This window comes from Pyrus communis, chromosome 3 (assembly GCF_041283825.1).
Source record: "Pyrus communis isolate YQ-2024b chromosome 3, ASM4128382v1, whole genome shotgun sequence".
Classification (NCBI taxonomy): Eukaryota; Viridiplantae; Streptophyta; class Magnoliopsida; order Rosales; family Rosaceae; genus Pyrus; species Pyrus communis.
In genome coordinates, this window is record NC_142567.1 from 17,269,900 (window position 1) to 17,341,988 (window position 72,089).

At 38.9% G+C, this 72,089-nt stretch overlaps 1 protein-coding gene and 1 long non-coding RNA gene across 2 annotated transcripts; one reads left to right on the forward strand and one right to left on the reverse strand.

Moving 5' to 3' along the window:
- Positions 1–38,752: 38,752 nt before the first annotated feature.
- LOC148698058 (uncharacterized) lies at positions 38,753–39,337 on the forward strand. Its single transcript, XR_015960324.1, has 3 exons — positions 38,753–38,841; positions 38,936–39,079; positions 39,180–39,337. It is a non-coding gene; the product is annotated as an uncharacterized LOC148698058 (long non-coding RNA).
- An 11,000-nt stretch (positions 39,338–50,337) lies between these two features.
- LOC148698059 (uncharacterized) lies at positions 50,338–56,866 on the reverse strand. The gene is made up of 6 exons (XM_088690365.1): positions 54,922–56,866; positions 52,660–52,756; positions 52,136–52,238; positions 51,992–52,061; positions 51,668–51,841; positions 50,338–50,405 (listed from the first exon to the last, which is right to left on the reverse strand). The coding sequence occupies exons 1-6, from the start codon at positions 56,864–56,866 to the stop codon at positions 50,338–50,340; spliced, it is 2,457 nt and encodes an 818-aa protein (XP_088546491.1).
- Positions 56,867–72,089: the final 15,223 nt, after the last annotated feature.

Consider the following 72,089-nt stretch of genomic DNA (forward strand, 5'->3'; position numbering starts at 1 on the left):
CACGCCTTAATGTGATTAAACGCGTAACTAAAATCAATCACCATCCCTAGACCGAGATTCAACACTAGGCTCGTATTGAATCGAATCAAAGGTTCATAGTCATCCTAAGGCCCTAAGGCAACTATATAGTCCATCAATGAATGCAAATCTTATGTTAGTAGTACCATATAGTCTTGCTTTAAAAACCGTTTTAAAAGCATAGTGGGAGTATTATATACTACTAAATCAATCATATGGACCAATAGTTGTAATAGGACCAAAATGTTTTAATTGGATTAAAATGTATGTTTATATGTGATGAGACCTAAAACCCTCAACAAACCATTATTAAGTTGATAAGCGAGAGATGCTTTGAATATCTCTTCGTGGCCTTCCACCGTGGTAGGCTCCAATCGTTTGTGACTTGTACACCGGCTTCACCCTATTATGGGGGAGTACAAAGTGCATGCTTACACTCAGGAGGAGTCTATACGCATATGATGAGGTGAGTGTAGGCAACGAGGATGGCCAATATCATATCATTGTGAGGCTATTCTTGAACCCCTTCATGAACTAAGCATGGTGGGAATAACTTAACTAAGTGCAATGGCGCCAATATCATATCATTGTGAGGCAACATTCTCTAGAGGCCAAATAAGATGGGTACTTGCAAGAGATGCAAATGAGTAAGCGTACTCTCTCATTATTATTTTTGCTAACCGATATCGTATCATCGTGAGGTGGGCTTGGTAATGGGGAGTCTCCCATACCCCGCTAAGAGTTCAACAAAACTCTCGAATTCCGGTGAGGGATATGGAATTTGCCAAAAATAGTGGGTGGTGCTATTTTGATTTAAAGACCCGAATCAAATAGCTTAAAATCAATCAATTTATATTCGTTATGTATTTGTTTACCAATATATTTGCAAACGTTATCCAAAACTTGACAAAGAAAAACCGAACGCTTAAGTTTCCGTACTTGGTACCACAATCCCATAGATTGTCTTGAATGGATTGTAAAAGTGCCTAAGTAGTCTCATCCTCACAATCTTCCCATTGATAATGTATCAATGGAAGAACATGTTAGATAAGTCTACCATGAAGAGGACAATGCAAACTCTAGTGCTTGTCTCTTTGTTACACGAACAAGGAACTTGAGAAGTAAGCACAAGGGCATGGACACTTTATGTGCCATGATTCTTCACTTACAAATTGTTGTATGAAGAAATGAGAGTTGCCTTAAACAACTCTTGAAAGTTTGTAATTATGTTGAGAACATAATGGTTGGTTGACAAAAATAGTCCATCAACATGGACTAATGATGATTTTGAATCATTGAATGTTGAAGTGTCAAAACACTTAACGAGACGGAAACTAGGCAAGGACTTCACCTTTGTGTCCCTATCCTAATGGTTCACTAAGTTTATTGTAAACTATATAGTGAACAATAACCGCACGCTCTCCAAATCGTTTGATGTGTATAACACATTTGAAATAAGTTTCAAGAGAGATAGTGGGAGTTTAGGGACCATGACTATTGTAGTCAAAAGGGAAGTCAAATGAAGAAGGCAAAATAACTCCAAGGGAACAAACTTTCTTTATGAAAGGATGGACATTGGAAGGGGTATTTGCAAGAAATGTCTTGCAAGTGTCAAGAACACACCTTTCGAAGGTGTTGTAAAATGTTCTTGAATAATTCAAAACAGTTGGTTCTTCTACTTGAATACATGATTCTATATTAGCAACTATGTTTTACAATTGTTGTAAAAGTGTGCTAATAAAAGGTAGAAGATTAATGAGAGAAGAGAAAGTACTTCACATTCGGAAAGTGAATAAAATATAGATCTCTGCGAAAGCGGATTGTACTTACTTCCTCATATGAACTACCAAAGAAATTGGAAAATACTAAAGATTGTCTTTACATTCCAATTTTAAGGAACTTAAATCCGTCACTATAGTAGAGATGGATAAATGTTTTGTTTGACAAAACATTGTTCTTTATTAATCAATAATTAGATTATTGTAATTTAATTGGTTGTCTCTATAGTAGAGATGATGTGGTAGTTTAACTGTTTAGAATACGATGATGCTTAAAACCCAAAAGGTTGCAAGGTAGTGACTAATCCCAACTGAGTTGTGATACCTCTAAAACATAAATTACGAGTTGGTAATAGATGGATGCATTGGATCGTTAGACCCGGATCCAATACCTTCTTGTTATATTGTATAGAGGCGAAATGTTCGAATCTTTATTCTTTTGGAAAGAAGAAAGAATCACAAAGTTGTTAAGGATAATTCACTTAGATGTTAGTGGCACTTGTCCACAACATAATACTATTTATGTTGTATGACATTCACCGAAGATCACTCTCGGTTGGACTATAGTTTATTTTGAATAAACACAAGTCCGAATACTTTGCAAAAGGTTTCAAAGAATTCAAGAAATGTAAGTTGATGAGTAAGACGTCTAAAGTATTTACCTCCTTGGATTTGATCCAAGGAAAAATAACACTTTAGATGAGTTTCCTTGAAAGATATCAAGGAAAATAGCATCATAAGATAATGAATTTCTCCATTAGGAGAAGAACGAACTTGAATAAAATTTAGTTCGTTGGATGTTATCTATTACCCATATATAGGATATATATACTTCTAAAACAATATGATTGTCAATTAGAAGATCTTCCAAAATTTTCATAACTCCATAAGATGTAGTTGGAAAGAAAGACAAATCTTAAACATGTTAAGATTTGGGGTTGTGTGCTAATAAGCAATATTTGTTTGATATGATCAACAAATATAACAACCTAGTTCCTACACCACAAGCTCCAAGGTAGTCGAGAAGGATTTATAAATCGTCTCAGTTGAATGGTTTGAACTTTATGACTATGTCATAGAGTTACACCTCTTAATTCGAAAGAAATAAGAATGAAAATCCTTATGACTACACTTAGTGGGAGCTATAAGCATCTTATGAGAAAAAGGATCAAATCGTTTGATTTCTCATAAAGATGTAAATGAATCTTTTGTTTACTAGGTTTACAAAAGATTAGTGGGAGTTAATCATATTCCTAAATTTGAATATATATATACATGATATATATTAATTTTGAAAATGAAAGGAATTCTTCATCGTTAAAGTTATGACTTTAAACATTCTATAATGATAGAATGTATATGGGAGACATAGTCTACATACATGGGATGGAAATCTATAATGATAGATTTCAAGATATAATTGGATTATATCAATCCCTAAAATAGACAAGAGATGCTAGGAAGTTTCTCGTATGATGATAAACTTCAATTAGAATAACAATTCTAGTAAGACTAGGAAGTTGTTCTTCTCAAAGGGAATGTATCCTTTGACTCCCAAAGAAATAAATAGAATCCTTTATGCATACGCAGAAAGGTGATTTATGTATTTCATATTGTATGAAAACATTGATATAAGTTGTACCTAGAACGGTACAAGATGATATCAGTGCAAGCCCAGGATCAGAACCATGGCAACTGTCAAGTGAATCCTTAGGTATTTAAGAAATACTAAGGATGGATTCCTCAAGAATGAGGAAGAATTAGAGTAACGTAATGGAAGCGTAAATGTATTAGATTATGAATCTAATCCATCATAGAATATCTCTTCATTATGAATGAAGTGATAATGAGATATCTCTTTATTATGACTAAAGAGATATTTGGGTGGAAACGTTAAAAGTAATGACTTTAATGTGTTCCATCATGTATGCAAAATATATTGCCATATAGAAGCTTACAACATTGTTGTTTGGATGGGAAAGTTCATTTATGAACTCTCCATTCGGTTCCAACCAGAAAGTGTATGACACTAATGGGGCGATAGCTCAAGCCAGGGAATCAAGGTCTCATCAAGGTCCGAACTAAAATGAGAGACTGAACCACATGATTGAGAATCATGTATAATGGTGACGTCGTTATTCTCAAGGTTGCTTCTATGGATAACATATAGATATCCATTGTTTAGGCCTACTACTCAGCCATTTATGAAATGAATTACAGAAGAGGTATCATCACTGATGACTAAGCTGATTGGCTCTAATGCAAGTGGGAGATTGTTGGAAATGTGCCCTAAAACCAATCATATGATGATACATTACGGACATTTCAAACTAATGTAGTTTAAATGTAAAGGGCAAAGATTATTGTTTGAGCCGTCTCATATAAATGTTATATGCTTAAACGATAAGTCCAAGGAATATGTGATTGGAAGAATGCGATCTAAAGAAGTTAGATTCATGAGACCATTCTTTCGTTGACACATCCTAAACGTTCCTGATCATAGGATTGTCAATTGGGCGTTGACAGTCCGTTAAGATCAGTACGTGCTATGTCTTCTCTCAGGGAGAGTGACTAGTCTCGAGTCATTGGTGTGTGTGACATCAAGACAAGTACGTAGGTGCTCAATAGAGAATGAGTTCACTGAACACGATCAACGAAGAGTTCTCATATTCATGTCACATGAGAACTCATGGTTGGGATAATGCAAATTAGTCTTTTGACCTGAGGCATCACAGTTGTCTTGTGGTTAGGTCCTTAATCTTTGATTATGTCAAAGTCACTCCATCAGGAGGGTGTCCACGGCATCGTTGGGGTTAAGCCACTTAGCCATGGAGGCAAGTGAATGCGCAACAAGGGATCTCTAACCTTCAAACTGTTTGAGGGAGAATACTCTATGATATGATTTAGAATCTCTGGCCAGAGTAAGAATGAGATGTTGGAATGTGTTCCAAATCACATTCAAGGTAATCATATAAGCACAAGACTCACATTGGATAGTAGACATGAATAAACTATCAAACCAAACAATGTGGTCAAGAGTATTGTATTAGAGAAAGACCGTATTGCATTTGTAATCCTAAAACTGAATAGGTTCTCCACCTCTTCTGATTAGCTTGGGTAACCATGACATGCTGCTAGGCGTCAACCATGGTTTGTGGAAGCCCTAAAAGTGTATTATCACTAACGGGAGAATTGAAAGTAAGTTTCAATTCACAATCGATTTGAAAGAGTTTGAATCGCCCACTGCCTCGCTAAAAGGAACCTAATGGATCGTACACCGTGTAAGGTAGAGATTGAAGATTCAACGGAGATGAGTAAGAATAATTAAATAGTTTAATTATTTATGGCAAGGATTAATTAATATGATTATTAATCAAACGAATAAGTTCGTTAAAAGACCTCGGGATAGTTTTGGATCTTAAGGCCCAATGGGCTTCGAACGTCAAGTCCATTGACTTAAGTTGTGTGACAACTTAATGATTCACAAAAGCCCAAATAGCCCAATAAATCCCATGTTAAAGAAGGAGTGGTTTTGGACTTATTTACAAGTTTGCCACTCAAATGAATTAAGGAATAAGTATGACTTTATAGCCAAAATTCATTTAGGGTAATTTTTGGGGGAAAGGATGAGAACATAAGCTCTCCTTTCTCTCTAAAATTTCAGCCACCTTGGAGGGATCATCTAGCAATCAAACTCCTCCAAGGTCACTCATTTCTTCTACAATATGCCTTGGTGTGGAGACTTAGAGGTTTTCAATTTTGGGAACTTGGAGAAACCTTTTCATCCATCCAAATCCATGGATCTAAGATGCAAGGAATGAAGGCCCTCTCTTTGGGTGATTAGCTTTTGCTTATGCAAAGAGGAATCTACAAAGGTATTGATTTCTCAACTCACTTTGTTTTGAGTTGAGTCTTGGTTCACCTATCTACTAGGCTTTGAAGTTCATGGGTTAAGTTTTGTTTTTGAGTGCATATAAACATGATTCCGCCTTTTAATTGTTAATTGCATGTTGTTGATGTTGCTCAAATGAACTTGTTTTTCACAAATTTTCCTTCACTAACATCAACATACTACACACATCTTCGTGATAGGAATGGGTATGGTGTGTCTTCAATTATTGGATCAAACCCAACTTGTTTGCCTATTGAACTTAGACCATGAGATCTCCAATCAACTAAGTTAGGTTTCCACCCGATTCGATTCATTGAATTGGCTTAAGACCCATACCCCTCGATGTAACTAATATTTGCTCTTTTGGTAGGCCTTTTGTCAAAGGATCAACTATATTTTCCTTTAACTTTACATAATCAATGGATATAATTCTATTAGAGAGCAACTTCTTAAGAGTATTATGCCTACGCCTGATAGGTCTAGACTTTCCATTGTATACATGACTTTTGGCTCTTGCTTCCGCTGCCATGCTGTCACAATGTATATAGATTGCGGAAACAGACTTAAGCCACATCGGAATATCCTCTAGGAAGTTTTTAAGCCATTCAGCTTCTTCAATAGCTAACTCCAAAGCAATAAATTCCAACTCCATGGTAGACTGTGCTATACACGATTATTTAGAGGATTTCCATGATATTGCTACACCCCCCCTGAGGTAAATACATATCCACTAGTAGATTTAGTTTCTGAAATATCAGAAATCCAATTGGAATCACTAAATCCTTCGATCACAAGTGGATGTTTAGTTTATTGCAATCCATAGTCAATTGTGTATTTCAAATATCTTAATACTCGCACTAATGCATTCCAATGCGCTTAACCAGGATTGCTTGTGTATCTACTTAGCCTATTTACTGAGTAAGCAATATCTGGCCTAGTAGAATTCATCAAATACATTAAGCTTCCAATTATTTGGGAACATTGCAGTTGAGATATGGCTTCACCATCATTCTTTTTTAATTTACAACTGGCTTCAAAAGGAGTGAGAGCAGGTTTAGTGTCAAAATGACCAAACCTCCTTAATATCTTTTCAACATAATTGGACTGAGTTAAAATATAGCCTTTACTATTTCTCTTTAATTGAATTCCAAGAATGACATCGGAAAGACCTAAGTCTTTCATATCAAAACTTGAATGTGACATTTTCTTTGTTTTGTTTATGACATATTTATTACTGCCCATTATCAGTATATCATCAACATACAAACATACAATAACACAAGAGTTATCATTACTTTTAATGTGTACACATTTATCGCATTCGTTAATTTTGAACCCCTATGTTAACATATTATGATCAAACTTCTCATGCCATTGTTTAGGTACTTGTTTGAGTCCATATAATGACATAACCAATATACACACCTTATTTTCTTGTCCTTTAACCGCAAAACCTTTAGGTTGCTCCACATATATTTCTTCATCTAATTCTCCATTTAAAATGCGGTTTTTACATCCATTTAGTGAATTTCTAAATTCTAAACAGCTGGAACAACAATTAACGTCCTAATAGATAATAGACACAATCCTCAAAACTGGAGAATATGTGTTGAAATAATCCAACCCTTTTTTTTGGTGATAACCTTTGGCAACTAATCGTTCCTTGTATTTATCTATTATTCCATCCGCCTTAAGCTTCTTTTTTGAATATCCATTTATGGCCAATTGGTTTACTACCGGTGGTAGATCAACCAATTCCTATGTATTATTTTGCATAATGGATTCCATTTCACTTTTGATTGCTTCCCTCCAAAAAGGAGCCTTAGTGGAAGCCATAGCTTCTCTATAAGTTTGTGGATCTTTTTCAGACAAATATGCAATGAAATCTGGTCCCCAATTTTTAGAAATTTTATTTCTTTGTCCTTTCATGATCTTGTATCCCTGAAGAAGAGGTTTCACCATGATTTTGATCATGCATTCTCTTATTTGTTGAACTAGACTCCTTTGCCTTTTCTTTTTCTTTACAAGGAAAAATATCCTCAAAGAATTATGCATTTGTTGATTCTAATATCGTATTAACATGTATGTCCGGGATTGCAAGCTTTACTACAAGAAATCTGTAGGCTGTACTATTATTTGCATATTCTATGAATGCACAATAGATATTTTAGGTCCAAGCTTTGTTCTTTTTGGCAACGGTACTTGGACTTTTGCTAGGCAACCCCACTCTTTGAGGGTTTTGTGTGTAGATATATGTCATTTCCATTCTTCATAAGGTGACTTGTTGGTCTTCTTATGAGGAATTTTATTTAATATGATGTTTGCAGTAAGTAATGCTTCACCCCACAAATTGTGTGGAAGTTCAGAGCTATTTAACATGGAATTAATCATGTCTTTGAATGTTCTATTTTTTCTTCCAGCTACACCATTTTGTTGTGGTGTATATGGATCCGTTGTCTAATATATAATTTCATGTTGTGCACAAAAATCTAAGAAGGTTAAAGACTTATACTCCCCTCCTTTATGGGATCTAAGTGCTTTGATTTTTCTTTCGAGTTGATTCTCGACTTCCGCTTTATGTCTTAAACATATCCAACGCTTCATCTTTGCTATGAATCAAATAAACATAACAATACTTACTAAAATCGTCTATGAATATAATAATTCTTTCCTCCACGAGTTGGAGTCGTTTTAAAGTCACAAAGATCACTATGAATTAGACCAAGCAATTCATTTGATCTTCCCAAAATTGACTTAAAAGTTTGCCTAGCAACTTTAGATTCCATACATGTTTCACAGTTATGATTAAAATTGATTTCAAATTTAGGTACTAATTCTAAGTTAACCATTCTATACATAGAACGAAAATTCACATGTTATAGTTTAGCATGCTAAATAATAGAGGACTTAACAATATGAGTAGAAGCCTTATTTATATTATTAATAACATCAACAACCAATACATTGAGTTTCACAAGGCCATCGGCTAAGTAGCCATTCCAACAAACATCCCTCCCTTAGTTAGGATAAATTTGTTGGATTCAAATACAAGCTTGAATCATTTAGCAATCAAAATAGGGCTAGAAACCAGGTTTCTTCTTATTTTAGGAACATGCAGCATGTCAAGCAAAGTTAGGCTTTTTTTAGAAGTGAGTTTGAGTACAACTTTGCCTCTGCCTTCAATTGCAAATGTTGTAGCATTTCCCATATATAATTTCTCTCTAGCAGCAACAGCACGATACTTCATGAACATTTTTTTGTCAGCACATATATGGCAAGTGGCACCCGTATCAATCATCCAGTCGCTAATATTTGAAACTATATTATTTTCGGATTCCAGGACAGCAAATTCAGCTTCTTTCATAGTCATATTTGCATGGTTATTGTTGTTGTTATTGTTGTTTCCATTAGCATGAATTCCATCATTTTGATGGCAACATTCATGTGCTTTATGGCCCACTTTGACATCAAATCTTCAACAGACTGCGAAGCATCTTCCTTGACAACATATGCCAAGTTCATTGTTGTGAGATAGAAAAGCATCTTTTGATGCCACCTCTTAAAGTCAACTCCTTTAAATTTCTCTGGCTTCTCCGAGTGAGGATTTTTGGAGCCATTGACAGCATTCGCAGACACATTTTGTTGATCCATTAAGATCTATTTCAAGATTGCTACAAATAAATAAAATAGATTGTATTCTTCAAATATATTATATGAAATTAATCATATAAAATCACAATATAAACTAATATATATAAAAGATGTAAAGCACATCAAGTTTGTGTGTGTGTGTATGTGTGTATAAAAGATGTAAAGCACATCAAGTGTGTGTGTGTGTGTGTATGTAATTCTAGAAACTAGAATTAACGAAATACAACAAGTATATACATAATTGGATTTTAAATAATAATAGCATAACAAACTGAATTCAGATGACAGATAACGAAGAGTAATGATAAACTCAATATGAATCCACTAACTCGTTGAGTAGACAGAGGCTTGCGGATTGCAATGTCCTTGAAACAGATTCTTGCCTCTACTCAGTGCTTGTAGTTCGTTAAGTGTCCACTTCATCAGGGTTCAATTGTCTGAATCAAGATCATAGCACCGAGACTTTGATTGTTGGCGAAAATTAATGTGGTTCTCAATAGGAAGACAAGTATGGAAGTTTGGGGTTGATTATTTTTCTGTCAATGTGATGGTGTGTTTATGTAAAACACGTTCACCTAATGCTAACAGGTGTGAGCAGTTACAAACCATTTCTCATCAGACTTATAATTTAGGAAAGGATATGACTAAATTAAACCAGGTTTTAATGATTAATTGAAAGAGTCCAGAGGCCCTAGGCCTTAGGCTTTAATAATTAGATATATAATTACTAAGTAATTGCTCCACATGGCCCATCTCTTAATTTAATTAGTGGAGGAAAGCTAAGTGTTATTAAGTGTATGAGAAGTCTTTACTTCATCAGCGTGGGATATATGAAATAAGTAGGAATTTCTACTTAAACATTCCAACAATCACTATCACAAAAGCTAACTAGAATTGCAAACTGACCTTTTTCATAAATGATTTCAAAATCAAGTGTTCCTTGCACATATCTCAACACTCTCTTTGCAGTTCTCAAGTGAATTCTTGTGGGATTATGCATAAACCTTGAGAGAAGACTTGCAGAAAACATTATGTCAGGTCTGGTTGCTGTCAAATGTAGCAAATTGGCAACCATTTTTGTAGAGATTTGAATCAACTGGTTGATAGGAGCATATTTATGCGACTTAAATGACTTGTTCTCGTACATTTACGTTATGTTTCTTTAGTTATTTTAGTTCTTTATGCTTCTTTTGTGTGTTTTCAGGTTCTAAGGGCAAAGTATGCAAAAGGATGCCTTTTGGAGCCTTTTGGAGCAAATTAGAGATTGGAATGGATATCATATGCTTGGAGCCAAAAGGATGGACGAAATTGAAGACTTGAAGTAGGAAAGTTAAATCCTAAAAAGACCTCATGTTTGAGCATCATTGAAAACTCCTACGCATTTTAGAACACAAAAACAACATTCCTAGCAACCTTAGGACATTGTCGTGTGTTTCCTTGTGTCTCCCTTCCTTGCATGGCAAGGAAGGGCTTTGTTCCCTATTTTAAATACTTAAACACTACCACATATCATTCACCACTTATCATATCATACATTCATTTATCACTTATCATAATCATTCACTTATCACTTAACATATCATACACTTATCACTTATCACTCATAATCACCTACAACATCCACCTACTTCACCTACAACATCCACCTACTTCACCTACAAATGACATAGCCATATGTTCCCTCCACTACTCCTATAAATACCCTTGCATTCATTCATTCAAAAACATCTCATTTTCATACACAACACATTACAAACACATTCTCCCTTCCCTAGCCGTGAGCTTCCCATCCATTCCCTTATAATCCAAACACCACTCCTCATCCATTTCCATAATCCCCCAAACCTCACCTTAGACCTTGTGCTACAACAACGAGGAAGATAAGAGGGCCTAAACGTTCATACAATTCAAGTGTGAGTTGTTGGAATGTTTAGGTGTTTCTTTGATTTCAAAGTTTAAATTTAATTCTCTTTGTTTTGTACGTATGAGGAATGGAAGAGAAGAGTGCCTAAACGTTCATACAATTCAAGTTTGAGTTGTTGGAATGTTTAGGTGTTTCTTTGATTTCAAAGTTATGAGGAACTAAACCCCCTTTAGCTAGGGGGTGATTCGAAACTATGTTTATATTTGCAATATGAATTGATTAACTTTCGTTGGAATTTCATAAGTTGTTGATTCAATTTGTTTAACCGTTTGATTGATAACTTATTTATGTATGTTTATTAAGAATGCGCGCTTAATTTTCATGCATGAATATGACGCTAGAATATAAGTGAATTTCACCTAATCGTTATAAACTTATATTCACAAGTAGTGGAGGTTGCTTATAAACAATCGCGTTAAATGAATTCTTGGCACGAGTTTCATGCTCATCATAGTAACGAATGCCTCGTCAACACTTATAGTTTTCATGATGCTTAATGATCTTTGATTGTATCTTTATTGTGCTTTTCACGTAAAGGACTTTTGGAGAATGTGGTGAATTGCGTTGCGCTAACCCATCCAATTCATTAATTTAAGGAGAACTTGACGGTTAATTTAAGCGGACCTAATTAACCCGGGGCGTTGAGTTTCATAATTTATCGAAAGACCAACTGAGAATCAATCTTGTATGCAAGTGTAACATGTGTGGAGAAGAACCCCTTGGCTATTCCATCATCCATATTTTCATCACATTCATATTTACATTTTGCCTTTAATTACAATTTGTCCATTTAATTTAATCTCGTCCAAACACAATCACCCCTTTACTTTATTGTTCAATTTAATTAGAAATCAATTTAGTTTATGTTTTAAAGTATTTTTGAATTCTTTGAGTCTAGTATACTGTTTTATATTGTGTTTTTACGTTTTTGAGTCAGTTTCCAAGAGATTAACAATCCCTCCTAATCCCCGGTCCAGAACGATCCCTACTTGCACCTATACTACAATTTGACAAAAAGAGGGTTTAATTTGTGCGCGTATAAAACTCGCATCAAATTTTGGCGCCGTTGCCGGGGATTAGCAACTTTGCTAATCCCTTGGTTCTTTTTTTTTTTTTTTTTTTTGGTTTAGTTGTTTTCGTTTTAGTTTTTAACTTAGTGTTGTTTTCTTTGTTTGTTGTTACTTTTGATATTTGATTTAGTTCTCTTTCTTTGATTTTAGGTACTAGAGAAGTAAGATATGGATTTTGCTAGCATTCAAGCTCAATTGGCAAATCTTACTTCTAAATTGTTGCCGTATGCCGAAAGGACCACAATGCAGAGTGTCCCTACATTTGGTGCTTCATATAGGCAAGGATTTCAAGCCAATCAATGTCCACAAAGAGATTGGAGGGATCATTCAAACTCTATATGGTGGGAAGATCAACAAGTTCAACGTGAAGCATATTGGCAACCATATGAGGAGTTCTATTCAAGACCTATGCAGCCACCACAACTTCATATGCAATATGCTCAATTAAATTCAAGTTCGCCAGTAGATTATATTCAAATTCTTAATGAAATAAATTCTTTGGCGCAGGGGTCACAAAATCAAGCCAAGGAGGCTCAACAAGAAGCATATTGGCAACCATATGAGGAGTTCAATACAACACCTATGCAGCCACCACAACCTCCCCCACAACAATTCCAATCAAGTTCAAGTATGTCCATGGATAATGATAAAAATTTTCAATTACTAACCTCTTTGACGCAGGACGAACAAAATCAAGACAAGAAGTTGGGTAAATTGGACGAGCAATTTGGGCAGATTATGGAGTTCATGAAACAAATTCAAGAGCAAAGTGAACTTTCCAACTCAACTATTGAAAACTCGAAGGAAGATTTTGAAATCCATAATGCTATCACTTTGGGAAGTGCTATGGAGGTTGGAGCTGACCTAAAAATGTCCAAACATAGCCTAGAAGTGGATGAAGAGCTGCTAATTGAGGAGGAGGAAGAAGACATGCACACGGCAAGGGTAGAACAACCCTTGCCGCAGCCCCCTAAGCCCTCTATTCCACCCAATGTCCCTTTTCCTAGCAGGTTTTTGATTCCCAACCAAGAAGAGAGTAAAAAGGACATCGTGGAAGCCTTCCTAAAGGTGCAAAATGCTATTCAAATTCTTGGTGCAACACAGCAAGTTTTAGATGGTGTTGAATTCTTCAAAGGACTTTGTACACCAAGAAGAATGATTCAAGAGAAGGTAGTGGCTGGAGAAGATGTAGAAGGCATTAAAGAGGACAAATTTGAAACCACAATTCCCAAGGAAGTTGGATTTTATGACACGGGACAAGTCATAACTTTCGAAGGGGTGTTTATTCTGGAGTTCATTTTGGAGCACACAGGTAAGCCGCCTCCCCGAATTTCAATTTTCTTTTATACTAACATGTGGTTAATGATTCAGGCACCCAATCTGGAATTTAAACTATTACCGAATCATTTCAAGTATCACCGCCCATTCAAAGATAAATTCCATGCCGTTTGATTTTATTTATAAAAAAAAAAATAAAAAAAAAATAAAAAAAGATACTAAACATGGAGAAAGGTGGAGCTTCACAAAGGTTGTTTACGTGAAGCCCCACTACGAGGCGCAGAAGCGGAAGGCATAAAAGCAGAAGGCATAGGAGCGGAAGGCGCAGAAGCGGGAGGCATCAGAGCGGAAGCCATCGGAGCTAGAGCATTCCAGGCCTCAATACTTGGCCAAGCGCTGGACGACCCAGGAAAAAGGTGCCTCTGGAGATAAGACGCAAGCCTTTGACGGTCACTGTGAATTCAACCCTCAGATTCTTGCAGCTCATCAAGCTTCCTCTTCATCCCCGACGAATAGTTATTTGCAAGCACATGCAAACTTCTATTCTCGTACTTAAGCTGCTGGATCTCTTGCTTAAGTCTTTCCACCTCTGCCATCAACGATTCCACTTGGCGGGACCGAGCAAGCAGGCGTAGGCCCATGTTGGACACAGAGCTCGCACACTGAACACTAAGTGCGAGGGACTCTTGAACGGCCAACTCATCGGACCGTCCTGACAGCAGCCTACTATCTTTTGGAGTGAGGAGGTTCCTAGCTACTATTGTAGCTGTTGTGGCGTCCTGCATCACAGAGTCTTCACCTGAAAGAGGACCGTTAGAAGATAAAAAAGAAGGACGCCATACATTACCTTGACGGGGCGCAACCGGATCGCTGCTGAGACTCAAATCTAAGCTAAGGTTCGATGAGTTTGCCATTTTTTTCAAAAGTGTTCAAAGAGAATGGGTGGATGGAGTTAAATTTCGAAGGGCCGGAGACGATTTTCAAGAATGGGAGATCTTCAGAGTGTGTATGTTGGCGGTGATCGATAGCTCTATAAAAAGCCAAGGCGACGCGTCCACCGATTCAAAGAGCCGGATTTTTCGGCGTAAGTTAGGCGACGCTCCCTCGGCTTTTCAGAAAACGCGTTCAACTTTGTCAAAAGATTTCTGACAAAGCTGAAAACACGTGGAGACCATCATCGCAACTACACATCTTTAGCCGACAAGCGCAAAGTTCGGCGACGCTTTCTCTGCTTTTCGGAAGACGCGTGCAGCTTTGTCAAAAGGAGCCGCATCTGCACTACCACGTGTCGTTCAGAAATCGAAGGGGCGCCTGCTCAGAAATCGAAGAGGCGTATTCAAAAATCGAAGAGGCGCCACTATTTCAAAAAGCCGGAATTGCGGGATCAAAACGTTTGTCGACAAGGGTAAAAAGTACCACCACTTGATATTATCTCTATATATGTCGACCTTCATCTTTTATGGCAGGGCAAACCTGAAGAAAATGCCCAACTCTCCCTCACCTTTGAGGGCGCACTCCCAGCAAAGCCTTTCGAAATACTCAATTCTTTCTTCTTCCCCAAAGATGATACCAGATGCCTGGAGTACAGATGACCCAGGAGGAAGCGGCACAACAAATACATGTGCTGATTCATTCACCGCTTCTTCAAAAGCAAAGGTATCTCATATCATCAAGGTCAAAAGCAAAAGTATCTCATATCATGCTCTTTCCCTGTCTTTTTCTTTGTCCTTGTTCTTACTCGCATGGCAAAGTAAAAGAAGCAATCAGCCGGCACTTGGAGTCAGTCTTCCGATCTGGAGCCAACTGCCTGGAATCTATTCCTGATTGCTTACCTAGCGTTGCTCTCGAGTAGTCATCTTCAACGGTTGATACACTTCCGGAGAAGGGACCACTTCTGCAAAGGGGAGCGAGTAAGGCAAGTGAAAATGATACATTGAAGCATGTGGAGACAAACATAGGCTGAGTTATCCTCCAACCCTTTTCATTACGAATTGGAAAGATTGAACAAAGAAACAGACCAAAGGGGTAAGCTCAGACCTTCGGGGAAGACCAAAAGAATCCTCCAGCCCAGTAGCACAAAGGAAAATCAATGATGGACGGCAACCAGTTCGAGAGTAAGCCTGTGGAATCATCAAGATCAAGCCTCAATGCAATCAACAAAGAGAAGATGGAATTTACACTCCATAACCAAATTTGCGTCCCTAAACTCTTCTCTTTGTTAATTACATTTTGCCATGTTTAGTATGTTTAAATGCTTTTTGTGTGTTTACTTATGTTTTGTGTGAATCTATGCTTAAAACATTGAGGACAATGTTTGATTTAAGTGTGGGGGGGATAACTAAGTATATTTAATGCAAATACGTGGGATTTTATCCACCATAACTTCTAATGTTGTTCCTTGCTGTTTTAAGGTGTTTTTAAGTTGTTTTAGAGTGTTTTAGTGTGTTTTGTTTTATAATTCGAAAATCCCATAAAAATTTGAAAAATTGTTTTGAAAAACCCAAAAAGAGTTGTTTTAAAAGTCGTTTTTGTGTGTTTGTGTCTTAGGGTACCTTCCAACACAATGATAAGGATTTGGTTTATAATTGCATGACGGTTAGAAAGAGTTATAAACATAGAGAAAAGTTTGATTTACTCTTGGTATATGCTTGGTTATGGTTATAATGTATGACTTCACATGCAATCATAAAAGAAAAATTCGTTTTTGTAACATGCTTGAAGGAAGAAACTCAAACAAACGCTACATCCCTGTGAGACTCGAGCCATTACTTTCTTTGGAGAGTTATTTTCTGTGATTCTTTATTTTCTAAAGTTGTTGCATGATCTCATTATTCCTTGCTTGGTTGCTACTTAGAATGCAATTGTATCATGATAAAACTAAATGCTAGAACTCATGCCCATTTCATTCAAAGCATGTTATTGATTTGCATAACACATATTCAAGAAGAAGTTGTGTAGTGACCACCACCATAGCCAAATAGCCTTACTTCCCATACTTCGTATATGTTGTAAGTTTTAACACCGTTGAGCCTTGTTTAGCCTTTATTCTTTGTTTACCCACATTTTCCTCACCTAGCCTAGTTTAGGACAATCCCCACCCTTGTTCTTAAAAGATAGTGAGCATGACTTAATTGAATTCCTTTTGAGTTACATTATGAAAGAAAATAAGTGTGGGGGAGAGAATGTTTAAGTGTTTATGTTTTGAGATTCAAAAGAAAAGAAAAAGAAAAGAAAAAAAAAAAAAGAGAAAAGAAAGAAAGAAAGAAAAAAAAAAGAGCTTAAAAAAAAAAAATGAAAGAATAAGTGATTGAAGAAAGGTTCCAAAACACCAATTCTGGGCGTAAATTGTCTAAATTCTCCCTTTTTGTTCAAAAGTTGAGTTTTCATTCAAAAGTGAATTTTAAGTTGATTCAAATGCTTTGCTCATTATTTCTTTAAAAACCTTTGTTTTCCATATCCCTTCTTTGTTATCCACATACCCCAAGCCCCGTTACAACCCTTGACTTCTATCTTGAGTGTTGTGTATTTCAATTTGTGGAGTTTGAACTTGGTATGAGCTTATGGTATCACTGGTTCTCGCGTCTAAGTAGTAGCATTCCATTCATGAGATCATATCTAAACATGCTTATTAACTCCAGAAATTGCTTCCTTTGAAATACATATATGTGAGTGTTCGTTTTTATGATTACATCAATCTTCTCACATATACCTAGTGTAGGGTGTGTAGTCAGAAAATCTGTGTGAAAAACGAGAGTACATCTAGTAAGAAATTGAGGGAATTCTCTAAGGCATGTTACTACATTCAAAACATGGTTTTAAATGCTTAATTGTGAACTAGTATGTGGTGACTATGAGTAAGAATGTACTTAAGTGTAAAGATGGCTCAAATCTGTGAGAATAATGATTTTTAATTTGTCATGTGCATTGGAAGTCCCTGATACGATTGTTGGAAGGTGTAGGTTGTGTTTTGTTCTTTTTGTTTTGTTTTTCTGTTTTGCTTGAGGACTAGCAAAAGCTAAGTGTGGGGGTATTTGATAGGAGCATATTTATGCGACTTAAATGGCTTGTTCTCGTACATTTACGTTATGTTTCTTTAGTTATTTTAGTTCTTTATGCTTCTTTTGTGTGTTTTCAGGTTCTAAGGGCAAAGTATGCAAAAGGATGCCTTTTGGAGCCTTTTGGAGCAAATTAGAGATTGGAATGGATATCATATGCTTGGAGCCAAAAGGATGGACGAAATTGAAGACTTGAAGTAGGAAAGTTAAATCCTAAAAAGACCTCATGTTTGAGCATCATTGAAAACTCCTACGCATTTTAGAACACAAAAACAACATTCCTAGCAACCTTAGGACATTGTCGTGTGTTTCCTTGTGTCTCCCTTCCTTGCCATGCAAGGAAGGGCTTTGTTCCCTATTTTAAATACTTAAACACTACCACATATCATTCACCACTTATCATATCATACATTCATTTATCACTTATCATAATCATTCACTTATCACTTAACATATCATACACTTATCACTTATCACTCATAATCACCTACAACATCCACCTACTTCACCTACAACATCCACCTACTTCACCTACAAATGACATAGCCATATGTTCCCTCCACTACTCCTATAAATACCCTTGCATTCATTCATTCAAAAACATCTCATTTTCATACACAACACATTACAAACACATTCTCCCTTCCCTAGCCGTGAGCTTCCCATCCATTCCCTTATAATCCAAACACCACTCCTCATCCATTTCCATAATCCCCCAAACCTCACCTTAGACCTTGTGCTACAACAACGAGGAAGATAAGAGGGCCTAAACGTTCATACAATTCAAGTGTGAGTTGTTGGAATGTTTAGGTGTTTCTTTGATTTCAAAGTTTAAATTTAATTCTCTTTGTTTTGTACGTATGAGGAATGGAAGAGAAGAGTGCCTAAACGTTCATACAATTCAAGTTTGAGTTGTTGGAATGTTTAGGTGTTTCTTTGATTTCAAAGTTATGAGGAACTAAACCCCCTTTAGCTAGGGGGTGATTCGAAACTATGTTTATATTTGCAATATGAATTGATTAACTTTCGTTGGAATTTCATAAGTTGTTGATTCAATTTGTTTAACCGTTTGATTGATAACTTATTTATGTATGTTTATTAAGAATGCGCGCTTAATTTTCATGCATGAATATGACGCTAGAATATAAGTGAATTTCACCTAATCGTTATAAACTTATATTCACAAGTAGTGGAGGTTGCTTATAAACAATCGCGTTAAATGAATTCTTGGCACGAGTTTCATGCTCATCATAGTAACGAATGCCTCGTCAACACTTATAGTTTTCATGATGCTTAATGATCTTTGATTGTATCTTTATTGTGCTTTTCACGTAAAGGACTTTTGGAGAATGTGGTGAATTGCGTTGCGCTAACCCATCCAATTCATTAATTTAAGGAGAACTTGACGGTTAATTTAAGCGGACCTAATTAACCCGGGGCGTTGAGTTTCATAATTTATCGAAAGACCAACTGAGAATCAATCTTGTATGCAAGTGTAACATGTGTGGAGAAGAACCCCTTGGCTATTCCATCATCCATATTTTCATCACATTCATATTTACATTTTGCCTTTAATTACAATTTGTCCATTTAATTTAATCTCGTCCAAACACAATCACCCCTTTACTTTATTGTTCAATTTAATTAGAAATCAATTTAGTTTATGTTTTAAAGTATTTTTGAATTCTTTGAGTCTAGTATACTGTTTTATATTGTGTTTTTACGTTTTTGAGTCAGTTTCCAAGAGATTAACAATCCCTCCTAATCCCCGGTCCAGAACGATCCCTACTTGCACCTATACTACAATTTGACAAAAAGAGGGTTTAATTTGTGCGCGTATAAAACTCGCATCAAATTTTGGCGCCGTTGCCGGGGATTAGCAACTTTGCTAATCCCTTGGTTCTTTTTTTTTTTTTTTTTTTTGGTTTAGTTGTTTTCGTTTTAGTTTCTAACTTAGTGTTGTTTTCTTTGTTTGTTGTTACTTTTGATATTTGATTTAGTTCTCTTTCTTTGATTTTAGGTACTAGAGAAGTAAGATATGGATTTTGCTAGCATTCAAGCTCAATTGGCAAATCTTACTTCTAAATTGTTGCCGTATGCCGAAAGGACCACAATGCAGAGTGTCCCTACATTTGGTGCTTCATATAGGCAAGGATTTCAAGCCAATCAATGTCCACAAAGAGATTGGAGGGATCATTCAAACTCTATATGGTGGGAAGATCAACAAGTTCAACGTGAAGCATATTGGCAACCATATGAGGAGTTCTATTCAAGACCTATGCAGCCACCACAACTTCATATGCAATATGCTCAATTAAATTCAAGTTCGCCAGTAGATTATATTCAAATTCTTAATGAAATAAATTCTTTGGCGCAGGGGTCACAAAATCAAGCCAAGGAGGCTCAACAAGAAGCATATTGGCAACCATATGAGGAGTTCAATACAACACCTATGCAGCCACCACAACCTCCCCCACAACAATTCCAATCAAGTTCAAGTATGTCCATGGATAATGATAAAAATTTTCAATTACTAACCTCTTTGACGCAGGACGAACAAAATCAAGACAAGAAGTTGGGTAAATTGGACGAGCAATTTGGGCAGATTATGGAGTTCATGAAACAAATTCAAGAGCAAAGTGAACTTTCCAACTCAACTATTGAAAACTCGAAGGAAGATTTTGAAATCCATAATGCTATCACTTTGGGAAGTGCTATGGAGGTTGGAGCTGACCTAAAAATGTCCAAACATAGCCTAGAAGTGGATGAAGAGCTGCTAATTGAGGAGGAGGAAGAAGACATGCACACGGCAAGGGTAGAACAACCCTTGCCGCAGCCCCCTAAGCCCTCTATTCCACCCAATGTCCCTTTTCCTAGCAGGTTTTTGATTCCCAACCAAGAAGAGAGTAAAAAGGACATCGTGGAAGCCTTCCCAAAGGTGCAAAATGCTATTCAAATTCTTGGTGCAACACAGCAAGTTTTAGATGGTGTTGAATTCTTCAAAGGACTTTGTACACCAAGAAGAATGATTCAAGAGAAGGTAGTGGCTGGAGAAGATGTAGAAGGCATTAAAGAGGACAAATTTGAAACCACAATTCCCAAGGAAGTTGGATTTTATGACACGGGACAAGTCATAACTTTCGAAGGGGTGTTTATTCTGGAGTTCATTTTGGAGCACACAGGTAAGCCGCCTCCCCGAATTTCAATTTTCTTTTATACTAACATGTGGTTAATGATTCAGGCACCCAATCTGGAATTTAAACTATTACCGAATCATTTCAAGTATCACCGCCCATTCAAAGATAAATTCCATGCCGTTTGATTTTATTTATAAAAAAAAAAATAAAAAAAAAATAAAAAAAGATACTAAACATGGAGAAAGGTGGAGCTTCACAAAGGTTGTTTACGTGAAGCCCCACTACGAGGCGCAGAAGCGGAAGGCATAGAAGCAGAAGGCATAGGAGCGGAAGGCGCAGAAGCGGGAGGCATCAGAGCGGAAGCCATCGGAGCTAGAGCATTCCAGGCCTCAATACTTGGCCAAGCGCTGGACGACCCAGGAAAAAGGTGCCTCTGGAGATAAGACGCAAGCCTTTGACGGTCACTGTGAATTCAACCCTCAGATTCTTATCAAGCTTCCTCTTCATCCCCGACGAATAGTTATTTGCAAGCACATGCAAACTTCTATTCTCGTACTTAAGCTGCTGGATCTCTTGCTTAAGTCTTTCCACCTCTGCCATCAACGATTCCACTTGGCGGGACCGAGCAAGCAGGCGTAGGCCCATGTTGGAAACAGAGCTCGCACACTGAACACTAAGTGCGAGGGACTCTTGAACGGCCAACTCATCAGGAAGAAGTAGAGAAACTCTTGACCAAGCGATTGTGTGATTTCCAACATAACAAGGTCACCGACAAGGCACTACGACGAAACATGACCAACATAAGCAGGTCATCTTTCATTGACGAGATCGAGCAGATAGAGCCTCCACGCGAGTTTAGCATGCCACATTTCACATCTTTCAAAGAGGATGAAGACCCGGAGAGACACTTAAAGCACTATCAAAGCGCAACGATCCTCTATTGAAACAACGACGATCTCATGTGCAAGATATTCGCCACCACTCAACAAGGCAAGGCGCAAGATTGGTTTTACACCCTGCCACCACAATCTATCTGAAGTTTTGACAAACTTTCTTTAGTTTTAACCAAAGAATATTCATCCTATCGCTCGATCAAAAAAAAGTCCGACCATTTGTTCAACGTCAAGAAGAACCCAAAAGAGTCGTTTTGTGACTATATGAAGAGGTTCAGAACAAAGAAAGCAAGGATAATCAGATGCAATGACTCGATTACTAGAGTAACCTTCCAAAAAGGACTTCCAACAGACCACCCGCTATTTAGAAAATTGATCATGAAAGAAGATTTAATTCTAGCAGACTCTTTCGTTCTGGCAGAGAAGCATGCACTTTGGGACGAGGCATGTCAATGCACATTCAAGGACTTGAAGAAGTACCCGACATCAACTCCCTACTATCCAAACCGGAAGCAGATGAGGACTGATTCACATGTTTGACGGTATCTGAAGCAACAATAAGCTCTACCATCATACGAGAAGAGCTGGGGGCTCGACTACTTGTATTCCACAGTTCAAAAGCTCTCATTGATGCTATCAGAAATTCAAAAGCTAACTTTGGTGATAGTTGTTGCAACCTGAAAAACTTAAGTTTTACCATCAAACGCACACAGTCATCCTCATGACGCATTATTCCGCTCAATCCAAACGCGCGACGATAAAGGCGTAGACCATGACAGATGCAAAGTTTTTTGACGAACGCAACAATTCAGTTCAAAAAACACGCCAAGGGTAGACGAACACTAGAAGGACACACTCGGAAGTAAGTTTTGTCCTCGTCGCCCCAAAAGATTCTACGTAAGAGCAACATGTACCGGCAGTTGAATACTACCTCCTGCTACGCGTCACATGGCCCTAGCCGACCCTTACTCCATAATTTAGCTCTAGAATGATCCAATATCGGTAGTTGAGCGTCTCCTGCTATGTGTAACATGGCCCCAGCTCCACGAGTCCCTACTATGCACCAAGATGCTAAGAAGTTAGTACAAAAGTGCGACCGCTGCCAGCGCTACAAGTCGATACAAGCACTGCCTGCCAGTGAGTTACACTCGCATACGAGTCCTTGGCCGTTCATGTAGTGGGCAATCGACCTGGTACGACTTATACCGCCTACTACTAGGGGCAGAGGCATGATGATCTTGGCAACCGATTACTTCACCAAATGGGTAGAAGCAGAGCCCAAGACGACCACGACTCAAACGGACATAGAGCACTTTATATGGAGGAACATTATTTGCCGATTTGGCATCCCACAATCCATCATCACTGACAACGGCCCACAATTTGTGTGCAAAGGTATGGCGAAAATCTTCCAAAAGTATGGCATCAAGCAGCACGTGTCCATGCCGAGATATCCTCAAGGCAATAAGCGGGTTGAAGCATTCAACAAGATGATCCTCGACTACCTCAAGAAATCCCTCACCAACAAGAAGGGAAAATGGCCAGACGAACTCCCCGGATGTCTATGGGCATATCGCACACCAAAAGATGAGCAATCGATGAGACTCCTTTCTCTTTGGCATTTGGCTCAGAAGCAATCATTCATCCTAATGTCATCCAGTCAAGTATCACTGCTCTACTACCAAGCATTGAGCTGAATTGTAAAGAGATGGCCATAAGCTTAGATCTGGTAAAGGAGAAGCACGAGCATACCATCACCCGCATCGCAGCATACCAGCAATAGCTTCTTTCTAGCTACAACAAAAGGCTAAGATTCGGCAGTTCCAGCTCGAAGATCTAGTCCTAAGAAAAGCCTTCATCATTGCCCATAGAAAAGTCTCCAAAAGATGGATCCCATCTAGGAAGGTCCGTACAAGATCAGCAGAGTAGGCGGCAAAAGTAATTACACCCTCGCCACCATGAAACGACAAAAAGATCGAAAAGTAGTGGAGTGCATACAATTTGAGGAAGTACCATGTGTGACCTCCCACTACATCAAAGCCCGAAAACTCAAGCAGTTCGATGGGGACCACCTCACAAGCCGAGGACTATCCTGTTGTTATGCAGTTCCTACCTTATAGCTAAGTTCTCGTTCGCTTCACTCGTTTTTTAATGAGGAATTCAGAAGTAATCATAACTTGGCTCAACTGCATACTTACATAACTGGTCACTCCTACACTTCAAAAAAAGGCCGCGCCATTCTTAGGGACTCATTGCAGGAATTGCGCCCCCCGAGGGACCATCATGCTTTCCAGTGCGAGAGGGTAAACCAATTCCCCGACACCCACATGGGTCAACTCTTCAAGACGAGAGGATAAACTCTACACTCCGAATATCCAGACGTGGATGAGCCTGGCTGCCTTAGTATAACTAGATGCATGATGGCTTACGCCGGGATTCCTAGAAGTAGCCACAATGGTCTTTTTCAAGGCTTAGCTAACTGAAGGATTTTGGGTCTCTTAGCTTAATCCGTGGGGAACCAGACCCTAGAGACGGAGAAGGCACATTACGCAGTACATCCGATAGACGGCTGCACTGAAACCCTAAAGCTGCTACCAAGTGCACGAAGGTAGCCTACAGTTTCCAAAAGACTGCTTACGGCTTACCCTTCGAGCAGTAAAGTCATGCTAAACTTATACAACCGCACATTCTTGTGAAAGGTTAAACAAGCTAGCATGTATATACAAAGCTTTATCCACTGCCGGTATGCTACGTAGTCGATAAGCTTCACCTCTGCCAAGTGCGAAACAACTTACACCAAGTCCTAAAGTGTTGTGATACTTGCTACGCAACCTACGGAATTGGAGAAAGCCAAGGTTAACAACCTAGTGGTTACGCGGATTTGTCTGTTTCTGTAAGTAAGGCATTTGGCTGCTAACCCTATGGCTAACAACTTTGCAAAGTTCTATACCAACACCTACGGTTGCATAGACTACGCGGGCCTATCTGCTTATAGAAAAGTAGCACGCTTGCCACTGGTCTATAAAGTCTAAAGGTTAGGGCATGAACAAAAGAAGCGAAGATGAAGAAAGCGAAGGAAGGATGTTTATAAATAACTTGAAAAGGCCAAAGGAGTTCAAGAAAAACAAGAGCTACAAGGAAAAACAAAGAAAATCCTAAAGGCTACCTAGAAGACTACACTTCAGCAACTTGGACATCCCACAACTACCGATCACCACACCTTCAGCAGCAGCGACGCTCTTAGCAGTGGCATCATCCAGCGCTTCACCCGTGACTGCCCTAGCCTGGGCACCAACTTCTTCAACTACTTCACCAATGGAAGCCTCAAAAGTAAAAGCAAGCAAGTCTTCCGGAGAAATAGAGAAGGTCTTGAAACCTCGAGCCCATCATTCTCACATTTCAGCTGCTCATTCTCTTTGAGCAGACCAACACGGACACGCTGCAGCTCATCCACTTCTTTCTTCAAACTTCTGTTGATCTTCAGTACACCTTGAAGTTCCAACACTTGGGGTTCAAGCCTATTGATTATAAGCAGCAATTAACTCTTCATCCTTTGTATAAGCAGCGAAATGAGAAACTGCAAACTCAAGATCTTGAATCTGAGGTATGTAACATCCAATCTCCTTCTCTGCACTTTCATACTTAACTTGGATCGCGTCAAGCCTGGTCTTCAAGTCAACGATCTCTTGGCGAACGGTCTCAAGCTGCAGAGAAGTGAGGGCAGAAATATTAGACCCATTCAAAGCAACAAGCTCAAAGTCCAACCTCTTGATCTCCTCGATCGAGGAATAAGCTTCAACTACCATAGTCTTCACCACCTGCTTGGCAGCCTTGCTATAGATGCATCATAACAAGCAGAGCAGTCATTCGATATTGGGTCATATGCTTCACAAAGGAACTTGGGCAAACAAACATTTCTAATGCCATCAACAAACTTGGCACAAATGTCCATGTCTTCAAGCAGATATGGTTTCAAAAGCACACAGATCTCAGCAGCCTCCCTTGAAGCAGGCTTAGTGAATTTCTCACAGTTGCCCACGCGATCAGTCTTTTCCTTCCCAGTAGGCAAATTAGTTTCAGCAGCAGAGGGAGTGGGCCTTAGCGCCACTTTAGTAGCAGAGTCCACCTGATCGCTCTTTATAATAGCAAGCCTTTCCAAATGAAAACTGGACTTAGCTCCCAACGGATGTTTTGGCGCAGACTTCGGCACTAGGGGCATGACAAGACCTCTACACTGAGCAATACTATCAACAATCGAATTGCCCATTCTCGACATAGCAGGTGCCACAAGCTCAGATCTAGCAGCCTCATTTTTCTGCCCATTGGAAGAAGTCATGCCAATCACAGCCCTCACGACAGCAGGTGGACCCTCACGAGCAGTGGAAGAAGTCTTCAATTTTTTCTTAACCAGCATTTCTTGAGTAGACGGGGAAGATCTCTTCTTTCCACCTTCATTCGCAATAGGCTCCACGATAGCGATTAGACGAGCCAAAGTATCCGCCTTGATCCTCTTTACCTTCTCTTGAGAGAGCAACCCACATTTCTCTCGGCGAAGAGAACTAAGTAACCAACGCTATTCACGATACTCAGTAGGGGAACTCAACCCCTACTAGCTTTTTCCTTATTTCTTTTTTCTCAAACCAGCAGGCAGGAGGCCTGTTTGCCCAACATTTCAGCAACCTATGAGGCCTTCGAACTCCTCATCTCTCTTAATCGCCGGCCTGGCTCGTGTCAGGTCCAAGAGCCCAAAGGACATAAGCCATGCGATTATTCTAGCACTGCGCCCCAGTACCATAATCTGCGACCCTAGCCGCACAAGCTGCCCTTGGCTCTAGCCAAGCCAAGTAGCCTAAAGCAGTGGTCCCTGCCACAACACCTCCTCGGTCCATGCCAAGCTAACTTCTGGCTTCTGCCAGTCGACATGCCGCACCACCTCGACGGCTGCCCCACAACAGCACTATCCAAGAAGAAGACAAGAAAAATTAAATTTTTCTTACATTGGTGCGGCACAGAGACGATAAAGAAAGCAACAAAAAATGGTCCTTTGCACAGGCAAGATGTAGAAGATTGTTAGATGAGGGGGACCAAATATCCTCTAAGCTCTCTTTCTCTTGTAGGGTTGAATAAATTGCTCTTCAAAGTTGATTTAATAACCCACTTAAGGTGGACTTAAATAGGTTTTGAGAGATTTATTTCCCTTTCCTAGAAGGATCTAATTTCCTATTAAAGAGGGAATCTACATCAAAATAGGAAGCAGTCTTAAGCAAGAAGATCTCTACACATGATGCCTTTTCCTGCGAGCAGCCCAATAGGTGTAGGGGCATTTGTGGAGCCAAAAATAATCACAAGGCGACATGTGGATTTTTGGATAAAAGAGGACAAACATACCCTTGAGGCATATTAGGATTCCTACGCGCGAGCAGTGGGCAATTATCCCTCAACTAAGTCAAAAATGCCCAAAATAAGGTAATAATTCAAAATCCATCTCATCAAATCCCTTTTACAAGGTAATTCCCAAAACCTATTTCATTCCATATACTTTTACCTCTTTTTCCTCTTTTAGCTAATCAATTAAGCTTTCATTCCATAACCTCCCAAAAAACATTCCTTTTAATTAGCCAATTAATATATTTATTCCTAATCAATATATTAATTGCTAATTAAATCACCAAATAATACCCAAAAAACACATAAAGGGCCGGCCACTCTTTCTCCAAAGAGGACTGGCCATGCCCTATAAATATGATCCACTTTTCTTTAAAAACCTAGGTCTTCACTCTTACTAAAATTCTCTAAAATTCTCAAACACTTTCCCTCTAAATTCTAACTTTGGCATCGGAGGTTCTTCGGCCAAAGCCACCCCCCCCCCACCCAATTCATCGTGGGTGCGTGAGGCTCTTGGCCTTGACCAAAGGTGTTAATTGTTTTGTAGGTGCAATTTTGTCCAAGATTAAGGAGGAAGAAATTTGCATCCACAAATTGCACTATACCAAGCTCTTGGATCTTGTTTCAAACCATAGAGTGCCTTCATGAGTTTGTAGACCTTGTTTTCAGAACCTTCAATTTCAAAACCTTGTGGATGGTCCATGTACACTTCCTCTTCTAGAACACCATTTAGAAAAGCTGATTTTACATCCAACTAATACAATTTTAAGCCCTTTTTGTGCAGCCAATGCAATTAGTGGCCTTATGGTATCTAACCTTGCCACAATTGCAAGTGTTTCATTGAAGTCAATTTTAGGCTTTTGTGAGTAGCCTTTGGTCGGCAATCTTTATTTGCTCTTCTGCACAGACCCATCCAAATTCAACTTGATCTTATAGACCCATTTTAAACCAATTACCAATTTGTCACTTGGTCCATCAACCAATTCCCATGTTTCATTCTTTTCTATCATTGAAATCTCATACTTCATAGCTTTTTACCATGATATGTCTTTCTCTGCTTCCTCAAAATTCTTTGGTTCAAGCACATAGTAATTAGAAGTAGCAAAGATTTCATTAAGATTCTAATCTTATTGGTTTTAAACTTGGAGTTGAGCTTTGTGGTTCTTCAATCTAAGGACTTGATCTTGTAGATTGAGAAGTTTGATGTGGTGTACTAATTCTCACATCTTCATGAACTTCTTGTTCCTTTCTTGTCAGCTTCTAGTTCACTGAGTTTAACTTACAGAGGAATTTTAGCTTGTTCTTTTGCATTAGTCTCCTAATTCCACAATGCCTCTTCATTAAAGATCACATCTGTGGAAAGATTGATCTTTTTTGTTTTCGGGTTGAATAATCTATAACATTTCTCATTGATTTCATACCCCACAAATATGCATGTATTGCTGGATTCCTACAACTTGTGTCTCAACTATCATGGCACATGAGCGTAACACACTGAGGCAAAGACTCTCAGGCCCCTTTTTTTACTGGCTTTCTAACATTGTACGCTACTAAAGAAGTCAGTTTGTCTAAAGCTTTAGTGGGACATCTATTCAGGAAATAAATTACAATGTTAACAACTTCTACCCAAAATAAATAAGGCATTTTCCTGTCATGTAACATGAACTTAGCCATTTTTAACTAGTCTTGTGCAGTGCCCTTTTTTTTTTTGTTTTTTTTGGTGAATATGCAACTGTAAATTGTTTTTCTAAGCCCAAATTTTCACAAAATGCATTGAATTTTATTGAAGTATATTTACCTTCTCTGTCACTTTTTATCTTCTTAACTTGATGCTCACTTTGCAGCTGCCATTGCTTTGACGTTCTTGAAAATATTGAATACTTTTTACTTAAATCTCCTGAAATATACTCACTACATCTTGGAGTAGTGAATAAATGTCGGGTAGTATCTGTTCTCACTGAAGGTAGCAATTTGCATAGGACCACCCACATAAGTGCGAATCAATTCTAGTGGTTTTGAAGCGCTCCATGAGTTTCCTGCTTCAAATACATCTCTGTGATGTTTTTCAAATGCACACTCTTCAAAAACTTCATTGCAACCCTCTATTTGAGGAACACCTTGGACCATTCCAAACTTCTGTAGACTTTTTAAACTCTGCGTATTTATATGACCAAAACATTTGTGCCCTAATTTGATAAACTCTACCACATTGCCCTTCATTGCCATCTGATTAAAGTACTCCAGGAACAGTGGAAAACTTATGTTTTCCTTCTCAACTTTTGTGACTAATTTTGACAGTGATTATCATCAAATATCTCAAGCATGTAATCACCTAGCAGAAAGTATCCATACTTCAGCATTTGACCAACATTGAGTAAATTCTCATATAATCTTGACACTAGTATTACCTCTCTTATATATCTCCTTCCTTTTTTTCGTTTCAATAATAAGAGTACCTTTGCCAACTGCTTTCACAAGATTCTCAGTGCCCATTTTCATTTACCTGTGTAAGTAGTGTCAATGTTAGTAAGGTGTGACTCATGAGTAGTCATATGGTTACTACAACCACTGCCAATGTGCCAAACTTCTTTGTCATTCACAATAGTAGCATTAAATGCGCAGAACACATTTAATGCCTCTTCCACTTGATTTGCACAATTCACTTGTTAAGTGACCTTTGAACAACAATCCTTTGACGGATGACCAGACTTAAAACATTTGTGACACTTTGCTTTTCTTTAAACCAACATTCTCCAACATGTAGCTTACCACAAATCATCTAGAGTGTTTTTATATTTCCATTTCCACTATTGTTTCCAGTGTTGGCTTTCACACTTATATTTCCTTTTCCTTCCTATTTCTTGTAGTTTCCTTTCCACCCTTTCTTCTATTTGTAGTAGTTTGACTGACTACTAGACGGAAAATTGAGTGACTGAAATGCTCTCTATGTCTACATCAGCATGTCTCTCTAGTCTTATGCATGTACATTTTCAAAATCACGTCTAAGAGATTGAAGTTTTACTTTTCTTACGTTTTTATCACCTCTATATTCTTGTTGCAAAATAAAGCTTGTAACTTTTACAACATTTAAATCACAGATTATGAAATCACAAAACCCAAAAGGATTCACCAAACACTAGACTTAGGCTCTGATACCACTTGAAGGAAAAATTTTGTCCACTTAAAAAATTTGAGCAACACATGCATAAAATTAACAATTAAAGATGGCATAAACTCAAAACAATTACAAATCCTATAAAATTCAAGGCCTAGTGTTGGTGAACCAAGACTCTTTACAAATTAAAGCGAAGAGAGATTTGAGCTTTCGTACCCTTGAAGCTCATCCTTGTTTACACAAGGTTATCACCCAAGTGGAGAGGGCCTTCAAATTCACTCCATACTCCATGGATGCTTCCTTGTGTTTTGGATTTTCTCCTTGAAACTTTTCCTTTGCTTCTTCTTTGCTCCTTGAGTTTGATGAAAAAATATCTCCAAAAGGCACCAAAGTAGGAGGCCTCTAAGTTCCGACACCAAGGAAGGATTGAAGAAGAAGATGAATGCTATAGGAGGAGGAAGATGCTAGTACCCTCCTCCTACACAGCTAGCCTCCAAGAGAGAAAGAGAAAGTTTGTTTCCTCTCATCTTTCCTTAGAAAAACCCCAATGAAGTTTTAGGCAATAATGCCCCTTATAAAGTCACTTACTTTAAGTGACTTAAATGAAACAAAGCCTTTCCCTCTTATATGGCCGGCCTTGGGTTTTTATTTGGCCATTTAGGCCCTATGTAATTTAAATTGCCATACAACTTAAGTTAATGGGCTTTACTATTCAAAATCCATTCAACTTTGAGGCCCAAGATAATATAAAAATATTCAAAGGTTTCGTAGCAAAGGAGAGATAAAAGAACTTATTGACCTCATAGATAGTAAGTCTAAGTAAGTAGAACTTAAATCATTAGATATAGTTGAGCAATTAAAATTAGAATTTCAAAAAAAATCCAATTAGTGCAAAAAAAATTGAGTGAAGAAGTAGATGAGTTACATAATAAAATAGATAGATTATTAGTTTAATGACCGATTCTAGAACTAATAGAAAATATATTCAAGTTTTGAATGAAATTAGTAAGTTAGATAAAGAACCAGTTGGCTTAACATACTTCTCATCACAAGCACCTAGTTGTAATATCCCCATAGATAAAATAATTTGATTATCCAATTAGTTTTAAATTTAGCTGAAAAATTAGATCAAGTTGAAGAACAAATAGTAGAAATATATTAATCAAGTTTTACATAACACATCTTCATCACTTCCACCATCTTTGTTACAAAAATTAGAAAATTTAACTTTAAGTACAAATAACCATATTAGAAGACCTAAGCCTTTTGATAATAGAAAATGAAACTCTTTAGAAAAAAAAGGAAAAAAAATAGTTAGAGCCAAAAATATTTATTCTAATGAAGAAGAAGCACATAGTTTATTAGAAGAAGATTTGAAGGAACCCAAAAAAATAAAAATAATTTGGATAATTTAGATTTATTTGAAAATAGAAGTAGAATTGTAAGTAGCATTAGTCAACATGAAGTTAGCTGTATTGATAAAGAAGCTGCAGTTAATTTACTCAGTAAAAAAACAGTTATTTATTTGAGAAAATTATATTTTAGTCAAATTCATATAGGTACAATTTTTAATTAGAATTGCAGGATTAATTAGAGCACAAGAAAGCACAAAAGATTTAGTGTACATATATGATGATAGATGGGATAATCACCAACATACATCAATAACAAAAGCTGAAGTATACTTAAATTCAAACTTAGCAGTTGTAGGTTGCATCCAAAATTATGTAATGACAATTAATGAATTTAGTAAATATGTCAAAGTAAGCATAAGAACAAAAAATTATAATATGAAATGAGAATATAAAAATTTATGTATTAGCTGCTTGAATCAACAATAACTAGAACTGGGAAAGGATGAATCTAAGAAGATTTAATCGAACCTTACAAATGGAATAAACTACTAGAACTTTGTCTGTCAAAGGAAAAAAGAAAGAATCATACCTTAGTTCAGGATCTCCCTACTCGTTGTAGGAGTAGCTAGTGCTTTCCTTCCAATCGGTTCTAAGAGCAAAGGAAACGAGAAGGGTGAACTTGTGCATAGTTAAAGTGTCTAATAAATATAATCATAAGTTTAATTTAGAATTTTAAAATTTAGTTCAAACATTTGGTAGTAAGCATGTAAATAAGATATAAGCAAAACCCGTAGATAATAGTTTTCTTAGAAGGAACTCAATATACATTATCTAATTTATAAGTTGCATAAAAAAGACAGCTAGATAGTGTACAAATATATGAAACTATTACATGAGAAGCAATAATTAGATTTAGTAACTATAAGCAATTGAAAATTTTAAAAGATGATGGAGTGAAAATGAAAGTATTCATACGACTTTTGATAATTTAGATGTTAATTAATTTAGTTGAACAAAATTTTGATTACGTTGTAGATAAGCTCATAGAAAATATTGATAATTTAAATGAAGAATAATATTTAGAAAATATCAGACATATGATTTAGGACTACATGGAATCTCAGATGATGAAATGAAAAAAATTAATTTTAAAAATATGAGTAGAACATATTTTACGAGCAAAAGAGTATAATAATTTATTAAAAGTAAAAATTGAATGTAATCCAGCATAAGAAAGTAGTACATCAGGAGTAGAAAATAATTTAGGATACACAGCCAAAACAAATCAACAATTTTTAAGACAAACAAATGAGCAAATAATGAACAAGGAGGAGTAGATTACATGGATGAGAAAATGATGAGACCACCTAGAAGAAATAGGATCTCATATTTAAGAGGTATAGAACAAATTAATATAGCAGATAATATATTAAAGTTAGATAATGTAGATCCATAAGATTGGGAGAAACAATTGAAAGATGGGAAAAAGGTTGTGTTCGTTCATGACACACCTTAATCCCAATAACACAAGTTACGAGATCATGATGTGCTGGCCGACACTAAATTAACTATATGACCCCATCTGGAGATGACGTCACAAGCCAATTCAATAACGAAGCCATAGTAAGATAATTATGATGTGTAAGAATTTGAACCAAAGATGTTCATTAAATAATAAATTCCAAAGCTGCTACATAAGTACTTATCATCCTCCCCACTTAGGGATACAAATTATCTCAGGTTTAACCCCATTATTAATCACATCACATCATAACAGCTAGAAGTTTCACATAACAATAAATACAACAAGGTGCAATGCTATGCATAATCAAAAGTGCAATCATGCAAATATTATTACAAATACAATAAAACTGCAGTAAATGAGCCATCACCCAAAGTCTAGAAGATGAAAGCCTCACTGCCAAGCCCACTCGTCCCCACTGGTGTTCTTCTTAATCTCATTATGTCCTGAAGGGGTCGATAAAACAAAACATGAGTGGACCAGTTTTAGCACAATTATAAATTCATCGTAACTATAATAACCCTGTTTTAAAAACATATATAGCAAAAAACTATATAATATACTATCATAATAGTCAATCTCATTCATCAACATCAACATAAAACCATCAAGTTCAAGTTCAGAAATCATACCTTCCATCAATCAAACATGCTAGCATCCATTAACATAAGTATAGCAAGCAGGAAATATACTAGCATCAACTAGTTAATCACAATACGGGTAATACTCATCAACCTTAGCATCCACTAGGACAAATATAACTTGCAAACAAATCTACGACCGAAGATAGCTATACGACTAATCATATGATGACCATGTGGTTAAAATAGATCACGAAATATCTAAAGATATTATTAATATCATCGCAAGTCTCATCCGAGACTAACACAACAATATGCATCCACATATTAAGCATTAAAGCATATATTGTTGATCCTAAAAATTACAAAAGCCTACGTGGTGTGCAGGCCGAGTAAGTAATAAGCTAACTACGTCATTCGGTTGAATGCGAGGCGTGCCAACTCATCGGCCGAGCTCGCCCGAGGAGTAAAATTTGTTGATGTTGCCCTGAGCGCATTGCTGACTTCTTTATCTTGCGACTGCGGTCGAGGAAGGAACAAGTCTAGACCTTTGGATTCTCGAGCCTGAAGACAAGGCTGCTAGTTCTGCGAAGTTCACAAATCGTCGATGCCGAATTCGGTCACAGTGATTATATTGGTGAGAGTATAAGCACGTCGAATCGACACCAGACTGTACGAACATAAATATTCAAAGGTGATGTATGTCTTGATGGTGAAACGGCCGTCAGAATGCCAAACTCTGAAACTCACTTGTGAGTATCCAATCATAAAATCACTCGGCGTTCAATGCGTCGAATGTCGTAACTCGTAACACCTTACTTCGCCTTGAAGGCTGATAAGATGACCTCTGCCAATAAGGATTCAGAAACGCTTTTCAACCGAGACTTGGATAGGCAACCAGTCAGCCTCGACGCAGTGCTGTTTATCCAAACTGAAGGTGTTCGCCGGTTGCCTTCATAGTGTTGTTTATCTAAACTGAAGATGTGTTGGCGGAAAAAGAAAGTAAAAAATCTCAAGATGTTTGAGAGGTTTTGAGCAGGGTAGTTATATGTTGAATTGGAGGTCCCTGAATTGCACCCTCCTTTCTCTATTTATAGCAGCAAATCCTCCTTAAGATCGAGTCAAAATCGTATCTGGATTGGGACTTCTTGTTATGTTCCAACTCCACTTCGACCAATCCTACCCCTATTAGGACTTTGAACTCACCCCTTTTTTTAGGCCATATTCATTGTTGGCCGAGAATCCCAATCGCACTAGGACTTCTTTGACCCCTTTGCTCATCCGACCTACTCCTTCTTGCGATAGGACTCGACCATCCTTGCTGAATGGCTCGGGACCACCAGACAACCCATAGTGTATTTGAAACAGCTTTGGGCCGAACATAAACTTACACTCGGCCCAACACTATTATTTTGGGCCCAAACATATACGTAAATATATATATATACACACACATGTAAAAATATTTGATTTTTCGAACGAGTCTACTCACTGGTAAGTAGCGCATCCCTCACATTCTGGCTCCTTGCCTGTATCTCTCCATTCCTTAATCAACCATGTGAATATTAATGTTAGCTAAGATAAGCTTAATCATCATTGTAATGGAACATAGTCCAATGAATTTGCATAAACGGAGGGCACCACATGATTAGAACACCAAAAAATCTAGGGTTAGGTCTTGGGTCAGTCACACGTCGCCGTGGTAGTGTCACTCGTTGTCACGCGTTAGGAAACATGCGCCGTCATGGGTCGCTATCACGGGCGAACACGTCGCCATGGTTCGACAAGTAGATGTCGCACTTGCCGTCGCCGGTGCCACACGCCTGTGTGGTCAGGGTTTAAATAGGGATAACGGAATATACCTTCTCTGTTACCAAATTTCGTTAAAGTTAAAGGAATCTCAACCTTTGCCGTTAAAACTAACGGTGACCATCGTAGGTCACCGTCACCAGTCGCCGGTGTCTCACCAATCAAGGTTCCCCGCTCAAATTTAATGATTTCACTTTCCAATTTCAATTAAAACACAAATTAAGGCCTAGGGAATTACCCAAACTCAAATTCGAACCAATGAAGCTTGGATCCGTCTCAGATCGAAGGAGGTTAGCTGGAGTCCCTCGCCGGATTTTGGAAAGTACGAAAACAGGGTGCATGCATGTCAAACAGGTTGATTCTCATCCAAAAATTCACATGCAACAAGGTAATTAATTACCTAAAGTTAATTCCAATGAGATTCGAGCACCAACATTCACAAACTCGCTAGAGTTCGTCCGTTCGCACTCGCCGAGTACTGGAAAAGATATCGAAGTGCAAGCAGAGGTTAGGATTCAAATAAGTGACTCAAAACCTCATCCCAATTATCACAGGGACAAAGGAAGAGATTGGCTGCACTAGGACACTCACCAACTTAGAACTCAACGGTATTTCGCCGGAGTTCATCGTTGGAGTTGAGTTTCTAGCACAGAGAAGAGCAGAGGTAAAAACCCTTGAGTTTTGACATAAAATCATAATCAGAGACCATAGAATACAATGACAAACCCAAAAATTCATAGTGTGGACACAAGTCTTACTTCGGTTCGAGGTTGAGGGCTTGAAGCTCTCGGCTTTAATGGCAGTTTACCCTGCGATTGTCCGATGGTGCATGCAAGAGCATCCTCAAGTTCCTCTCATCTCAGAGATGAAGATTTTAAGGTTTTTGGGTTCGATTTGTTATGGATTCGAAGAGAAAAAAAGATGGGAGCTCTTGGAGGTTAGAAAGAGAATGAGAGTTAGAGAGTTAGAGAGAGGGTTATGTTTCAGCTGAGGGAGAACAGAGAGGGACCGCGAGTTATGCAATCCCACTTAAACCCATTCAGTGAAATTACAAAATTGCCTCTCACTAATTGTGAAAATTACAATTAGGCCCTCAAGGTCTCAATTCGTAATTCAATTTTGACGTAAAACTTACGTACAAAAAATAATCTCTTGAAACTTAAGAAAGTACGAGGATATAACTCTCGAGTCGAGGCTCAATAAATTAATTAAGACACCCACTCAGAGGCAAAATAGTCATTTCACACATCTCGGGAATAAAATATAATATTTTAAAGTATGGGTTGTAACAATTCAGCATTAATGTTAGATTTTGGCAATTCACAAAACATGGTATATTATTTTGAACATACTTTAGATGGCTTAGTATTTGATTATTTTCAAGTATGGAAAGTTCAAAATCCAAAACAACATCAGGTAGCTAAAACACATTTAATATGGATGGCTTTGTTACTTTAATCAAGCAAGAATCTTTAGACCATAATAAGTTAGATGGTAGAAGTAAACAATAACAAATAAGAGCTATAAGAAATTTAGAACATTACAAATTTGTGATTTACAGTACATAGCTTAATATATGTCAGAATTCTTTCAATATTTAGAAAGAACATATAGAATTAGTGATATTAATTTATTAGATACTTATATGACAAAAATAAAAAGGACCAATAAGAGATAAATTTCGAATGAATAGCAAAAGCATCCAAAGAAAAATGATATTGCAACAAGATCTAGAATTTAACATGTATATGATATACTTAGACAAGAAATAGTCATATAAAAGCTAAGAGACAAATTAAAAAATAATTTTATATGAGTTGTAAAAATATCTATTTACCACAACAGTGTGGTTGTCATAAGAAGAATAAGTATAAAAAATATATAGTAAAAGAAATATAAGTCATACAAACCATATAAACAACATAAAAATTTTAGCATAAGACCTTCGAGAGCATACAGAAAAAGAAAATATATTCCCAAACAATTTTGGAAAAGAAGTGGTAGACCTTTTGGATAAAAAAATATAAAGCATGAAAAGATAAAAGTAGTTGTAAATGTTATATATTTATGTAGAGAAATTGGACATATTAGACCAAAGTGTCCAAAACTAGGCAAACAACCAAGAGATAAAGTACATTAACAAAGTTGTTTAAATTAGAAGAAGCTGAAGATATTCAGTCAATAATAGCTTAGATAATTTAAGTGATAATGAGAGTATTTATAGTATAGAGAGTATTAAAATGATAAATTTAGATTCAGAAGATTCCAGTAATTCAGACAGTGATTTAGAAGAATATATGTGTGCATTTATAAAAAATGAACATGAAAAAGAATATAAATACATTAATTTAGGTTATTCAAAGAAGTGTCATAAGTGTAGTAAGTTAGTAGCAAATAAATAATACATATTCAATATTGTGTGAAAAATGTTATAATAATAGGTTATTAGAAGTTAATTTAGAGAATCAGAGGTAAGTACTGAAATATTAGAACAGTATATAGAAAAAACCAAAAAATAATTTTTTTAATTACCATAAATGGTGAAATAGAATTAGCAAAAAATTACAAAATATAAACAACTGTAAATTACTAAAAGTGTCATACGAGAAGAATCAGTACTAGTACAATATAGACATAAATTAGCAAAGCCAGTTAGAATAACATAATTTGATGAGAGACCAATTTATTTAACACATTGTATTAATAATGAGTCCCTTAAAGTAGAGAAACAACAATTTAATTTACCACTAACATTTGTTTCACTAGTAGGATCATATTCATTTATTTTAGGTTTAAATTTTCTTAAAAGTTTGCAAGGTTTTTTGTTTATGAATCCTAACATAACATTTTTCAAGAAAGATATTACAATCACTGATGAAAGCAATACTTTAGAAGCATATAAAAGCATAAGTATAGAAGAATTTAGTATTCAAAATAATTATCATTTAGAAAATTCAAAAGAAATTGATGAGCATAATAATAGAATTTGATGAAGAAATATTTGAACATAATTATCCAGTTTTAGAAGAAGGAACACATATAGAGATATTATGTGACATCCCGTCCCGAGATTATAAAAACGTATGTGTGAATTTACCTTTTTACCCCTAGTTCGTTACATTTACGTGTAGTGTTGTGTTGTGTGGCGTTGTAGGACCACACACACACTCACACACTCTCTTTCTCTCCCTTGATTCCCTCTCCCTCTGTCTCTTTTCTGTCACTTCTCTCTCTCTCCCCGAGTCCTCCATCATTCTTCTTCTTCCTTCAGAAAACGTACGGACAACACCAAACTCACCCAAACCATCACCCATCGAGGAAACTAAGGACACCATCGAACTCGTGAAGCTCGTACGAGTGCAACCATACCATTTTCAGGTGAGAAATCCTTCGTTTTCATGTCGATTCGAGGTAATCCGATTTAGGTACTGTTCATGCAAACTTAAACTAGCGTGTTTTTGGACTTTTGAAGCTTGTAGATGTCTTAGTGAGGTCCCAAGGAGCCTCGGAGTACTTCGTTGGAGAAGTTTGTACGTCGGGATCACCGTGGTCAAAGTTGGCCGGAGCTTTCGAGGATTTTTCCGGCGAATCCACGGCGAGTTAGGGGTCGAGGCAGGTATGGATGTATTCGTCTCGTCAATACCTTCATTTTGATATATAGTACGTCGAAAATGGTTAAGAAATGAAGAAGTTATGACACTTTGAAGTTTACCCAGAAATTCCGGCAAAACACCCACCTCCGGCGAAACCAGTCCGGCGACGCGAGGAAGAAGACGCGCGCGTGGGCAGCGCGTGAACAGGGCGCGTGGGGGCGCGTGAGAGCTCCAAATTGAGTTCTGAAAAATTGTCACGTGTTCGTGACGTCGTGTAGATCACCGTGGTATATTCACACACCCAATTTGAGCGACGTATGAAAAAGTTATGGACGAATGTTTGTGTGTGCATCTAAATGATGATTTTATAATTATTCTTTTATAGGTGAAACTTGTACGAACGACGAATGTAACCAAACTAGGCGTGAGGGTTACGAACCGGTTACTTATCAGTGAGTGGACAGTTATTTTTCAGTATATATATATATACGTATACTTGACGTATTTCCCAGAAAACGTATTTTAAAAGAAATACGAATTAAATATCCTGTCATATATGCATCATATTTTAATATGTGCATTACCATAATTATGCATACTGTTGCATGGTGCTGAGGAGGCCCAGGTAAGCTACATTTGAAATACATTTGATATACATGTGAAATACGTTTGGAATACGATTGAAATACTATCATCACATGCATTAGTAGTGGCATACATTTATATATGTGTATTTGGTGATGTGGACGCACAGGTAAGTGCCAGGTAAGTGGTATTCATGTTTGTATTCAGTAGTAGTTTGAGATGCTTAGAGAGCTCATAATCTGCACCCCCGGTGTTAGTGCTCCCGCCCAGAGAAGGGCAGAGTCCTTCACGTGATGTTCACCCGCACCACACGCTCAGCTTGGATCCAAGTAGGTGCACAGTCTTGTCGTACAGACCACATTAGGTGGTTCCGACTCGTAGGTGACCCGCGATTATTCGCACAGTCTTCACGTGATCGTAGCACTAGAGCGTATATATTACACCCAGTCCTGTCGTACATACCACATTAGGTGGTTCCGACTCGTGTGCAGATTCAGTTATTGAGTTTGAGATTTGAGCTCTATATGCAGCCGTACAGGTCACGTTAGGTGACTCCCGGCTGCCAGATTATATGTTATTGATATGAGTTATGCTTGAGCATTTACATTTTATTATGAGATTCCGATGTGGCATATTCTCGAGCATAAATGGCATATTTTGGAGCATGATTGGCATATCTATACATACGTATATATGTTTATTTTTCTGGGAAACTATACTTGTTTTACGGCGAGGGGTTAGTATATTCAAAGAGAAAAGAAGGTTCTGATTAAGTTCGTTTTGCTGACCCACTCAACTTTGTTTTGCGCCCCTCCAGGTTTAAGATATCAGAGCTTGGTGGCTACGAGGAATCCAACGGTGTTCTGACAGAATGGCCAAAAATTAGGACTCACCTTTGGGTGTTTCATCTTAGAAATTGTATCTTTAAAGCTTCCGTACTGTGTAAATGGTTACATCACTCTCACGTGACGGCCAGCATGCCCTCATTCGGGACGGGGTGTGTCAGTTGGTATCAGAGCCTAGTTTGCAGTCCTGTATATCTTGAGAAATTCCTAGTGTCTTCTGTCAGAACTTTACCGCCTCGCAGAGAGCCACGTCGTTCAGATAAGCCTAGCTTCCCCGATATAGCTCAGTTAAAGGAAACTAATACTATTGTGATTGAGTCACTTAGTCAACGGATTCCTTTTGAGATTGTTTATAAGTTGAAACTGAATCACTTTATGGAAAATGATGGACCTAAGGGAGCAAAGCGATGGCTTAATCATTTGGAAAAGACGTTTTGGATTATGCAAGTTAAGGAAATCTGTCTTTTGAAGGTAAGTCAAGACGACTACCTGGTTTCTGAGTATTGAGTTGCATCCAGGTGGAGACTGGAGGCTTATATGATGTCACCGGAGGAAACAACTGATTGAAAAAAAAAAAAAAAAAATTTGTTTAAAGAATTGGTTAAGAAAAGGTTTATTCCTCCGGCATATATGGATGATAATAAGCAAGAGTTTGCGATTTGAGACAAGGAAAGATGACGGCGAATAAGTATTATAGAAAGTTTACGGACTTGCCTTATTACCATCCGGATGTTGTTGATAATCCGGCAAAGATGTCTCGTCGTTTTAGGCTGGGTAATAAGAAGAAGTGGCGTTCTTTGGCGACCACTACCTACTGTACTTATTACAAGGAGTTTTACGAGATTTTATTAAGAATTAAGGACTCTGAGACTATGTCCAACGATAATGATGAAGAAGAATAAAGGAATGGGAATCAGAGGAATGATGACAAGGATAAAGGCCGATCATCTCGAGAACCTTGAAAGATTCGGAACTTCAAAAGAAGTGAAGCTAATTCTAGTTCTTTTGGCAAAGGTTTTAATGCCATTGACCAGAGGCGAAGTGATAGATGTATTGGTAATCCCAGATCTCAGAGACAAGGTGATTTTGGTAAAGGAAATGTACCTTTGTGCTGTAGGTACAATAATGGACACATTTGAGAATGTAGGCGAGAAAGCAGTGGACGCTTTACAAGTGGATAGATGGGACATAGAACTGCAAATTATGTCCAAAGCCAACAGAAGTCCTAGAAGTCTTCTTTGCCACAACTAGCGCCGATCCAGCAAGTTCCTGGATCTATTAATTATGGTCAGTTAGGCAGTGGTATACATGAGCGAAGTATTTACACTAATAGAGGTTGTGGGAGACGACAACAAGCCCAGGGATGTGTTAACCACACATCACTGCAAGATACTCAGAATTATTCGGATTTGATTAGGAGTACGATAATTATTCTTAATGACTTAGCTAGAGTCTATTTGTTAATAATGTAGAAATTTTACGTTATTATTGTTATTGCATAGAAAGTAGTAATTAAACGCGGTTGAGACATGTGTATGTATTTCCTAATGAGTGGCAAAATAGTAATATTACACCCTCGAGAGTTGTTGCTTACTTATCGAGACAACGATGATTTATCAGTATTGCGGGCTGCAGACCGTAATATTAATAATTTATTCGTGGATTCGTTAAGTAAGTAAACCGGTAGGTTATCCTATGTTAGTATCGTACTTATTTAGAGTGCTCAGTAATAGTAGAGTATGTATTGTTACCAGCTACTTTTGTTCCATTAGATTGTGGATTTCGATGTTATTCTAGAGCATATTATGTTATATACAGTGATGAGTTGCAGACCACGCGAGGTGGTACTGATTGTGTGCAAGATATACATGATATGATGAGTTGATTATGAGTTATATATGCAGCCGAGGGCTGAGTTGATTAGAATGAAAGAGTATGAGCTATATTTATAGCCGAATGTTGAATTGATTATATGTTATTCCGTCATATTCATATAGAGATGATGAGCATTATGTTATGATACTTGGCATGACATACATTCATATTGTCTAGCATAATTTGAGATATATTACGTATATGAGTATATACATTATTTCCGGGAAACCAGTTATTTTTCCATCGGTCTGGATGACTAGAGATTACTTTTGTAAGTATGCAAAGTGGAGTGAGGCAGGCCGTTATTTATGCTGTGAGAGCAAAGAGATTATTATCAAAAGGCTGCCAAGGATACTTATCTCATGTGATGCTAAGTGATGTCAATTCTAGTAGTGTGGAAGAAGTGGGAGTAGTCAGACATTTACCTGACGTTTTCCCTGAGAATTTACCTGGATTGCCGCCATTCAAAGATGTAGAGTTCACTATTGATTTGTCTCCAGGTACAAACCTTATATTATAGAATGTTGCCTTTTGAACTAAGAGAATTGGAAATTGGTTGATAAAGGTTTTTATTCAACCTAGTACATTACGTTGGGGGAACCCCAGTTTATTGGTGAGAAAGAAAATGGACGTTAAGGTTGTGCTTTGATTATAAGCAGTTGAATCGAGTAACAATTGAAAACCGTTATCCGTTACCTCACATTGATGGTTGTTTGATCAGCTTCGAGGTGGTTGTATATTTTCTAAGATGGACTTGAGGTCTGGATATTATTAGTTGAAGATTATCGGTGAGGATGCCCTTATGATAACTTTTAGGACTCGTTAAGGTCATTTCAAGTTTTGGTGATGCCATTCGGAGTGACGAATGCATCTACTACTTTATGAATTTGATGAATGAAGTATTTCAATGATATCTAGACCGATTTGTTGTTGCTACTGAAAAGATTGATAAGACTAGAGCAAAGTATGCTAAACATCTTAAATTGGTATTGCAAAGATCGAGGGAACGTCGATTGTATGCTAAGTTTAGCAAATGCCAATGTTGGATGAATCAAGTAGCATTTTTGAGATATGTTATATCTGCTTCAGGTATTCAAGTGAATTCTTAAAAGGTAGCAGAAATTGAGAATTTAGAACAACCACGAATCGTGATTGGGATTCGGAGTTATCCTAGCTTAACAAGCTATCATGGACGGTTCGTGAAAGATTTTTCAGTCATTGCCTTGCCATTGACGAGAAAAGAGGTTAAGTTTGAGTGGGATGATAATTATGAGTAAAGGTTTCAACAGTTGAAGTATTCCTCACTCATGCACGTATTTTAGTACTCCCAGAAGATAGTGGTAATCATGAAGTCTTTAATGATACTTCTTTGATTGATATTGGATAAGTGTTAATGCAGCAAGGAACGAAGGGGAAAAAGGAATGATCCTAAAGTTCGAGAATCGGAATGCATGTTTATACAAGAGAATATGACGTACGTGCCTAATGATGTGGAATTAAAGAAAGCAATTTTGACGATGTACACTGTTCAAATTCTGCAATGCATCCCGGAAGTACTAAGAAGTATCATACCATTAGACCATTTTACTATTGGCCAGATATGAAAAGAGAAATTGCAGAGTATGTCAGTTGGTGTACAGTTTGTCAGCAGGCCAAAACAAAAAGGAAGAAACTGTTTGGTTTAATGCAACCACTTTCCGTTTCACAGTGGAAATAGGAAAATATCACTATGGATTTGTGTACAAGCTTCCTCGTACACAGAATGGTTATGATGGCTTTTGGGTGGTTGTAGATCGATTTACTAAGTCAGCGCACTTTATTCTAGTGAGAGAAAAGTATTCTCTGAATAAATGGGCTGAGCTGTTTATCACTAAGATGGTGAAGTATCATGGAATTCCAGTAAGTATTGTTTCGGATCGAGATCCTAGATTCACTTCTAAGCTCTGGACAGCTTTTCAGGAAGCACTTGGTACGAGATTGCTTTATTGTACGGCGTATCGGAATGACACTGTTATGAAGCTTTCTATAGAAAAATCGTGTCGTACACCTTTGTGTTGGTCAGAGGTCGGTGAAAGAGTTTTGGTGGGCCCTGAGATAGTGGAGGAGACTACTCAGAATGTTCAAGGAATTAAGTCTAACTTGAAAGCGGCCCAGGATCGGCAGAAGAGCTTAGCAGACATGCATGCTACTGATCGAGTATATAAGGTTAATGATTAAGTATTCTTGAAGCTATCGCCTTGGAAAGGAGTAGTAAGGTTCGGGAAAAAGGGTAAGCTGAGCCCTAGGTACATCAGACCTTATCAGATCACCAAGTGAGTTGGTGAGGGTGATTACAGGATTGAGTTGCCTTCAGAGCTGTCTAAAGTGCATAATGTATTTCATGCTTCGATGCTCCGACATTATGTTGCTGATCCGTCGCATGTGATACCTCCTCAACCGTTGGAGATTAATCTAGATTTGACGTATGACGAGGAACCGTTAACGATCTTAGATTGGAAAGAGAAGGTTCTGAGGAACAAGACGGTGAACTTAGTGAAAGTTTTGTGGAGAAATCATTCAGTCAAGGAAGCTACATGGGAGACAGAAGATCAGATGAGGGATTTGTATCCTAAATTGTTCTTCGATCACTAGGGGTTATATTTGGTTGTTTTGAATTTCGGGACGAAATTCTATTAAGGTGGGTAGGTTGTGACATCCCGTCCCGAGATTATAAAAACGTATGTGTGAATTTACCTTTTTACGATCACAGTCTTCACGTGATCGTAGCACTAGAGCGTATATATTACACCCAGTCCTGTCGTACAGACCACATTAGGTGGTTCCGACTCGTGTGCAGATTCAGTTATTGAGTTTGAGATTTGAGCTCTATATGCAGCCGTACAGGTCACGTTAGGTGACTCCCGGCTGCCAGATTATATGTTATTGATATGAGTTATGCTTGAGCATTTACATTTTATTATGAGATTCCGATGTGGCATATTCTCGAGCATAAATGGCATATTTTGGAGCATGATTGGCATATCTATACATACGTATATATGTTTATTTTTCTGGGAAACTATACTTGTTTTACGGCGAGGGGTTAGTATATTCAAAGAGAAAAGAAGGTTCTGATTAAGTTCGTTTTGCTGACCCACTCAACTTTGTTTTGCGCCCCTCCAGGTTTAAGATATCAGAGCTTGGTGGCTACGAGGAATCCAACGGTGTTCTGACAGAATGGCCAAAAATTAGGACTCACCTTTGGGTGTTTCATCTTAGAAATTGTATCTTTAAAGCTTCCGTACTGTGTAAATGGTTACGTCACTCTCACGTGACGGCCAGCATGCCCTCCTTCGGGACGGGGTGTGTCATATTACAATTAGATAGACCAAAGATTTTGGTAGAATCCTTACAATTAGCAGAACAAACTAAAATTATAGGAAAAAACCCTCAATTACATTGGAGTAAAAATAAAATATTAGCATAATTAGATATTATTAATCTAGATTTAACCATTAAAACAACTGATATGCCTTATAATTTACTTGACAAGCAAGAGTTTGAGCAACAAATTAAAGAGTTAGTAAATTCAAAATTAATTAGCCCTTCAAAATGTAGACATAGATCAGTAGCATTCATAGTGAGAAAACTTTCAGAATTACAAAGAGGTAAAGCTAGAATAGTTTACAATTACAAGATTAAGTGATAATACATATGAAAATAGCTATAAGTTACCAAATAAAGACGAGCTTATAAATAAAATTCAAGAGAGTAATATTTTGGTAAACTTTGACTGTAAATCAGGATTTTGGTAAATACGATTACCAGAAGAATCAATTGAGTGGACAACTTTTACTTGTCCAGAATGACATTTTGAATGGCTTGTTATGTCATTTGGACTTAAAAATGCACCGTCGATCTTTCAAAGAAAGATGGATCAAATTTTCAAGAAATATGATAATTTATGTACTGTTTATGTAGATGATATTTTAGTACATAGTAAAAATAGAAATGAACATAGAAAGTATTTAGAAATAGTTTTACAAGAATTTATCAATAACAAAATTATGATAAGTAAAAATAAAATAACATTAGAAAAACAAAATATAGAATTTTTAAAAATGTATATTAAGTCAGGTACAATAAAATTACAAGATCATATAACTAAGAAGGTTTGAGAATTTCCAGACAAATTAGAAGATTAAAAAAAAAAAAAAAAAAAAAAACAGTTACAATGACACACCCCGATCGAGATCAGGGCATGCTGGCCGTCACGTGGAAGTGACATAACCATGTGCACAATGCGGAAGCTAATAAAATAGTAATGTAAATAGTACAAATAAATGAAAACTAGCATACATAAGGTAATAGAAACAAGTGCTAGCGTAAGTGAGACGTAAGTTCAGAGCATAAGGCCTATAACAGTCCAAAAGTAAACAACGCGACAACAGTACACCTGAAGGTGGCCCTACGATGATGATCGTCTGTCAGATATGCCGGGAAAGCCCTCTGGGAAACCACCAAACGTGCTAGCCAACTAGAACCTGGAGGGGCGCAAAACAAAAGCGTGAGTGGGCAAAAACAAAGCTTTTCGAAAACCATTTAATAAATAACTTCTAACCCCTCGCCGTAAAACCTGTATACTTCCCAGAAAATAAACATATATATATATACCAATCATGCTCGAGAATATGCCATGCCAAACCCTCAGAATGAAATGCAAGTGCTCAGGTATAAATCATATCAATAACATATAATCTGGCAGCCGGAGTCACCTAACGTGACCTGTACGGCTGCATCTAGAGCTCAAATCTCAATCTCACTAACTAGACCTGCACACGAGTCGGAACCACCTAAAGTGGTCTGTACGACAAGCCTGGGTGTAATACATATAAACGCTCTAGTGCTACGATCACGTGAAGGTTGGGCGAGTAATCGCGGGTCACCTACGAGTCGGAACCACCTAAAGTGGTCTGTATGACAAGACTGTGCACCAAACTTGGATCCAAGCTGAGCGTGTGGTGCGGGAGGTGAACATCACGTGAAGGACTGTGCCCTACTCTGGGCGGGAGCACTAACACCGGGGGTGCAGGTTATGAGCTCTCTAAGCATCTCAAATCACTACCGAAATATAAACATGAATAACACTTACCTGGCACCTACCTGTGCGTCCGCAGCACCAATTATGCATATATATATATATATATATATATATATATAGACCATTAATAATGCAACTAACGATGCATAAACAATGATAATGTAATGCATGGCATATGACATATAACAATTCAAATCAATTTCTGGGAAAATATAAGTATATAGGTATATACGGAAAACCAAAAGCCCACTCACTGATACGTGGAAGGGTCGTAGCCCCCCTGCCTCGAGTGACCACGCTCGTCCTCGGGATAGGTATCACCTGAAAAATCAACCCAACTCCGGCCAACTTCGAAACTAGTGATCCCGACGTCCAAAACCTTCAAACGAACCACCCCGAGCATCCTAGGGACCTCACCAAGCTACCTGAAATGGGTATGGTTGGACTCCTACAAGCCTCACGAGTCTGAATATGTGCTTGGATTCTTGGATCTGTGGAGGTTGAATGGGTTTGTGGGTGTGTCCGTACGTTTCAAAGGAAATGGGAAGGAATGGGGACTCAGGACAGGTGCAGGGAAAGGGAGAAAACTGTGAGGGTGAGTGTGTGGTGCCAAACTATCCACACCAAGCCAAAAAGAACAACTACGGAACGAAAAAAAACACGCTAAGGCAAAATCGTCTTTTCACGTTACGTTTTAGAATTTCTCGGGACGGGCTGTCACAACCTACCCACCTTATTAGAATTTCGTCCCGAAATTCAAAACAACCAAACAACTACCCCTAGTGATCAAAGAACAACCGAGGATACAAATCCCTCATCCGATCTTCTGTTTCCAACGTAGCTTCCTCCACAGAATGGTTTCTCCACAAAACTTTCACCAACAACACTGTCTTGTTCCTCAGAACCTTTTCCTTCCAATCTAGTATCGTCACTGGTTCCTCGTTATAAGTCAAATCTGGATTAATTTCCAAGGGTTGAGGAGGTATCACGTGAGACGGATCAGCAACATAATGTCGAAGCATAGACACGTGAAAAACGTTATGTACTCTAGCCAACTCCGGAGCTAACTCCAATCGGTAAGCTACCTCACCAACTCGCTCTGTGACCATGTATGGTCCAATGTACCTGGGACTCAACTTACCCTTCTTTCCAAACCGCACAACTCCTCTCCACGGTGAAAGCTTCAGAAATACCCAATCGCCAACCTCATACACTCTGTCAGTAGCATGCCGATCTGCTAAACTCTTCTGCCTGTCCTGAGCTGCCTTCAGGTTAGACTTAATCACCTGAACATTCTGAGTAGTTTCCTCAACAATCTCCAGACCCACTAAAACTCTTTCTCCTACCTCTGACCAACATAACGGCGTGCGACAAGATCTACCATACAATGCCTCAAATGGCGCCATACCGATACTCGAATGAAAGCTGTTGTTGTAGGCAAATTCCATTAAATCCAACCGCTTGTGCCAAGCATCACTAAACTGTAGCACCGAAGCTCGCAACATATCCTCCAAAGTCTGAATGGTTCTCTCTAACTGTCCGTCCGTCTGAGGATGATACGCCGTACTATAAAGTAGTCTCGTACCCAACGCTTCCTGAAAAGCCACCCAAAACTTAGATGTAAATCGCGGATCACGATCCGAGACAATACTCACAGGGACACCATGGTACTTCACAACCTTCGAGATAAACAACTCCGCTAAATGGCTCAAAGAATACTTCTCCCTCACAGGAATTAAATGTGCTAACTTAGTAAGTCGATCAATGATTACCCAAATGCCGTCAAAACCATTATGTGTACGCGGAAGCTTGTACACAAAATCCATAGTAATATTTTCCCATTTCCACTCTGGAACGGGAAGCGGCTGCAACAATCCAAACGGCTTCTTCCTTTCCGCCTTAACTTGCTGACAAATAGCACACCTACTCACATACTCAGCTATCTCCCTCTTCATACCCGGCCAATAATAAAATGGTCGAATGGTATGATACATTTTAGTAGCTCCTGGATGCATGGCGTAAGCTGAGATATGTACTTCATCGAGAATTTCTTTCTTTAAATCTAAATCATTAGGCACGAACATCCTACCTTCCTGCATCAACATGCCATCCGAATCACGAACTCTAAGGTCTCTCCTCCTACCCTGATCTCGAGCTTGGATGAATTTCTAGGTTTCCCTATCCGCTACCTGAGCTTCAAGCACCCGATCAACTAAAATTGGTCTAACTTGAAAATTAGCAAGTAAAGCTACTTCTTGATCTTCTGCTTCTAACCTCACTCCCGTAGCACGCAAGTCTGCCAAAAGAGGAATACGACTCGCATACAACGCATTGATACGGCCCTGAGACTTCCTGCTAAGTGCATCAGCCACTACGTTTGCACGACCAGAGTGATAATCAATCGTGCAGTCGTAATCACTGAGTAACTCCATCCACCTCCGCTGACGAAGATTAAGTTCCTTCTGAGTAAAAAGATACTGAAGACTCTTGTGATCTGTAAAGATCCTACATTTCTCTCCATAGAGTTAGTGTCTCCACAACTTCAACGCAAAGATAATAGGGGCCAACTCCAAATCATGTGTAGGGTAATTCAACTCATGAGGTTTCAACTGTCGCGAAGCATAAGCAATCACCCTACCATGCTGCATCAACACACATCCCAGACCATTCAAGGAAGCATCACTATAGACCTCGAAATCACCACTATCGTCCGGGAGTGCCAAAACAGGTGCATGAGTGAGACAATGCTTCAGTTGCTGGAAACTCTGCTCACACCTATCATCCCACTCGAATTTAACATCCTTCCTCGTTAACCTCGTCAGTGGTAAAGCAATCACAGGAAAAATCCTTAACGAATCGCCGATAATACCCCGCCAAACCAAGGAAACTCCTCACCTCAGTGATGGTTCGTGGTTGCTCCCATTTCTCCACAGCGGCGACCTTCTGTGGATCCACCAAAATACCCTGAGCAGAAATGATGTGCCCCAAAAATGCAACTTGGTTTAACCAAAACTGGCACTTGCTAAACTTAGCATACAATTGGTGTTCCCTCAATCTCTTCAACACCAAAGTAAGATGTCGAACATGCTCCGCTTTCGACTTAGAATACACCAGAATATCGTCGGTGAAAACAATAACAAACCTATCCAAATATGGCTGGAACACCCGATTCATCAAATCCATAAAAGCAGCTGGTGCATTCGTCAACCCAAACGGCATAACCAGAAACTCGTAATGACCATAACGAGTCCTGAACGCCGTCTTAGGAACGTCATCCCTACTAATTTTCAGCTGATAATATCCAGACCTCAAGTCAATCTTGGAGAATACACAAGTATCTCGAAGCTGATCAAACAAATCGTCAATACGCGGCAACGGATAACGGTTTTTAATCGTCACCCGATTCAATTGCCTGTAATCAATACATAGCCTCAAAGTTCCATCTTTCTTCCTCACAAACAAAACTGGAGCGCCCCAAGGTGAAGTGCTAGGCTGAATGAAACCTTTATCCACTAATTCCTGCAACTGAACTTTCAATTCCCTTAACTCAGCAGGAGCCATACGATAAGGAGTCAAGGAAATAGGATTAGTACCTGGAAGCAACTCAATAGTGAACTCCACATCCCGATCTGGTGGTAAACCATGTAAATCTTTGGGGAAAACACCGGGAAAATGTCTGACTACCCTCACATCCTTAACTCTACTAGGAGCAGCCTCATCCAACACCACATGAGCTAAGTATCCCTGGCAACCTTTAGACAACAACCTTTCCCCTCGCAAAGCCGAAATAACACCATGTCTCACCCCACTCTGCTCGCCCACAAAAGTAACCACAGGTAGTCCAGGACGATGGAACGTAACTATTTTCCCGTAACAATCAATATTGGCACGATTGAAATGCAACCAATCTGTGCCCAGAATCACATCAAAGTCAACAATATCTAACGGGATAAGATCAGCTGGCATGACAACATCCTCCACTACCACTAGACATCCTGGGTACACACGATCTACAATACATCTCTCCCCTCTAGGCATGGCGAACTCTAAATCATACCCTAGAGGTGCGGGGCGAGGTTGCGTCACTTGAGCAAATGTATGAGAAATCACAGAATGTGTAGCACCACAATCAATTAATACTCTAGAAAAATAACCAAGGATATTTAACGTACCCATGATCAAATCCGGATTGTTCTGAGCATCCTGCAGAGAAATATTATGAATACGCCCCTGGGTCTGCTGTCGTCCACCGCGACCTCTGCTCGTCTGACCACCATGACTCTGAGTACCACGCCCCTGACTGGGCTGACCAGACTGCCTCGAAGACCCCGCGCTACTCGTAGCAATCTCCCCTGGCTGAAACTGTCCTCCCTGAAACCACTGAGAACCGCCTGCTGAAGCTGGAGGATACGGCATATAGCCGCCAGGATACGGAGGATAACCACCCTGGGAATATGGGTCCTGGGGATACTGATACTGTCCTGGGGCATAGGGAACAACATCGCCCTGATAGTGGTAGGCACCACCTCGACCTGTCGGTGCATAACTACCCGGACCCTGAATCTGTTGAATCGGTGCAGGTGGCGGCAAGAAAGTCTGTTGCGGCTTCTGCTGCTGACTCTGGGGACAATTCGCAGCTCGATGTCCCATCTGCCCACAAGTAAAGCAACCACTGCTGCCACGCCTGCACTCACCAAAATGCCGATTATTACACCTGCGGCAGACTGGGGCTCGACCTCTACCACCATCACCTTGTCTCTGGCCTCGAGCACCACCAGTAAACCTACCTCCACATCCCTGACCAGTGGCGCTGAAACCACCGCTAGAAGAGCTAGAGCTAGTACCACCCCTCTTGAAGTTCTGTGTCCTACGAGGTCCGAGCGACGCTTGACCTTTACCCTTATCATCTTTCTTCTGATTACCATCCTTCTCTTCCTCCTCACTCTCGCTCGGCATGTTTTCTGAATCCTTAATCCTCAACAATATCTCGTAGAAATCCTGGTAGGTATCACAGTGGGTAGTGGTCGCCATCGAACGCCACTTCTTCTTAGTGCCTAAGCGGAAACGACAAAGCATCTCCGCCGGATTACCAGCAACATCTGGATGATAGCGAGACAGATCTGTGAACCTCCGATAGTACTCATTAGCTGTCAACTTCCCCTGTCTCAACTCAGTGAATTCCTGCTTCTTTCGGTCAATATACTCAGGAGGCACAAACCTTCTCCTGAATAACTCTTGGAAAACATCCCAATCAGTCCTCTCAGCTGGAGTCAAACGACGAGATTCTTGCTCCCACCAAGCTGCAGACTCCTTACCTAAAAACTACGATGTCGTCTCAACCCACCTCTCAACAGGAAGGTTCCCTGATTGTGCAACACACGAAAAGTCTTCTCAATGTGCTATAACCATCGCTCTGCGCCCTCGTGACCCTCGCTACCTTCGAACTTATCCAATTTCAAATTGTACATAGTCTCTAGATGAGTCCTCTGGGGAGGGCGGATCGCCGACTGAATAGCTGTAGCAATAGCTTCCCCCAGCTGAGCAATATCGGGGAAACTAGGCTCAGCAGAGCGACGTGGTTCCCGACGAGGCGGCATAGTTCTGACAGAAGACACCAAAACCATTAGAATACTCACAAAAGCACAGGACTGCCAAACCTAGGCTCTGATACCAAAACTGACACACCCCGATCGAGATCAGGGCATGTTGGCCGTCACGTGGAAGTGACGTAACCATGTGCACAATGCGGAAGCTAATAAAATAGTAATGTAAATAGTACGAATAAATGAAAACTAGCATACATAAGGTAATAGAAACAAGTGCTAGCGTAAGTGAGACGCAAGTTCAGAGCATAAGGCCTATAGTTGTCCAAAAGTAAACAACGCGACAACAGTACACCCGAAGGTGGCCCTACGATGATGATCGTCTGTCAGATATGCCGGGAAAGCCCTCTGGGAAACCACCAAACGTGCTAGCCAACTAGAACCTGGAGGGGCGCAAAACAAAAGCGTGAGTGGGCAAAAACAAAGCTTTTCGAAAACCATTTAATAAATAACTTCTACCCCCTAGCCGTAAAACCTGTATACTTCCCAGAAAATAAACATATATATATACCAATCATGCTCGAGAATATGCCATGCCAGAACCTCAGAATGAAATGCAAGTGCTCAGGTATAAATCATATCAATAACATATAATCTGGCAGCCGGAGTCACCTAACGTGACCTCTACGGCTGCATCTAGAGCTCAAATCTCAATCTCACTAACTAGACCTGCACACGAGTCGGAACCACCTAAAGTGGTCTGTACGACAAGCCTGGGTGTAATACATATAAACGCTCTAGTGCTACGACCACGTGAAGGCTGGGCGAGTAATCTCGGGTCACCAACGAGTCGGAACCACCTAAAGTGGTTTGTACGACAAGACTGTGCACCTAACTTGGATCCAAGCTGAGCGTGTGATGCGGGAGGTGAACATCACGTGAAGGACTGTGCCCTACTCTGGGCGGGAGCACTAACACCGGGGGTGTAGGTTATGAGCTCTCTAAGCATCTCAAATCACTACCGAAATATAAACATTAATAACACTTACCTGGCACCTACCTGTGCGTCCGCAGCACCAATTATGCATATATATATATATATATATATATAGACGATTAATAATGCAACTAACGATGCATAAACAATGATAATGTAATGCATGGCATATGACATATAACAATTCAAATCAATTTCTGGGAAAATATAAGTATATAGGTATATACGGAAAACCAAAAGCCCACTCACTGATACGTGGAAGGGTCGTAGCCCCCCTGCCTCGAGTGACCACGCTCGTCCTCGGGATAGGTATCACCTGAAAAATCAACCCAACTCTGGCCAACTTCGAAACTAGTGATCCCGACGTCCAAAACCTTCAAACGAACCACCCCGAGCCTCCTAGGGACTTCACCAAGCTACCTGAAATGGGTATGGTTGGACTCCTACAAGCCGTGGCTTGCAAGGATTCCCCCACCCTCATTTCTTGCTCTTATGTCGTGCACTAAGGCTACTTCGAGTGCATCTTCGTTCATTTGATCGAAATGCATCTGTGCCAACGAATCCACAATGTCAATGGCAAAACAAGAATGGTCCTCAATTGGATATTTAATGGTTTCAGAAAGATTAAAATTAATAATGTCCCCATCAAACTCCATGGTTAATGTTCCCGTAAACATGTCTATCTTTGTTCTCGCTGTTTTCATGAATGGACGGCCTAGCAAGATTGGCAATGATGGAGCATGGCTCGAATCCTCCATTTCTAATACATAAAAATCTGCAGGAAAAATAAGATTATTGACTTGCACTAAAACATCCTCAAGGACTCCCTTGGGATAAGCGTTAGAACGATCGGCCAATTGAATTATAACGCCATCTTGTTTTAACTCACCCAGGTTCATAGATGCATAAATGGAATATGGCATGACATTAATAGAAGCACCTAAATCTAACATGCATTGTTCAAATCTAGTGTTTCCAATTATGCATGGAATAGTAAAGCTCCCTGGATCCTTACACTTTGGAGGTAACTTTCGTTGCAAAACTGCGGATACATTTTCACTTACTTTCACAACTTCTTTGTTTGAAATTCTTTTCCTAGTTGTGCATAACTCTTTTAAAAACTTTGCATGCCTGGGCACTTGCTTAATGGCATCAAGTAAAGGAATGTTTACTTGGACTTTTCGAAAGGTATCCAAAATGTCCTTTTCGCTTTCTTCCTTCTTCGATTGTGCAAATCTGCGAGGGAAAGGAACATTGGGCAGATTAGTGTTCGAAATCACAACATTTGGGACAACATTACCTGAGATGGACGGATGGGAAGTCGTAGATGGCTGCGGCATGGGTGGTGCCATCCTTGCCGTAGGGTAATTTTTCTCCTCTTCTTCGATTCGTATCTTCTCATCTTCCTTGTTTCCCACTTCTTTTCCACTTCTTAGTGTGATAGCCTTTGCAGATTCGAAACCACCCTTGGGATTGACCACCGTAGTGCTTGGTAACTTACCATTTTCACGGAATTGTCCCAAAAATTCGGCCATTTGGCCCATTTGCTTCTTTAGCTCATTAACCTCCTTTGCTTGGTTCTGCATTCCCTGCGCCATTGTGGTTAGTAACTGATATGTTTTATCGTCATTCATAGACGTACCTGAGTTGGTTTGGGATGATTGTGCTTGAGGAGGTGGTTGTGGTGCCATTGGCCTTGGAAAGAAACCCGGAGGTTGTCGGAATCCACTTTGTTGGGCAGGTTGTTGTGCATCTCTCCATCTGAAATTTGGGTGGTCTCTCCAACCTGGATTATATGTGTTAGAATATGGATCGTTCCTCGGTTGGTTTTGATTCCCATAGCCCATGGCATTGGCAGATTCCCATCCTCCGTTCTCAATTAATTGAGGGCATTGATCAGATTGGTGTCCTTGAATGGAGCATACACCACAAATTGTAGCTCCTTGCGCTTTGGGGCCCTCCACAAACTGCGACAACATAGATGTAAGGTTAGCCATTTGGGATTGTAACTCAGAAATAGAACTTACCTCATTTACATGATGTGGCCGTGGGGTGTCTCTTTGCCCAACACCTTCATATTGTTGTGCATTGAGTGCTCGATTAGCAATGAGAGTTTTGGCATCCCTAGGTGTCTTGTCCACTAGAGCTCCTCCCGCGGATGCATCCAACATTTGCCGTTCAAGTGGTAGAAGACCTTCGTAAAAGTATTGAAGGAAAAGCTCCTCCTTCATTTGATGTTGAGGACATGATGCAACAAGGGCTTTAAAACGCTCGTAGTATGCCGGAAAAGATTCTCCTTGACTTTGTTGGATTCCGCTAATTTTCTTCCTCAAGAGAATGATTTTTGAAGTAGGGAAGAACTTTTCCAAGAACGCTCTCTTCATGCTTTCCCAAGAAGTAACGGTCCCGGGTGCCAATTCATAAAGCCAATCCTTAGCCTTTTCCACAAGAGAGAATGGAAAAGCTTTTATCATCAGAATGTTCCCATCGACATTTATGGGTGTCATGCTCGAACAAACAACCTCAAACTCCTTGAGATGCTTGTTGGGATCTTCCATGGAAAGCCCATGGTATTTCGGAATGTGGTGCAACAAGCTTGACTTCAACTCGAATTCATCGGTCTTGCCTTGGGCAGCCTCGGGGTATTGAATGCAAAGAAGGGCTGCGTTGGCCAAACCCGAGGCATAAAGCTCTTTGATGGTTCGATTGTCCACGGCCATGGTTGGTACTTCCTCTTTAACCCAATCCGTGGCTTCCTCTTCTACTTCAGGTTCGGGACTAGGAGGATTAGAATCTTGCAATTTCTTGTTCCTTCTCAAAGTCCTCTCGAAATCACCGTCAAAGTCGGAGATATGCTTACGAACAGGTTGTGAGCTACGGGTCATAAACTAGTACCTACACACAAAAGTAAACAAGATAAGTAACCAACTTAATAGACTTGGCACAAGTAAGAAAACAAGTTGCCACACACGGCAAAAAAAAAAAAAAAACAAAACACATACACACGGTGCAAAAATTAAAACAAAACAGAAACTAAACAATTTAAACAAGACTCAAGACAAGGGATTAGCAACTTTGCCAATCCCCGGCAACGGCGCCAAAATTTGATACGTAGATTATACGCACACAAACTAAACCCTATTTGTGACAATTGTAGTAATGATGTAAGTAGGGATCGTTCTAACCGGGGATTAACTAGGGGTGCTAATCTATTTTGAATTGACTTGAAAACACAAAAACTAAATGTAAATACTCTTAACAAGACTACTATGACTCAGAATGGCTTTGAAAAACTCAAACTTCCTAAAACAATCAAATTGACTCAAATAGAAACTAGAACTTGATTTAGACGAATTTGAAAGTGTTTATGACTCCAAAAGCTTAAAGATACAAAAATAAAACAAATACGAATGATTAAGACTCAACGAAATATGGGGGAAATGTGTTTGGACGATATTAAATTAAATGGACAGAATATAATTAAAGGCAAAATGTAAATATGAATGTGATGAAAATATGGATGATGGAATAGCCAAGGGGTTCTTCTCCACACATGTTACACTTGCATACAATATTGATTCTCAGTTGGTCTTTCGATAAGTTGTGAAACTCAACACCCCGGGTTAATTAGGTCCGCTTAAATTAACCGTCAAGTTTTCCTTAAGTTAATGAATTGGATGGGTTAGCACAACGCAATTCACCACATTCTCCAAAAGTGCTTTACGTGAAAAGCACAATAAAGATACAATCAAAGATCATTAAGCATTATGAAAACTATAAGTGTTGACGAGGCATTCGTTACTATGATGAGCATGAAACTCGTGCCAAGAATTCATTTAACGCGATTGTTTATAAGCAACCTCCACTACTTGTGAATATAAGTTCGTAACGATTAGGTGAAATTCACTTATATTCTAGCGTCATATTCATGCATGAAAATTAAGCGCGCATTCTTAATAAACATTCATAAATAAGTTATCAATCAAACGGTTAAACAAATTGAATCCACAACTTATGAAATTCCAACGAAAGTTAATCAATTCATATTGCAAATATAAACATAGTTTCGAATCACCCCCTAGCTAAAGGGGGTTTAGTTCCTCATAACTTTGAAATCAAAGAAACCCCTAAACATTCCAACAACTCAAACTTGAATTGTATGAACGTTTAGGCACTCTTCTCTTCCATTCTCATACGTACAAAACAAAGAGAATTAAATTTAAACTTTGAAATCAAAGAAACACCTAAACATTCCAACAACTCAAACTTGAATTGTATGAACGTTTAGGCACTCTTTTCTTCCTCGTTGTTGTAGCACAAGGTCTAAGGTGAGCTTTGGGGATTATGTGAAGTGTTTTGGAGGGATGGGAAGTGGTTGGATAGTGGCTGCAATGGAGGAGAAAAACTGCACAGAAATGGAAGGGGATTTGCGGCACAAGGGTTGTGTTTGTGTTGTGTGAAGTGTTGTGAATGAAAAATGAGATGGAATGGGGAGTGAATCCATGAAGTGTGTGTGGTTTATATAGGGAGAGAATGGGTGAGAATGTGGCTGCAATGCATGTGAAAAACAGCTAGGAAAGTGGGTGGAAAGCTGGAATTGCACAAGGGGAATGCTGGAAAGTGGAAGGGATGCACGGCATGGATGTTTTTGTGTTGGAAATGCATGTGATTTCATGTGTTCAAGGATAGAATATGGCTTGGATGATTAATCCATGGGATAGACAGCTAGGGGGGGAACATATGCATGTTGGAGCATGAATTATATAATGAAAAGTGAATGATTAGTGCTCTAGTGTTAGGACAAAGGTGCAGCTGAAATGAAAAGGGAAATGCAAAGGGAGTTTGAAGGGAAGGCACGGCATGGATGTGTTTTGGGTGTGTGTGTGTGAATGTGTGGCTTAATGATTAAGTGAATGAGTATGTGGATGCATGTGGATTAAAGGGGTGTGAATGGTGGTGTAATGATGAAATGAAATGGCTAGAAAGTGGCAAGGGAAGGCACGGCACAATGTTGTTTTGGTTCTTGAAATGCAAGTGAATGCATATGAGTGCAATATGAAAAGAATGACTAATTAATGTATGTAGGTTGCAGCTAGGTTGGAAAGGTGTGGATTGTGGCTGCAATTTAGGGAAAGGAAATAGGTTTAATGCATAAATAAAAGGGCAAAGTGGCTGCAATGATGAAGACAAGCTGGAATTGATGTGGAAGGCACGGCAAAGGATGGTTTCTTGATGGTTTTGGGTTTGTGATGCATTGTTTGATTGGGCTAGAGGTTTTGCATGGCTCAAAGGTTTGTTTGATTGGGCTAGGCCCTTTGTTTTATGTCCCAAAGAGCATACAAGGCCTTCAAATTCGTCCATCATCTTAGCTCCATGGATAAGCTATCCAATCCATGCCCAAAAATGCTCCAAATAGCCTCAAAATGCACTTTCTTGCTCCCTAAGCCCTTAGAACCTGAAAACACACAAAAGAAGCATAAAGGACTAAAATAACTAGAGAAACATAACGTAAATGCATGAGAACAAGCCATTTAAGTCGCATGAATATGCCCCTATCAAACAGATGCATTATTATTAGGATGGGTAAGAATACTATATCAGAAAAAGCATAAGGAATCACTAAAGTCTAATGAACTAGTATGTAGATATTCATCAGGAAAATTTAGTGATGTATAGTCAAGATTACCAGCAACATATTTAAAAATTCTAGGAATAATTCATTCTCTTAAAGCATTTTCTTTATTTTTACATAATGAAGTATGTACAATAAGAATAGATTGTCAAACTATAGCTTCTCATCATAATAAGATACATACAAACAAACAAGCAGCCCAAAAAATAGGTTAATTTTATTGGTTTTAAACCAATTTTTTAACATATTAAAGGTCATGATAATACATTAGCTGAAATCATATCAAGGCTAATTCATTGGACTGATACGAGCATATTTATGCGACTTAGTATGCTTGTTTTCGTGCATTTACATTGTTAGTTCTTAGTTATTTTAGCTCTTTGAACTACTTTTGTGTGTTTTCAGGTTTTAAGGGCCTAATATGCTTTAGGGTGCATTTTGGAGCGTTTTGGAGCAAGTTGGGCCTATGTTGGTTTGGACATGCTTGGAGCTAAACGAGATGATGAATTCGAAGTGCATTTGAGCCAAGAAGTGAATGGTGATGTGAAGATTGGAAATTCAAGACGGATGAAGAAATGAAAGTGAAGAACAAAGAATTTGGAATTGGAGATCAAAGTTTCTTAAGTTGGAAGTTTCCATTCTTGGAAATTTCCATTTTCGAAACTTTCTATTCTCGGCTTTGGGCTCTTAGATGGGCCATTCCTTTTCCCCTAACCCTTGCCGTGGCACCTAGGGTCCATTGACTTGATTTCCTTGCCTTGCAAGGTATTTTAGGAAGCCCATTCACTCACCCTAGCCCTTGCCGCACCTTAGGCCTTGTTCCACTTAAAAACCCAATTGTTTTAACCTAATTTCTGATGGATTTGGGTTTTTAAAGGCCCTAATCTGATTGCCCTAGGGTTTTGGATGCATATATTTACATAATTTAACCCCGTTGGCCAGAGGACAGACGGGAGAACTCATTCTACATTCCAGAAAATAAAAACAGCACTGCAGAAAACCCTTAGCCCTTGCCGTAGCCTTCCTCCCCCCTTGCCGAGCCTTCCACCTTCTTCCAACCCTCAAACACTCATCCATACTCACCCTACTACCCTTGCCGTGCTTCTACACCTTCCCCATTCCATTCTACATCATCAAAACAGCCCAGAAACTACACCTACACAACCTGCCGCAAGCAAGGAAAAGGGGACAGATTATGTGCAATTGTTTGGCTCTTCAATTGGAGTTGTTGGAACGTTCTAGGTGTTTTCTACTTTGTTATTCTATGTCTAAATTTGTTTGTATCTGTTTTATTGCAAATATGAGGAACTAAACCCTTTTTGGCTAGGGGTGATTTCAATACCATGATTATTTATGTGATATGAATTGATGAATTCCGGTTATGAACTCTTGATTCGTGAATGCAATTGGCTTAATTATTTGATGATTAACTTATTTGTGTTTTTTGATTGAGGGTCGGCACTTAATTAGCATGCATGAATATGTGGCTAAAGTTTAAGAAGGTTTCACATAATCGTTACTAACTTATACTTGAAAGTAGTGAAGGTCGCTTGTCACGATCGCGTTAAGTTTAATTCTTAGCATGAGTAACATGATGTCATAGTTGCAAATGCTTTGTCAATGCTTATGGTTTTCATTATTCTTAATGATCTTCGATTGTATCTCTATTATGATGACATGTAGGGAACTTTTGAGAATGTTTTGGGTTGTCGAATGATGCCATCCAATCCAATAATATAAGGAAAATCTGAGGGTTAACTAGTGATGTCACGGTTAATTTGGGGCATTGTCGTTCATAATTCAATGAAGGAATAACTGGAAATTGATTCAGATGCATAAATATCATGTGTGGAGAAAGAACCTCTAGCTAATTCACCAACCATCTTGTTTCACAACACTTGTTTACAATCTGTCCATTTTTGCATTTTGTTTGTTTATTTCAACTTCGTTAAAAAAAAAAACTAAAACCTTTTTTTTTTATTTCCTTGTTCCCAAGTGTCTTAAATCTGGTTTAATTTAGTTTTTATGTTTTGAAGTCAATTTAGAAGGTTTTAGCAAGCCCTCCTAATCCCCAGTCTAGAACGATCCCTCACTTATCCATTCTACTACAATTGTCAAACGAGGGTTTTAATTTGTGTGCTTAAATAGTTCGCATCAAATTTTTGGCGCCGTTGCTGGGGATTAGCAACTTTGCTAATCCCTTGTCTTTATTTTTATTTTTATTTTTTTGTTTTTCGTGCATTCTTATTTCAGATTCTTAGTTTGTTTGTTTTCTTGTTTTTCAGGTACTGTGTATGACTCGTAGCTCTCGGCCTATTATAGAGAACATCTCCGACTTTGACGGTGATTTTGAACGCACCTTGAGGAGAACAAGGAGTCAACAAGAGCCACCACAACCTCCACCACAACCTGGGCTTGAAGAAGACGAAGTAGGTGTAGAAGAAGAGCCCACGGATCAGATTTTTGAAGAAGAACAAGCCATGGCAGCAGATAATAGAACCATCAAGGAGCTTTCGGCCTCGGGTTTGGATAATGCATTGCCTCTTTGTATCCAATACCCCACGGCTGCAGAGGGGAAGACTGAGGTGTTTGAACTCAAATCCAGTTTGTTACACCATATTCCGAAGTTCCATGGCTTGTCTATGGAAGACCCCAACAAACACTTGAAGGAGTTCGAGGTGGTTTGTTCGAGCATGACCCCCGTCACTGTGGATGGGAGTATATTGAAGATGAAGGCCTTTCCATTTTCACTTATGGACAAGGCCAAAGATTGGCTCTACGAACTAGCCCCGGGAACTGTGACTTCGTGGGAGAGTATGAAGCGTGCTTTCTTGGAGAAATTCTTCCCTACTTCGAGAGTGATTCTCCTACGGAAGAAAATTAGTGGTATTCAACAGAATCATGGTGAGACATTCCCGGCTTATTATGAGCGCTTCAAGGGCCTTGTAGCTTCATGTCCTCAACATCAAATGAAGGAGGAACTTCTCCTTCAATATTTCTATGAGGGCCTCCTTCCTATCGAACGTCAAATGCTTGATGCATCAGCGGGAGGAGCATTGGTGGACAAAACACCAAGGGATGCCAAGATTCTCATAGCCAACCGAGCGCTCAACGCTCAACAATATGAAGGAGTGGGCCAAAGGGAAGCCCCACGGCAACAAAGTGTAAATGAGGTGAGTGCTATTTCTAAAATTCAATCACAACCTGCTAATCTTACTTCTCTTGTTTCTCAGGTTGTGATTAGTCCAAAAGCACAAGAACACCAAGTTTGTGGCGTGTGCTCAATTCAAGGGCATCCATCCGACAAGTGCCCTCAACTAATCGAGAATGGTGGGTGGGAATCTGCCAATGCAATTGGTTTCCAAGGACAAAATCAAAACAACCCATACTCGAACACTTACAATGCCGGATGGAGGGACCATCCAAACTTCAAATGGAGGGAGCCACAACAAGCTGCCCAACAAGGAGGATTTAGGCCAAACCCCCCTGGTTTTTATTCCAAGCCGTATGCACCCCAACAACCCCAACAACCTTCGGCATCATCTCATTCAGGTACGTCCTTGGAAAGTGATCAAGCTATGCAGTTACTAACCTCTATTTCGCAGGGGTTGCAAAATCAAAACAACCGGATAACAAATAACGAGAAGGAGATGATGGATATGAAGAAACAAATAAGGCAGATTTCTGAGTTCCTTGGACAGATTAGAGAGCAAGGAAAGCTTCCTAGCTCAACCACAGTCAATCCAAAGGGAGGATTCGAATCCGCCAAGGCCATCACCCTAAGGGGTGGAAAAGAAGTTGGGACCGAGCCAAACAATCCCAAATCTGCCCAGAAAGTAGATGAAGAGACGACACAACCTGAGGCAGTGTCTAGCTCACCCACGGCAAGGGTGAAAAACCCAATGCCGCAGGCCCCCAATCACCCTAACTCGGCCAAATCAGGTAATTTAAGTTCAAATTCATGTACTTCACGTCCTAATCTGCCCAATGTACCTTTTCCTCGCAGGTTCATGTAAGAAAAAAAGGAAGAAAGCGAGAAGGACATTCTTGAAACGTTCCGGAAGGTGCAAGTGAACATACCGCTTCTCGATGCAATCAAACAGGTTCCAAAGTATGCTAAATTCCTCAAGGACCTATGCAATACAAAGAGAAGAAGGGCAAACAAAGAGGTAGTGAAGGTAAGCGAGAATGTGTCCGCTGTTTTGCAACGTAAACTGCCTACCAAGTGCAAAGACCCCGGTAGTTTCACGATTCCTTGTGTGATTGGACATAATCGTTTTGAACATGCCATGCTTGATTTAGGTGCATCCATAAATGTCATGCCTTATTCTATTTATGCATCTATGAATTTGGGTGAATTAAAACAAGATGGTGTAATTATACAATTGGCCGATCGTTCTAACGCGTATCCAAAAGGAGTTTTGGAAGATGTGCTTGTGCAGGTGAACCATTTAATTTTTCCGGCTGATTTCTACGTCCTAGACATGGAGGATTCAGCCCATTCTACATCTTTGCCGATTCTCCTTGGTAGGCCATTCATGAAGACGGCCCGAACGAAGATTGATGTATACAAAGGCACCTTGACAATGGAATTCGATGGGGAAGTGATTGATTTTAATATTTCTGAAACTATGAGATATCCCGTTGATGACCATTCTTGTTTTTCCATTGATGTTATCGATTCTTTGGCGCAGGTATACCTTGAAGAATTGAACGAGGACGCCCTGGAAACAACCATCACTAAGGCCATAGAGCGCAAAAATGAAGGATTTGGGCCAATGCAAGGCCACGGCAAGGAGGAGGAATTCTTTGCAATGGGTTCTAGTGAAGAAATAATTGAGGTTGTGGCAGCCCTTGAGTCATTGCCACAACAATATGGTAAGGTTCCACTCTCACTTTCAAATTCAGTTTCCACTAAGATGCTACCTTCTGTTGTTCAGGCACCATCGCTTGAACTTAAGCCGTTGCCGGACCATTTGAAGTATGTGTTTTTGGGAGAAGGCGAAACATTGCCCGTCATCATTTCATCAAGTCTCACGGCAATGGAGGAGGAGAAGCTTGTGAGGGTGCTGTGAGAGCACAAAACGGCCATAGGGTGGACTTTGGCCGACATTAAAGGAATAAGCCCTACCACATGCATGCACCGTATACTTCTTGAGGAGGGGACTAAGCCATCCCGAGAGGCTCAACGCCGTCTCAACCCTCCGATGATGGAAGTGGTGAAGAAGGAAATAATCAAGCTTTTGGATTGCGGAGTGATCTACCCTATCTCCGATAGCCGTTGGGTCTCTCCAGTTCAAGTCGTTCCCAAGAAGTCCGGAGTAACTGTTATCAAGAATGATGAGAATGAGCTCGTGCCTACACGCATTCAGACTGGATGGCGAGTATGTATCGATTACCGGAAGCTAAATGCCATGACTAGGAAAGATCACTTTCCTTTGCCATTCATCGACCAGATGCTCGAAAGGTTAGCCGGTCATGCTTTTTACTGTTTTCTTGATGGATACTCTGGATATAACCAAATTGTGATAGCCCCGGATGATCAAGAGAAGACCACATTCACATGTCCCTTTGGAACATTTGCTTATCGTCGCATGCCATTTGGCTTATGCAACGCACCGGCCACTTTCCAAAGGTGTATGGTAAGTATATTTTTCGATTTTGTTGAAAAGATCATTGAGGTTTTCATGGATGATTTCAGTGTATTTGGGAGTTCATTTGATAATTGCTTGGATAATCTGACCTTAATTTTGAAACGATGTGTTGAAACTAACCTTGTCTTGAATTGGGAGAAATGTCACTTTATGGTGAAACAAGGTATAGTTTTAGGACATATTGTTTCAGAAAAAGGAATTGAAGTAGATAAATCGAAAATAGACCTTGTACGTCACTTACCTTCTCCTACTTCGGTTAGAGAGGTACGTTCGTTTCTTGGCCATGCAGGGTTCTATAGGCGTTTTATCAAGGACTTTTCCAAGATGTCCAACCCTCTTTGCCGATTGCTTCAAAAAGATGTGCCATTCAAGTTTGATGAAGAGTGTAATTCGGCATTTAACCAACTCAAGGAGAAGCTAGTCTCGGCCCCCATTATTGTACCTCCAGATTGGAGCCTTCCGTTCGAGCTCATGTGCGATGCATCCGACTATGCATTAGGAGCTGTTCTAGGACAAAGAAGAGACAAGCGGCCGCATGTCATATACTATGCCTCTCGGACTCTCAATGATGCCCAATTGAACTACTCCACGACGGAAAAAGAACTTCTAGCTGTGGTTTTTGCTTTAGATAAATTCCGTTCATATTTAATTGGTACTAAAGTAATCGTTTATTCTGATCATGCAGCTTTGAGGTACTTGTTCACGAAAAAGGAAGCAAAGTCGAGGCTTATCCGTTGGATTCTTCTTCTTCAAGAATTTGATATTGAAATCCGGGATAAGAAAGGAAGCGAGAATGTAGTGGCTGACCATTTAAGCCGAATGATCCACGAGGAGCATGAACATGCCGTACCTATCCCTGAAACTTTTCCCGATGAGCAGCTGCTATCCATTGAGGTAAGTGAACCATGGTACGCAGATTTAGTGAATTACTTGGTGGCTAAACAATTTCCAAATGAACTAAACAAGCACCAACGTGATAAGCTTAAAAATGATGCACGTTTCTATGTTTGGGATGACCCTTATTTGTGGAAGTATTGCTCAGATCAAATTGTACGTAGATGTGTGCATGATTCTGAATTTCACTCAATTCTAAGCTTTTGTCACACATATGCATGTGGTGGTCATTTTGGCACACAACGCACTGCCCTCAAGGTTCTAGAGTGTGGTTTTTATTGGCCGACTATATTTAGGGATGCTAGAACCTTTTGTATGTCTTGTGATCGTTGCCAACGAATGGGTAACATAGGTACCAAGGACCAAATGCCGCAAACCCCTGTCTTTAATGTTGAAATTTTTGATGTTTGGGGCATTGATTTTATGGGCCCTTTCCCTCCATCTTATGGTTTCACTTATATCTTGCTAGCCGTTGATTATGTTTCTAAATGGGTGGAAGCAAAAGCCACCCGTACTAACGATTCTAAGGTGGTTGAAGATTTCGTGAAAACTAACATTTTTGCTAGGTTTGGAATGCCAAGAGTAATCATAAGTGATGGAGGGTCTCACTTTTGCAATCGGACCATTGAGGCGTTGCTAAGAAAGTACCATGTCAACCATAAGGTCTCCACACCTTACCATCCTCAAACAAATGGCCAAGCCGAGGTGTCTAACCGAGAAATCAAACAAATTTTGGAGAAGACCGTTGGACCAATAAGGAGGGATTGGAGCTTACGTTTAGATGATGCACTGTGGGCATATCGTACGGCGTACAAAACACCCATTGGGATGTCACCTTTTCGGCTCGTCTATGGTAAGCCATGTCATTTGCCCGTAGAGTTAGAGCACAAGGCACATTGGGCCGTGAAGACTTTCAACATAGACATAGATGCAGCGGGAGTTCATAGGAAGCTCCAATTGAATGAACTTGAGGAGATTCGGAATGAAGCCTATGAGAATGCCCGGATGTACAAAGCCAAGACCAAAGCATTCCATGATAAAATGATTCGAACCAAGACCTTCACAGTTGGGCAGAAAGTGTTACTTTTCAACTCTCGCCTACGTTTGTTTCCTGGTAAGTTGCGTTCTAAATGGATTGGCCTGTTTGTTGTTACTAACGTTTTACCTTATGGTGCAGTCCACATAAAAAGCTTAAGGAATGGCGTAGAATTCAAGGTGAACGGGCATCGGTTGAAGCCATATTACGAGCATGGTGTGGGGCAAGTGGTGGAAGACATTCCTTTCCATTCCGTGGGCTCAAATGAAGATTGAAGAGAGTACCCGTCCGGCTGCAAGACGTAAAAGCAAGCGCTTCGTGGGAGGCAACCCATGCATCCGAATAGAGAAGAACTTGGAAACCCCTTTAAGAGACTTATTTTTATTCCTTTCCTTTTCTTTACTGCCTTTACTTTGCCTTCTTTATCGTATTTGTTTAATTGCTTGCTCTTTTGTGACTTTATGCTTAAAACATTGAGGACAATGTTTGATTTAAGTGTGGGGGGGGGGGGGTAAACAATTTGTTTTTGCATGAATTTCGTGGGATTTATTCACCTATCACTTAGAATGTTGTTTCTTGCTGTTTTAAGCGTTTTTAGAGTGTTTTAGTGTGTTTTATAGTGTCTTGGCATAAAACTCCGAAAATTTGATAAAAATTTGAAAAAATTCTTTTGAAAAACCCAAAAAGATGTGTTTTTAGAGTCATTTGAGTCATTTTGGTGCTTGTTTGTGTCTTAGGGTACCTTCCAACACAATGATGAGGATTCGGTCTTTAATTGCATGACTGTTAAGGAATGTTACAAACATGGATGAAAGTTTGATTTACTCTTTGGTTTATGCTTGGTTGTAGTTATAATTCATGAATCCACATGTAATTACAAAGGATAAAATCAGTTTTTGTAACATGCTTGAAGGAAGGAACTCAAACTAACGCTACAACCCTGAGAGACTTGAACCTAAAATGTTCTTTGGAGTGTATGAATCTGTGCATTATTGTTTTCTAAAGTCGTTGCATGATCTCATCATTCCTTGCCCGGTTGCTACTTAGAAGGCGTTTCATCATTTAGTTCCAAATGCTAGAACTCATATTCATTTCATTCAAAGCATGATATTGATTGCATAACACATATACAAGATGAAGTTTGTAGCAAACCAACAGCCAAATAGCCATCCCCCGTGCAATTGTGTGTAAGTTTAAACCCCATTGAGCCTTGTTAACCTATGTTCTTTGTTAACCCATATCAACCTGACCTAGCCTAGTATAGGACCGTCTATACCCTTGTTCTTGAAGCATGGTAAGCATGACATAGCATGAATTCTTTCTTGGCAGCAAAACAAGTGTGGGGGAATTTGTTAGTGTGTGTGTGTGTGCCAAGAAACAAGGGGCACGGGTTGGGAAAAGAAAAGATAGAAATTTGTGAGAAAAAGAAAAAGAAAAAGAAAAAAAAAAGTTATGAAAAGAAAGAAAAAGAGGTTCAAAATAAGTGAGAATGAACTCACAAGAGTTGTTTGTTGAAGGAAGGGTCCAAAACGTTCAATTTGGCCCTAAAAGTGTGGTGTAATTCATTCCCCAATGTGTTTGAGTCAATCTTTGCCATGAAAGTGATTATAGTGTCTTATTTCTTCACTTTGCTTACTATTGCCTAAAGAACGTTTGTTTTCCATATCCTTTCTTTGTTAGCCAATCACCCTAGCCCCGATATAACCCTTTGACTTCTATCTTGGGTGTTATGTATTTCAATTTGTGGAGGTTGGGATTGGTATGAGCATATGGTATCATTGGTTCTCGCATCTAAGTAGTGGCATTCCATTCATGAGATCATATTCATATACACTTCAAATTCCAGAAAAGTGCCTTCGTTGTTATAAACATATGTGAGTGTTCGTTTTCATGTTTACATCAATCTTCTCACATATACCTAGTATAGGGTGTGTAGTTAGAGAATCTGAGTGAAAATAAGAGTGAAGGAATGGTGACTTTGATTAAGTATATGCTCGAGTGTAGGAATGACTAAAGTTTATGATTGTAGTGATCTTTAATATGTCATGTTGCATTAAGAATCTCTGAGGTAATGTTGGAGGGTCTAGATTGTGTTTTTGAGTTATTTTGTTTTGTTTTGCTCGAGGACTAGCAAAAGCTAAGTGTGGGGGAATTTGATACGAGCATATTTATGCGACTTAGTATGCTTGTTTTCGTGCATTTACATTGTTAGTTCTTAGTTATTTTAGCTCTTTAAACTACTTTTGTGTGTTTTCAGGTTTTAAGGGCCTAATATGCTTTAGGGTGCATTTTGGAGCGTTTTGGAGCAAGTTGGGCCTATGTTGGTTTGGACATGCTTGGAGCTAAACGAGAGGATGAATTCGAAGTGCATTTGAGCCAAGAAGTGAATGGTGATGTGAAGATTGGAAATTCAAGACGGATGAAGAAATGAAAGTGAAGAACAAAGAATTTGGAATTGGAGATCAAAGTTTCTTAAGTTGGAAGTTTCCATTCTTGGAAATTTCCATTTTCGAAACTTTCTATTCTCGGCTTTGGGCTCTTAGATGGGCCATTCCTTTTCCCCTAACCCTTGTCGTGGCACCTAGGGTCCATTGACTTGATTTCCTTGCCTTGCAAGGTATTTTAGGAAGCCCATTCACTCACCCTAGCCCTTGCCGCACCTTAGGCCTTGTTCCACTTAAAAACCCAATTGTTTTAACCTAATTTCTGATGGATTTGGGTTTTTAAAGGCCCTAATCTGATTGCCCTAGGGTTTTGGATGCAAATATTTACATAATTTAACCCCGTTGGCCAGAGGACAGACGGGAGAACTCATTCTACATTCCAGAAAATAAAAACAGCACTGCTGAAAACCCTTAGCCCTTGCCGTAGCCTTCCTCCCCCCTTGCCGAGCCTTCCACCTTCTTCCAACCCTCAAACACTCATCCATACTCACCCTACTACCCTTGCCGTGCTTCTACACCTTCCCCATTCCATTCTACATCATCAAAACAGCCCAGAAACTACACCTACACAACCTGCCGCAAGCAAGGAAAAGGGGACAGATTCTGTGCAATTGTTTGGCTCTTCAATTGGAGTTGTTGGAACGTTCTAGGTGTTTTCTACTTTGTTATTCTATGTCTAAATTTGTTTGTATCTGTTTTATTGTAAATATAAGGAACTAAACCCTTTTTGGCTAGGGGTGATTTCAATACCATGATTATTTATGTGATATGAATTGATGAATTCCGGTTATGAACTCTTGATTCGTGAATGCAATTGGCTTAACTATTTGATGATTAACTTATTTGTGTTTGTTGATTGAGGGTCGGCACTTAATTAGCATGCATGAATATGTGGCTAAAGTTTAAGAAGGTTTCACATAATCGTTACTAACTTATACTTGAAAGTAGTGAAGGTCGCTTGTCACGATCGCGTTAAGTTTAATTCTTAGCATGAGTAACATGATGTCATAGTTGCAAATGCTTTGTCAATGCTTATGGTTTTCATTATTCTTAATGATCTTCGATTGTATCTCTATTATGATGACATGTAGGAAACTTTTGAGAATGTTTTGGGTTGTCGAATGATGCCATCCAATCCAATAATATAAGGAAAATCTGAGGGTTAACTAGTGATGTCACGATTAATTTGGGGCATTGTCGTTCATAATTCAATGAAGGAATAACTGGAAATTGATTCAGATGCATAAATATCATGTGTGGAGAAAGAACCTCTAGCTAATTCACCAACCATCTTGTTTCACAACACTTGTTTACAATCTGTCCATTTTTGCATTTTGTTTGTTTATTTCAACTTCATTAAAAAAAAAAAACTAAAACCCTTTTTTTTTTATTTCCTTGTTCCCAAGTGTCTTAAATATGTTTTAATTTAGTTTTTATGTTTTGAAGTCAATTTAGAAGGTTTTAGCAAGCCCTCCTAATCCCCGGTCTAGAACGATCCCTCACTTATCCATTCTACTACAATTGTCAAACGAGGGTTTTAATTTGTGTGCTCAAATAGCATAAGACCATAAGGTAGAAGAACACCTTTCGATAGTATAATGAAGCATCATAGACCTCCACTATTTAGTGGATTCCAAAATAGTATAACCAGATCAGCATCACTACCAGTACCCACCTTTAACTTTAATGACACTATAGGTGAAGGAATAAAAAACTCAACTTTGAGGGATAGGCCAAGGGTACCAGGTTCTCTTCAATAACTTCAACTATAGTGCTAAATATGATAGGCAACATGTTCTCTTAGATAGCTTTTGATGGTTTTAATTTTAATTTACATCAAAGCCAGCACTATATTCATTCTCTTGAACATAGCCTCTAAGCCCTTTCTAGAGATCATGAAGCATTGCTTAATCAGTTTACCAAAATGAATCAAGAACTCCAATCTCTTAGAATGCAACAGAAGGCAATCTGAAAAGAGAATTGTAAATAGGCATAGAAACTGATTAGCATAAGAATAAAGAAAACGAGGTTATTGAACCCATAGAACAAGAGGTTAATGAGCCCATAAAAGAAAGAGGTTAAAATTGATATCTTAGAAGATGTTAAAATGGAGCAGCATTAGACAAATGAGTAGCATCAGATAGATGAACAAAAACAAGGGAGATATGAAAGAAGATATCATAGGAATATACCATTAAACTTAATAAAAGATGAAGATCTTGTAAGAATATACCACTATACTTAATATAAGATGATATCTTATTAGAAGAAATTTCAAAAATAAAATAAAGAATAATGCCACCATGCAAAATGAGATCCTGAGAAGAGCATAACAGTCCATGAAGGAACTACAATTTTAATTATAATGTGCTTTGTACCAATCTATCTTTGATCCAAAATTAGAGATGAATCATATTACAACGATATATCCACCATGTCTGTGTGATA

Coding starts and splice junctions, on each gene's coding strand:
- LOC148698059 (XM_088690365.1), bottom strand. CDS start 56,866: ATGACCCGTAGCTCACAACCTGTTCGTAAGCATATCTCCGACTTTGAC. Junction 51,842..51,991: donor TCAACAGATTCAGGGTCCGG/GTAGTTATGCAC, acceptor CGTATCCTCCAG/CTTCAGCAGGCGGTTCTCAG. Junction 50,406..51,667: donor ACGACAGCAGACCCAGGGGC/GTATTCATAATA, acceptor ATTTCTGCTCAG/GGTATTTTGGTGGATCCACA.